Source organism: Sminthopsis crassicaudata, chromosome 1 (assembly GCF_048593235.1).
Source record: "Sminthopsis crassicaudata isolate SCR6 chromosome 1, ASM4859323v1, whole genome shotgun sequence".
NCBI classification, from domain to species: Eukaryota; Metazoa; Chordata; class Mammalia; order Dasyuromorphia; family Dasyuridae; genus Sminthopsis; species Sminthopsis crassicaudata.
The window spans coordinates 641,430,092-641,502,180 of record NC_133617.1 but is presented as its reverse complement, the minus strand read 5'-3'; positions in this window follow the sequence as shown (position 1 = coordinate 641,502,180).

Here is a 72,089-nt window from a genome sequence, read left to right as displayed (position 1 = left end):
ATACCCTAGTTTTATATAATGACTAATCTAAAGGAATGATATTGGCATTAATCCTGTAGTGAAAGTCATCAGGGTAATAATGCTAGGACTTATTTTGTAGTTTAGATGCTAATTCAAGAAGACATAAAAGAGAAAATGATATATCTTAAAGCTGGTATAGAAAGAAATTTTGATGTTCATGTACATCAAACTACCCCCAAAATTCCAGGATCAGCACATACCCTTCAGGCAGTAAAGTAAAACTTACTTACATACATTGGTTTGCAAGATTATCTATATCTAAGAGAAAGAAACATGAGTGAGGGGAGGTTAAGTAATAGCAAGGAAAGTTAAGGATGTATGGGAGTAAATATCCATCTATCTACTACTCACTCTGGAATTATATTAATAATTTTTTTTAATATCTAAAAAAACTTATATTCATATAATTTATAACTTTTATTAGTTTTATTCTTTCTGAAGAAAATTATCTAATTTCTCCTCTAATTGGATTTGTTTTTTAATTAAAGTTTTTTATTTACAAAACAGGAGGTGATAGGTGAATTCTTTTGATAACCATTTTACCTTCTGATTCTAAAATATCAGGGCAGGATTCATTTATGATTTTCTGTAAGATAATGTCTTTGTTTCATCATGGCTTTCAGGAAGATCTGAAATGGTCCTAGTTTGTCCCCCTTACATATAATGCTTACTTGTTGTGACTGTGTTAGTCATCTGAATATCTTAGAATCAGCCAGAGTCAGGATAAGCAAAAGTCTTTATTCTTGGTCTTTTTGCATCACCCATCCTGGAATTAGACATAGGAATCTATACACCTTCTCTCTCTCTCTCCACCCCCAAAGAATGATCCTGCTTCTCCTACTCCACCCTCTGATCTCTCTGACCCTTCTTTGTCCACACCCACAGATCGAGCCAGCACAAAGTTGAGTAGGGTCATCCACCAAGCATTTGTTAACAGAGAATTGTTCAATTGGTAATTAGCCTTAACAGCTAGGTTATCACTGTTAAGTACATCTGCTCAGTTCTAGCCCTTTACACTTATTGATGGTTTTAAATAGATGCTACTGATTATTTTAATGAAATGTCCATTAATTCCTATATTCACTAGTGTTTTAATAAGAATGGGTGATAGATTTTATCAACTGCATTTTCTGCATCTATTGAAATAATCATATGGTTTTTGTTAGTTTGGTTATTAATACTAATAGTTTCCCTAATATTTAACCACTGCTGCTTCCTGGTATAAATTCTATATGGTCATAGTGTATTATCCTGGGGATACTTTCTATAATCTCATTGCTAATATTCTATTTAAGATTTTTGCATCAATATTCATTAAGAAAATTGGTCTATGATGTTTTTTCTCTGTTTTCACTCTACCTGATTCATATATCAGCACCAGATCTGTGTCATAAAAGGAATTTGGTAGGATTCTTTCTTTCCCTATATTTTCAAATAGTTTGCGTAATATTAGAATTAATTGTTCTTTAAATGTTTGATAGAAGACACATGCAATTCCATCTGGCCCTGGAGATTTTTTCTTAGGGAGTTGATTAATAGTTTGTTCTATTTATTTTTTTCGAAAATGGGACTATGTGGAGGCAGAGCCAAGATGGTGGATAAGAAACACACGACTCTGTGAACGTCCTCACTCCCTCACAACCAATTAGATTAATCAGCCTTAGAAATAGCCCTGGATTGATAGATACCACAAGGACTGGAAGCACAACTTACCAGCTGAAGAGAATCTGGAGTTTCAACAGAAAAGGTCAGTTCCCAGGGGAGGAAGAAGAGAGGCCAGCATAGACGGCTGGGTGCTAGCATACTGCGCCGATCGCGCTGGGAAGGGCTCTGGGATCAGAGAAGCCACTGAGATAAAGGAATCTGGCACAGGCTGTTAGCTCTTCTCTGCTTATAATATATCAGTTCAGAAGAGAAATCTAAAATACTTTAAAAAAATCAGATAGATTAGATTTTCCAGGACCCTGGGGGTGACTCAGCAGATCTCAGCACCAGAGGGTGTGGCCTCAGCTACCACCTGAGAATAGTTAAGAGATTGACAAGTGCGTGGATATGGCCCAAGGCAACACACACTGCCTAGCTTAGCTGGAGGGAGTGGAACTCAGCTCCAGAAGTCCCAGAGAAGTGGAACCTTTGAACTAGGGACCGCGGTTTCTGGCAGACACTTCCACTTTGAGCACAGGGGCTTTTCACATCACCTACTGCAGACATCCACGCCCCACCAAGAAGCATAGGCTGGGATTTGTGCTGCCTTTACTGTTCAATCTCAACCTCAGGGAAGCCACTAAAAGGCAGCGCCCTCAGGGCACAGCAGTGCTAGTCACTTCTGAGGCACTTCCAGGGAGGGGGTGGGGAACTCTCTCCCAGAGCTCTATCTTAGCTCAGGCGCAAGAGCTGCTGCATCCATCTGGTCTGGGAGGAAGCTGGTAAAGAAGTAAATAAATAATTTCCTACCCCAGGGACAGACCCCAAAAGATTTTTAAAATATAAACAAAAAAGCCAGAAAAACTATAGATTCCTTCTACACAGAGAAAGAGCAGGTATCCAACCCCGAGGAAGTTAACAGCAGAGAGGCAGCAGATAACAACCTATAGGGGAATGATTACTGCCCCCCACCACATAACTCTCTCTTTGAAGAGACTATTAAAAAGTTAAGAGAGTTTGAAGAAAAATGGGGAAAGGAAAGGGAAGCTATGATAGAGAATAACAACGTCCTGAAATTGGAGTTGGAAAAAATAAAGAATTCACAGGAGATGCAAGGAAACAAAATTTGTGACTTAGAAAAGGTTAAAATATCACAGGAAAGTAGGATTTCTGAATTGGAAAAGATAAAAAAGTCTCAAGAAAATAGAATTTCTGAATTGGAAAAAGAAAATAATTCTCAAAAAAAATTAGGGAAATGGAAAAAAATTCAATAGAGCAAAATAATTCATTTAAAAATGAAATTGGGCATTTACAAAAAGAACTAAAAACTGTGAAAGAAGAAAATAACTCCTTAAAAGTCAGGATGGAACAAATAGAAATGAATGATTCACAGAGAACCCAAGAATCAGTCAAACAAAACAAAAAAAAAAAAAATGAGAAGCTGGAGAACAACGTCAAATACTTACTGGGAAAATCTATAGACCTGGAAAATAGATCTAGGAGAGATAATCTGCGGATTATTGGACTTCCCGAAAACTATGACCAAAAAAAGAGCCTAGATTCTATTTTACAGGAAATTATCAAAGAGAACTGTCCAGAGATAATAGAAACAGAAGGGAAAGTAGATGTGGAAAGAATTCATCGAACTCCTGAAATAGACCCTAAAAAAAGAACACCACGGAATATAGTGGCTAAACTGCAGAATTACCACACAAAGGAGAAAATCCTGCAAGCAGCTAGAAAAAAACAATTTAAATACCTAGTGCCACAATAAGGGTCACTCAAGATCTGGCTGCCTCCACATTAAAAGATAGAAGGGCCTGGAACCTGATATTCAGTAAGGCAAAAGATCAAGGACTGCAAACAAGAATGAACTACCCAGCTAAGTTTAGCATCTTTTTCCATGGAAGAAAATGGTCATTCAATGAAATAGAGGAATTCTATATGTTTCTAAGAAAAAACCAGACTTAAACAAAAAAATTTGATCTACATCCACAAGACTGAAGAGAAACAGGAAAAGGTACACAGAACGCTTGAGAACTGTAACTCTGTTGTGGTATATAAAAAGTACTCAAGTAAAATCAAATTATACTGATATAAAAGAAAAAAAGGGGGGGTGTAGTAAAGACAAGGAGGTCGTTTCAGAAAAAGGGGAAGGAATGATAAAAAGAGGGAAACTACATCCCAGGAAGAGGCAAAGAAAATACACCATATCTGAGGGAATTTGTGAGGGGGAGAATCATTGTGTGAATCTTACTCTCATCAGGAGAGGCTCAAAGAGCAAATAATTAACATATTTGTTTTTCAGAGAATTTTCTCTCACCTTATTAAAAGGGGGGAGAGGAAAAGGGAAAAGGAAAAGGAGAATAAGTGAAGGGACTTGGAGGGAGGGGGGAGGGATACTAAAAAAAAAAGGAGGGTTGCGCGTCACAAGGGGGGTCTGTAAATTAAATATCGGGGAGGGGGATCAGGGGGGTCAAGGGAAAAAGCATAATCTGGGGATAATATGATGGCAGGAAATACAGAATAAGTAATTTTAACTGTAAATGTGAATAAGATGAATGCTCCCATCAATCAGAGACGGATAGCAGACTAGATCTAAAATCAGAACCCTACAATATGTTGTTTACAGGAAACACACTTAAAGCAGGGAGATACATATAGAGTAAAGGTAAAATGTTGGAGCAGAATCTATTATGCTTCAGGTAAAGCCAAAAAAGCAGGGGTAGCTATCCTTATCTCAGATCAAGCAAAAGCAGAAGATTAATGAATTGGGCTTACAACTTAAAAGGCTAGAAAAAGACCAAATTATAAACCCCCAAACAAAAATTAAACTTGAAATACAAAAATTAAAAGGAGAAATCAATAACATTGAAAGTAAAAAAACTATTGAATTAATAAATAAAACCAAGAGTTGGTTTTATGAAAAAGCCAATAAAATAGATAAACCTTTGGAAATTTGATCAGAAAAAAGAAAGAGGAAAATCAAATTGTTAGTCTTACACATGAAAAGGGGGATCTTTCCACCAATGAAGAGGAAATTAGAGAAATAATAAGGAGTTACTTTGCCCAACTTTATGCCAATAAATTTGATAACTTAAGTGAAATGGATGACTTCCTCCAAAAATATAGGCTCCCTAGATTAACAGAGGAGGAGATAAATTGCTTAAATAGTCCCATTTCAGAAAAAGAAATAGAACAAGCTATTAATCAACTCCCCAGGAAAAAATCCCCAGGGCCAGATGGATTCACATGTGAATTCTACCAAACATTTAAAGAACAATTAGCCCCAATGTTATATAAATTATTTGAAAAAATAGGGGATGAAGGAGTCCTACCAAACTCCTTTTATGACACAGACATGGTACTGATACCTAAACCAGGTAGATCGAAAACTGAGAAAGAAAATTATAGACCAATTTCCTTAATGAATATTGATGCTAAAATCTTAAATAAGATATTAGCAAAAAGACTTCAGAAAATCATCTCCAGGATAAAACACTATGATCAAGTAGGATTTATTCCAGGAATGCAGGGCTTGTTTAATATTAGGAAAACTATTAATATAATTGACCATATTAATAATCAAATTAATAAGAACCATATGATCATCTCAATAGATGCAGAAAAAGCATTTGACAAAATCCAACATCCATTCCTACTAAAAACTCTTGAGAGTATAGGAATAAATGGACTATTCCTTAGAATAATCAGGAGCATATATTTAAGACCTTCAGTAAGCATAATATGCAATAGAAATAAACTGCAACCTTTCCCAGTAAGATCAGGAGTGAAACAAGTTTGCCCACTCTCACCATTACTATTCAATATAGTACTAGAAACACTAGCCTCAGCAATAAGAGCCGAGAAAGAGATTCAAGGAATTAGAGTAGGAAATGAGGAAATCAAACTATCACTTTTTGCAGATGACATGATGGTATACTTAGAGAACCCCAAAGACTCTGCTAAAAAGCTACTAGAAATAATTCAAAATTTCAGCAAAGTGGCAGGATACAAAATAAATCCACATAAATCCTCAGCATTTTTATATATCACTAAAAAAATGCAACAGCAAGAGATACAAAGAGAAATTCCATTCCAAACAATTGTTGAGAGTATAAAGTATTTGGGAATCCATCTACCAAAGAAAAGTCAGGAATTATATGAGAAAAATTACAAAACACTTGCCACAAAAATAAAATCAGATTTAAATAATTGGAAAGACATTCAGTGCTCTTGCATAGGCCGAGCGAATATAATAAAAATGACAATACTCCCCAAACTAATCTGTTTATTTAGTGCTATACCAATCAGAGTCCCAAGAAACTATGTCAATGACCTAGAAAAAATAACAACAAAATTCATATGGAAGAATAAAAGGTCGAGAATTGCAAGGGAACTAATGAAAAAAAAAAAAAAACCTCAGAGGAAGGTGGTCTAAGTGTACCTGATCTAAAGCTATATTATATAGCAGCAGTCACCAAAACCATTTGGTATTGGCTAAGAAATAGACCGGTAGATCAGTGGAACAGATTAGATACAAAGGACAAAAAAGGGTACATCTATAGCAATCTAATCTTTGACAAACCCAAAGATACCAACATTAGGGATAAAAATTCATTATTTGGAAAAAACTGTTGGGAAAACTGGAAATTAATATGGCAGAAAGTAGATATGGATCCACACTTAACACCATATACCAAGATAAGATCAAAATGGGTCCATGATTTAGGCATAAAGAGGGAGATAATAAATAGATTAGAGGAACAGAGGATAGTCTACCTCTCAGACTTGTGGAGGAGGAAGGAATTTGTGACCAGAGGAGAACTAGAGATCATTATTGATCACAAAATAGAACATTTTGATTACATCAAACTAAAAAGTTTCTGTACAAACAATACTAATGCAAACAAGATTAGAAGGGAAGTAACAAATTGAGAAAATATTTTTAAAAGTAAAGATTCTGACAAAGGTCTCATTTCCAAAATATATAGAGAACTGACCCTAATTTATAAGAAACTGTACCATTCTCCAATTGATAAATGGTCAAAGGGTATGAACAGACAATTCTCAGATGAAGAAATTGAAACTATATCCACTCACATGAAAGAGTGTTCCAAATCACTACTGATCAGAGAAATGCAAATTAAGACAACTCTGAGATACCACTACACCCCTGTCAGATTGGATAAGATGACAGGAACAAATAATGATGAATGTTGGAGGAGATGTGGGAAAACTGGGACACTAATACATTGCTGGTGGAGTTGCGAAAGAATCCAGCCATTCTGGAGTGCAATTTGGAACTATGCCCAAAAAGTTATCAAACTGTGCATATCCTTTGACCCAGCAGTGCTACTACTGGGCTTATATCACACAGAAATACTAAAGAGCAGAAAGGGACCTGTATTTGCCAAAATGTTTGTGGCAGCTCTTTTTGTTGTAGCTAGAAACTGGAAGATGAATGGATGTCCATCAGTTGGAGAATGGTTGGGTAAATTATGGTCTATGAAGGTTATGAAATATTATTGCTCTGTAAGAAATGACCAGCAGGAGGAATACAGAGAGGCCTGGAGAGACTTACATCAACTGATGCTGAGTGAAATGAGCAGAACCAGAAGATCACTGTACAGTGCAACAACAATACTGTCTGAGGATATATTCTGATGGTAGTGGAAATCTTCAACATAAAGAAGAGCCAACTCACTTCCAGTTGATCAATGATGGACAGAGGTAGCTACACCCAGAGAAGAAACACTGGGAAGTGAATGTAAATTGTTAGCACTAATATCTGTCTGCTCAGGTTACATGTACCTTCGGAATCTAATGCTTATTGTGCAACAAGAAAATGGTATTTACACACATGTATTGTATCTAGGTTATATTGTAACACATGTAAAATGTATGGGATTGCCTGTCATCGGGGGGAGGGAGTGGAGGGAGGGGGGGGGATAATTTGGAAAAATGAATACAAGGGATAATATTATAAAAAATATATATATATAATAAAAATTATTAAAATAAAAAAATAAAAAATAAAATTTTAAAAAATGGGACTATGTAAATAATGTATTTCCTCTTGTTAACCTGGGAAATCTAAATTTTTGTAAATATTATTCCATTTTAGTTAGATTATCAAATGTATTGGCATATAGTCAGGCAAAATAACTCCTAATTATTGTTCTAATTTCCCTCTTCATTGGTGGAAAGTTCTCCCTTTTTATTTTTGGGACTAACAATTTGATTTTCCTCTTTTCTTTTTTTGATCAAATTAGCTAAAGGTTATTCTGTTTTTTGCTTTTGTTTTTGTTTTGTTTTGTTTTAAAACTAACTTTCACTTTTATTTGTTAATTCAATAATTTTCTTATTTTCAATTTTATTAATCTCCCCTTTTATTTTCAGAATTTCAAATTTGGTATTTAATGGAGGACTTTAATTGTTCTTTTTCTAGGTTTTTTAGTTGTATGCCCAATTCACTGATCTTCTCTTTCTCTATTTTATGCCAGTATGCATTTGGAAATATAAAATTTCCCTTTATAGTCACGTTGGCTGCTATAGTCCCACTATAGTCCCCTATAGTTAATTGTCTCATCTTGGATGAAATTATTTATTATTTCTGTGATTTGCTGTTTCACACATTCATTCTTTAGGATTAGATCATTTAATTTCCAATTAACTTTTGGTCTATTTTTTCTGGTTTATATTGCATCATGATCTGAAAAAAAATGTATTTACTATTTCTGCCTTTCTGCGTTTGCTTTTGAGTTTTTATCCCCTAAAACATGGTCAATTGTTTGGTAGGTTCTATGATCTGCTGAAAAAAAAAATAAACTTCTTTCTGTCTCCAATTTTCATCAAAGATCTATCATATATACCTTTTGTAACATTTTGTTTACTTTCTTAACTTCCTATTTATTGTGTGGTTCAATTGTTCTAGTGAGAGAACAAGGTTGAGATCCCCCTCTAGTATGGTTTTGTTTTATATTTCTTGTTGCATCTCTCCTAAGTTAACCTCTAGGAATTTGGATTCTATACTACTTGGAGCATTTATATTTAGTAGTATTTACTTTGCTTCATTATCCATGGTACCTTTTAGTAAAATATAGTTTCCTTCCTTATTTCTTTTAATTAGATCTATATTTGCTTTTACTTGATCTGAAATCAGCATTGCTACCCGTACTTTGTTTTTACTTCACCTGAAGCATAATATATTTTGCTTCAGCCCTTTACCTTCACTCTGTATGTGTCACTATGCTTTAAATGTATTTTTTGTAAACAACATATTGTAGGATTCTGCCTTTAAATCCAGTCTGCTATCCTCTTCCATTTTATGGGAGAGTTCATCCCATTCACAGTCACAATTAAAATAACTTGATTATGTATTTCCTGCCATCTTACATACTCTATGTTATGCTTTACTCTTTCCTTTCCCTGTTCCTTTCTCCCCAGTTTTTTGCTTTTGATCATCACCTCCCTAACCAGTTGTCCCCCTTTCAAGCTTTTCTCCACTTCTGATACCTTTCCCCTAATACTTCTTTTTTTTTTTTTTTTTCCTCTCCTATTACTCTTACCTGTTTCTTTTCCCCTTTTCCATCCAACTTCCTTCTAAGTTGAAACAAGTTTCTTTGTCAAACCAAAATGATTGATATTTTCTCTTGGAGCCAAATCTCATGAGAGTAAGATCCAGACAAAGATCATCCCCCTGCCTTCTTTTTTTTTTTTTTTTTTCAATTATAATAGGTCTTCTTTGTCTCTTTGTGTGTGACATGCAATTTCCCTTATTTTACCTCCTTTTTCCTTTACAATCCTTTTTCCAGTTCTAGTTTATTTTTATATTATCATAATAAAATCAAGTTATACCCACACTCTCAAAGTATACCCATAACAGAATTATAGTTGTCAAGACTTCTTTCCCTTTTGCTTTTTTATGTTTCTCCTGAGTTCTATGTTTGGAGATCAAAATTTTAGTTCAGTTCTGGTCTTTTCTTCCCTGAAAGATAATGTTTATTTTAGCTGGATAGCTTATTCTTGACTGCAATCCAAGTTCCTTTGTCTTTTGAAGTATCATATTCCAGTTCCTTCAATTTTTTTAGTGTGGAAACTGCTAAGTCCTGGGTAAACCTTATTGTGGCCTCCGTATTTAAATGGCTTTTTCTTGCTGCTTCAATATTGTTTATTCAGAGTGATAGTTCTGAAATTTAGCCATAATATTCTTAGGAGATTTCATTTTTTGATCTCTTTCAGGAATTGATTGGTGAATTCTTTCATTAATTAGTTTACCTTCTCATTCTAAGATGTCAGGGCAGTTTTACTTTATGATCTCTGGTAAGATAATGTCTAGATTTTTTTTTTTCACCATGGCTTTCAGGGAGTCCAACAATCCTTAGATTGTTTCTCCTAGATCTATTTTCCAGGCCCATTGTCTTTCCTAGGATTTATTTAATATTTTCTTCTATTTTGTCATTTTTTATTTTGTTTTGTTTTGATCTGATTTGACTGATTCTTGAAGTCTTATTGAGTCATTCACTTCCATTTGTTCAATTCTAAATTTTAACTGTATTATTTTGTTATTACTTTTTTTTTTTTTTTTAGCTCCTTTTGTATTTGGCCAAAGGGACTGTTTTATTCATTGCATTTTTTTCCCATTTCACTTTTTTTTCCAGTTAATTGGTATCTTTTTCATATCTATTTTGTAAAGCAGTATATACTTTTCCATTCCTTCTTGCAATGATCTCCTTTCCTTTCCCCATTTTTCTTCTCACTCTCTTTTATGATCCTTTATGCAAACTTTCATGAAAGCGTTATGAATTGGCGACCAACTATATCTCACTTTGTGACTTCATCTAGAGTTGCTTTGCCTTTAAGAACCTCTGGATTTAGGGTCTGTTCATCTCTCTCTCCATTAAAGGTGTCTAGAATGGCAAGTGTTCTTTTTGGTTTTTTGCTCATCTTTTAAAGGCTTGAAGTCTGCTCAATGCGAAGGAGTGACAAATGCTTTGATTTGCCCTGGAGCAGTTCTACTAGTTGACTTCCTGTGTTGGGTAATCACAGTTAAGTCCTGTGTTGTGCCAGGACTCAGTTGTTTTCAATTTGCCTTTTTTAGCAAATCTGCCAAATCACCTGCCTGCATCTACGATAGAGTAGCCTAAGAGACTCACTGAAGATTCCCAAATGTCTGGAAGCTTCAACACTCTGACTCCCTGACCCAGCTCATTTCTCTGGTCTCCTTATGCTGTGGTTTGGGCTCAGCAGACTATCTCCCTGCCTGTTTGAAACAGACCTGCTCTGAAGTTCTTCCAAGGTATCTTCTTTTGAGAATGTGTTGTACTCCAAATATTGATTGATTCCTTGATTCTCAAACCAGTTTAGAGGCTTAATCTGCTGTTGATTTGAGAGAAGGTCAGTGGAGGTCACAGAAATTTGTGTCTACTCTCTGCCATCTTCTAGCAGGATTTTCCAAAAGCATCCTCAATATTATTTTTTAAGAGCACATTAGTATTTTATAATAATCATATATTGCATCTTGTTTAGTCATTTTACAAGTGAAAGGCTTCCTTTCAATTTCTAATTCTTTGCCACCACAAAATAAACTACTATAAATACTTTTCTTCATGTGAGTCTCCTTTACTTTGTGTTTGATCTCTTTGGGATACAGAATTATTTAGTGATAATGCTGTGATGACAGTTTTATAACTCTTTGGGCATAGTTTCAATTTGTTTTCCACAAGGACTAGATCAGCTAATATTTCTACCAATAATGCATTAGTGTCCCAATTTTTTTTTCACATCCCCTCTAACATTTATAATTTACATTTTCTGCCATATTAGCTAATTGTTTTAATTTTTATTTCTTCAATCAGTAGTGATTTAAAATATTTTTCACATCACTATAAATGTATTCTTTTCTTTTGAAAAATTCCTATTCTTATAGGAATATGTATTATTATATTCTTATAATTCGATCATGTATCAGTTGTGGAATGATTTATATTTTTAGAAAGCTGACTCAGTTCTTTATAGATTTGAGAAATAATGTCTTTATAAGGGGCCTTTTTCTGTATCTATTGAGATAACCATATAATTTCTAATTAGATATGGTCAATTATATTGATATTTTCTAAATAGTAAACCAGTTTTGCATTCTTGGTATAGATCCCACCTGGTCATAGTGTTTGATCTTTGTTATATAGTGCTATAATTTCCTCAATAATATTTAAATTAAAATATTTTCCTCAATATTCCTTAGGGAAATTATTATATAGTTTTCTTTTATTCTGTTTTTTTGCTCTTCTTGGTGTAGTTATAAATACAATATTTTCCTCATAGAAATTTTGGTAGGATATCTTTTTTGCTAATTTTTGAAATATTTTATAGTATGGAATTAATTGTTTTTTGCTCATTTGATAGAATTAACTCATCAATCCATATGGCCCTGGGGATTTTTGCTTAGTTCATTTATGACTTGCTCAATTTCTTTTTCTAAGATAGATTATTTAACTATTTAATTTCCTCTTCTGTTAATATAGACAATTCAGATTTTTGTAAATATAAATCCATTTTATTTATAATATAAAATTTATTAACACACAGCTAGGCAAAATAGCTCTGATTAAATTCTTTATTTTCATGTGTATTGATAATGAATTTTTCCTTTTCATTTTTGATAATGGCACTTTAGTTTCTTTCCTTTTTGTAAATGCATTTAATCAATTGTTTACCTCATTTTTTTTCATAAAATCATCTCCTATATTTAATCATTTCAATATTTTTATGCTTTCAGTATTTCTCCTTTGATTTTCAGAATTTCTAATTCTGTATTTAAATATTTTTAATTTAGTTTCCCCCAGATTATTATTGTGTGCCAAATTCATTCATATGAACATTTTCTCTTTTATGGATATGAGTACATAAAGATATAATTTTCCCTAAGTGCTGCTGTTTTGACTGCATTTTGCAAAGTCTGATATAGTGTCTCATATTGTCATTCTCTTTAATGACATTGTTAACTTGGTTATAATATAGTCAATTATGCTAATAGTTTTAATACTGGACCAGTTCCGCATTACTGGTATAAATCCTACTTGGTCATAGTGAATTATCTTGGCTTAACTTGCTATAATCTCTTTACTAATATTTTATCTAAGATTTTTGCATCAATATTAATTAGAGAAGTTGTTCTATAATTTCCTATCTCTGCTTTGGCCCTATCCGGTTTATGTATCAATACCACCTACTTCTGCCTTCTTAGCCTGTGTCTTATCTCTTATTATTTTTTTTTGTTCTCTTTAATTCACTTTATACCCATAACTTCTTTCTATCTATATTCCTTCTATATGTACTCAATATGATATAAGAATTATTTTAATGATACAATTATTAAACATGAAAGTAGTATTTTCCTACATAAGGATGTAAACTTTTTTTTTCCCCTTTAATTTTTTTGGTCTTATATATATATATATATATATTTTATTATAGCTTTTTATTTACAAGATACATGCATGGGTACTGTTTCATCATTGACAATTGCAAAACTATATATAATCATAAACAACATATCCATACAGTTGTTGCACAGGAAGAATTGGACTTTGAAATAATGTACAAGTAACCTGTGAAGGAAATAAAAAATGCAAGTGGACAAAAACAGAAGGAGTTAAAATGCTATTTGGGGTTCACACTCATTTCCCAGAGTTCTTTTGCTAGGTGTAGCTAGTTCTCTTCATTCTTGAACAAATGGAACTGATTTGGTTCATCTCATTGTTGAAGAGATCCACGTCCATCAGAATTGATCATCATATGGTATTGTTGTTGAAGTACATAATGATTTTCTGGTCCTGCTCATTTCACTCAGCATCAGTTCATATAAGTCTGTCCAGGCCTTTTTGAAATTATCCTGTTGGTCATTTCTTACAGAATAATAATATTCCATAACATTCATATACCACAATTTATTCAGCCATTCTCCAACTGATAGGCATCCACTCAATTTCCAGTTTCTAGACACTACAAAGAGGGCTGCCACAAACATTTTTGCACATATAGGTCCCTTTCCCTTCTTTAAGATTTCTTTGGGATATAAGCCCAGTAGTAATGCCCTTTTGGTTCTAAGATATCAAGTTAGTTTTCCTTGACAAACTTTTTGAAAGAATTGTCCTCTTTTTGATTATGACTTTCAGGTAGTCTAATGATTTTGACATTGTCTCTTCTGGATCTATTTTCTTGATCAGTTGTTTTCCCCATAGGGTATTTTACATTTTCCTCCAGTTCCCCCCATCCTTTTGTATTTGTTTGATTGATTCTTGATGTCTCATAGTAGAGTCATCAACAATTTCCTCAATTAGCTTTGCAATTTTATTTTTCATTACTTAATTTCATTTTTTAGTTATTTCTTTCAGAGGATTTTTGCATATCTTTATTCAGTTGACACCCTATTTTAAACAGTTTTTCAAGGAGTTAACTTTTTCTTTGATAATTTTCTTGCATCATTTTCATTTCTTTTCTCAATTTTTTTCTACCCCTTTTTTATGTTTCAGCTCTTCTGTGTTGTTTCTTGGCTTGAGACAACTTTTCCTTTATTTGGGGTGTATTGCCCATAGGTATTTTCATAATATTGTTCTCTTCTGCGATTGTGTCTTCCTTTTTCCTGTGACCATAAAAACTTTCTATGGTCAGATTTTTTTTCCTGTTGTTGTTTTTCTCATCTTTTTGCCTCTCTGTTACTCTCAGTCTCTGTCTCTTTCTTTCTCTCTTTCTCAGTCTTTCTCTCTTTCTCAATCTTTGTCTGTCTCTCTATATATGCTTCTCCATCTCTGTGTATCTTATTCTATATCTCTCTGTCTCTGTCTGTCTTTCACTGCTTCTCTCAGTTTCTTTGTCTGTATCTCTGTCCCTTTGTCTGTCTCTACCTCTGTTTATCTCTCAGTGTCTGTTTCTATGTCTGTACTCTGTATCTATCTCTCTATATGTAGGAGTCTATATGTCCCTCTCTTTTTCCTCTTCCTCTTCTTCTCCCTCTCCCTCTCTTTCTCCCTTCTCTCTCTCTGTCTTACTCTGTATGTCTGTCTTTCTCACTGTCTATATGTATGTGTCTCTTTCTGTTCTTCTCCCTCTCCCTCTTCCTCTCCTTTTTCCTTTTCTTCTCTATCTCCCTCTCCCTCTCCATTTCTCTCCCTCCCTCTCTCTCTCTGTCTCTGTCACATATCTGTGTGTGTATGTGTGTGTGTGTGTGTGTGTGTGTGTGTGTGTGTGTGTGTGTGTATGTATGTATGTGTGTCTCTCTGTCTCTCTTTTTCCTCCTTTTTCCTTTTTCGTAAAGTTGAGTTTCGATCCCCAGGTGAATAGAGTACTGTATTCAGTTTCTCGTACCAGTGGTTACAAACTCTAGATATTTATCTAGTCCTTTGGAATAGAGCCCCACAGGATAGTCTCCTTTTTGGGGCTGCTCTGGGAAGATGTGGAGAAAGAAAGTCGGTGCTGCAGGAGGCTGTAGAGGTCTCACAGCTTACCTGTTGCTGAGCCTGGGATGTACTAGTTTGTCTGGTAGGTTCTGAGGCCAGGAATTGTGCTTCTGTGTTTCCAGTGCTATCTTGAAGCATGTTGGATTCTGGCCTTTGGGGAAAGCCTGTTTACCAGGACTACACTGAAGTTTTTGGAGGTCTGGGAAGACCGAGTTAGCACCCTGGATGCCCCAGAATCAGTCGGAATAGGATAAGCAAAAGTCCTTGGTCTTTATTCTTGGTCTTTAGGGGGAGAAGTGAATTAGAATGGACACAGAATCTCCATGACCTTCCTTTTCCTCCTCTACCACCAAAGTGACTCTGGCTTGTCTTATCCCACCCCATAATCCTTCCCATAGTTCTCTGTAAGCACCAACAGATTGAACGAGCACAACACAGTGGGAAGGGCCATTTTCCAAGCATATGCTATAATTAGACTTAAGTGCTCAGTTGTCTGACCTCAGTGCATCAACTCAGAGTTTCAGTCCTTTACAGAGATCAGGTCACTTGAGAATAGCTGCTTACTTTGAGTTATGATGAGGTACACTGAGGTGTAGCTGCTGGAAGATAAGTTTTTGGCTAGAGCTGTGCTGAAGCACTCTGAGGCCTGGTCATTAGTGGATTCTTATTTGGCTAGGGTTACAACAAAGCACCTAGAGTCCATGGGCTCCTCAAGCTAGGGAAAGTTACATCTGGTATCTGAGTTTTGGTGTTCCCTGCTCCCCCTCCTCTAGGACTCAGAAACACATTTTTTGAGATGGGATTTACTGCTGGTTCACTAGGAAACTTCCTATCCTGAGTTGCCAATTTCCCCTTTCTCCTTTCCTTAAATGAGATAGATCCCTTCTGACAAACTTTTAAATTTCCTGGACTAAATGATCATTTCACATCATATTATTATGTAATAATATATTGCCATATTTTACATATATATATATATATATATATATATATATATATATATATATATATATATATATATATATATATATATATATATATATATATATATATATCAGTAAGAGCTGCATTAAATAAGGAGTGGGAATGTATGATTGGGATATTTTAAGCTGATGAAAAGAAGATAATAATTGATAATAGATGTGAGAGTGGACAAAATGGCATTACTGCCTTTAGGCAGATTTTATTTAGTCATGGAGAAATAAAGGGACCAAATTAATCTTTCGGACTGTTGGCAGAAATTAGTTCCAGTTATGTGTAACCCAGAATCTCTTTTTTTCTTTGTATTCTGGATGATCTACGGATGTACTGATCCACTGGGAGAATAGCCAGAGAAACTACATAAACAATAATAATTCACATTTAATAGCATTTTAAGAATTACAAAGTTAAAATGTGCTTTTATATCAAATATTCCATTTTGTAGAGTTTCATTTATTAGTACTCTTTATCTCTACTTATAACACACACATATGTACACACACACACACACACACACACACACACACACACACACACAAACTTTCTAATTTTGTTTATACTCATCCAGGAGTAGGAATTTACATCCTTGTGATTAGATAGTAATTCAGATTCAACAGAGGCTACAGGAATAAGAATCATAGTTTCCTTAGATTCCTTCCTTATTGCTCAAGGGATACATTTGAGAGCCCAAGACATTCTATCCCTCCTGACAGATGTGCTCCTAAGGGTTCATGTAAAGGCATCTCAGAGACCTGGGAGGAGTTTTGAAATGTCAGCTGTAGCCTTATTGAAGCATCCACTTTAATAACGGTGTGGAGAACTAGCCATCAAAGTACCCAGATGCTTCTTAGAATGATGCACTGACATTCATTTCTCTAAATCTAGCAGACATATATCTCCCTTTTCTCAGCTTAAATTTTCTATCCCCTCAGAGGTTATTTTTCATGTATGAAAGTTCGGTAACAGTATTCCAGTCTAGAAAATGCCTTGGAATATATCAGGGTTATGCAAAGCAAAAGTTTAAAGAAAGTGGATTTCTGGATAATATAAAGCTCAATTTCTATTTAATTTATATACAACACATGCACTCATATACATGTGAGGATCTACTTACATCTACACACATACATGTACTGGAAATAGGAATTTATGCTCTTCTTGTTATATTTCATTTTTCAAAGTAATAGTTTTGCATAAAACTGTTTTTTTATTGTTTTCATTTGTGCCACTGAGATCTTCCCCACCCACCTTACTAAGGTCAAAAGCAGTTTAACATAAGAACTTCAACCTGGGGAAACACAGAAAAGCTGTTGAAGCACTACTTCTTATGTGTTCTATTTTTACCCTGCTTGACTAAGCTGGACCATAGCAGCATATACTTGTCTCATGAGCCTTGACGATGTCAAACTTTAGAGCTATGAAAGCTGTAATTGTTTCCTTTTTTATTATCACTCTCTTATTTATGTACTTTGGGGGCAAAAGTAGCAAATTTATCTTCTCCAAATTACATTTTAGAGATCTTGAGATTGGGCATACTTTTGGTAATAAGAGTAATACTGTTTTTCTACTGTTGTAACAGAGTTTTTTTTTTTTTTTTTAGGAAGGGACTCTTTTGTTTTTATCTTATTCCAATACTTATCCTAATGGCTAGAATATAGGAGGCACTTTACCATTGGTTGATTCATTCCATTCAAGGATGATCACCTTGGGAAAAAGTGTATAGTTAGATGAAAAGATGTCTGGGAACAGCAGGGATTGGTCCATGGCCAAACACAGAGAACTAAAATTATTATATGTCATATGTGCTTCCAAGTGTAATAATTTAAATCCTATACTTCTCCCCATCAATAATTGTAATCATTGTTACTTACTCAATGTGAAATTTTGGTATATTGAAATCTAGAACTGTTTACCTAAAGAGAAATACATTAAAGAAGACAAAGACATGATTTTTTTTTGGAAAACAGTTCCAAGTAAACTATAATATAATTTTACCCTTGCCCAGCCCTCTATGTTTACCCAAATCTGGTTTTAGCTTCATACACAATTTTGTTCCATGGCACTAAACTTATTGGCAGCCTGATACAATCACAACCTGCAAATGCCCTCTTCCTTATATATACTTGTCACTGCTAATCTTGCTGTCGAGTTTATCAATATTTATGTGGCTGTTAATAAGGAATTTTATTTGGTACTTGCATTTCCTTTGGACTTTTATAATTATAGTGCTTTTAGATATTATTCTAACTTTTATATTTGTTTTACTTTAAAAACAATTTATTGTGATGAATTATCTACTTTCCTTGATAGGAGACCAAGCAAAAGGCATAATTCAGTATTTTGAGGTAAAGAATTGATACCAATACCCTGAGAACAAAGGTTTGCAACATATAATTATTCCTAAATGTGTTTATTAAAATTGTCTTTGAGTATGGCAGTCAGCAAGCTGTTTAGATTTCTCTTTCTCTTATTTAAACTTTGATTAAAAGAGATAGAATATTAATTGTTTGAATATCTATATTTATTTAACCCTTTTGATGTCTACAATTTTTTGGTTAAAATATATGTTAAATCCAATATATGTATAAATATTTATATAGTTATCTTTCTGCACAAGTAAAATCAGATCAACAAGAAATTAAAAAAAAAGAAAATAACAGAAAGAGTGAGAATGCTATGTTGTGATCCACACTCAGTTCCCACAGTCCTCTCTCTGGGTATAGATAGCTCTCTCCATCACAGAACAATTGGTACTGGTTTGAATCATCTCCTTGTTGAAGAGAACCATGTCCATCAGAACTGATCATTGTATAGTCTTCTTGTTGCCATGTACAATGATCTCCTGCTTCTGCTCATATCACTTAGCATCATGTAAGTCTCTCCAGATCTCTCTGAAATCATCCAATCATTTCTTACAGAACAATAATATTCCATAACATTTACATACCATAATTTATTCATCCATTCTCCAATCGATTGGCATCTATTTAGTTTCCAGTTCCTTGCCACTACAAAATGGGCTGGCAAAAACATTTTTGCACATATGGGTCTCTTTCCCTTCTTTAAGATCTCTTTGGGATATAAGCCCAGTAGAAACACTGCTGGGCCAAAGAGTATGCAAAGTTTGATAACTTTTTGAGCATAGTTCCAAATTGCTCTCCAGAATGTCTGGATCCATTCACAGTATCACTAACAAGGTATCAGTGTCCCAGTTTTCTCAATCATTTCCAACATTTGTCATTATATATTCTTATCATCTTAGCCAATCTGAGAGATACTTAGTGGTATCTCAGAGTTGTCTTAATTTACATTTCTCTGGTCAATAGTGATTTGGAGCACTTTTTCATATGACTAAAAATAGCTTCAATTTCTTCATCTGAAAATTGCCTGCTCGTTTACTTTGACCACTTATCCATTGGAGTATAACTTGAATTCTTATAAATTTTAGTTAATTCTCTGTATGCTTTAGAAATGAGACCCTTATCAGAATCTTTGAATGTAAAAACAAATTGAGTAAATGATTGATTGAAGTGATGAGACACTGAACATGAAGAAGTCAAACAGAAGGTGATAGCAATAGTTAAGGATTAATGTGATGTCTATCTATACATGGTTTTGATGATTTCATGAGAGGAAGCACATATGAGAGATATTGTGAAGATAGAATATACAGTACTTGGCAAAGTATCATCAATAACAAGAATGGAAAAGGGAAGTGATGCTGTGTTTAAGACATCTCTGGGACATATAGTGTGAGATGTTCCATAAATATAGGCTCAAACTTAAAAAAGATGTTAGATTCAGATTCATATGAAAAACTTTAAATTATATATATATATATATATATATATATATATATATATATATATATATATATATATACATACACGATATAATATTTGATATTAGTAGTAATAGAAAGCACTGAAATTGATTCGAGTGAGTGTTATGGTCAGTTGTGTTCTTTACAAAAATCAAATTGGCTGCTGAGTGGAAGAAGTATTAAAGTGGGGAACAGTTACAAAGCCATTGAAATACTTTTTGCAAGAATTGATGAAGGTCCAAAATAAGAAGATAGAAATGTGAGTGAGTAGAAGTTATACATACATACATACATACATATATATATATATATATAAATGCATATATATGTATATATACACATATGTATGTAAAAGAACTTGTAGAAATAGAAATGATAAAATTTGGAACTGGATTGGACAGATGTATTTTGAGAGAATGAAAACCTGAGTATGACAATTATATTGGGAGTGTACATACTTGGTAAGATGGTAGCACCTTCAACAATATTGAAATTTGGAAGTGAGTATGCTTTTGAGGGAATGATTATTATATGTTGTTGGATGCCATGAAAGGAATATATATGGAACATCCAATTTTAAGTGTTTAAGAGCTAATTGAATATTGATGAATTAGACTCAGATGAGAGAACATGCTTGGATTTGTACATTTAAAAATCACAAACTATTAATCAAATCTCTAAGAAAAAATCTTCAGGGATAGATGGATTTACATGTCAATTCTACCAAACATTTAAAGAGTGATTAATTCCAATACTATGCAAACTATTTGGAAAAATAGGGAAAGAAGAAGTTCTGCCAAATACCTTTTATGACACAGATATGGAACTGATGCCTAAATCATGTAAGGTAAAAACCAACAAAAAGAAAATTTTAGACCAATATCCTGACTTAATACTGATGCAAAAATCTGAAATAAAATATTATCAAAAAGGTTACAACAAATCATTATCAGGATAATATACCATGACCAAGCAGGATTTAGACCATTAATGCAGGACTGGTCCATTATTAGGATACTCTCAATAGACACAGAAAAAGCATTTGACAAAACTCAAGTCACATCCTTATTAAAAACAGTAAAAAATATAGGAATAAATGGGATTTTCTTTAAAATGATCAGTAGCATCTATGTAAAACCATTAGCAAGCATCATGGGAACAAACTAGAACCAATTCCAATAAAATCAGGGATGAAACAAGATTTTTGGCTGTCACCATTACTATTTAATATTACATTAGAAATGTTATCTTTGGCTAGAAGAGAAGAGAAAGATATTAAAGGCATTAGAGTAGGAAATGAAGGAGCCAAATTATCACTCTTTGAAGATGATAGGATGATATACTATGAGAATCCTAGATAATCAACTAAAAACCTAGTAGAAACAATTTACAAATTTAGCAAAGTTACAGGATACAAAATAAATACAAAGAAATCATCAGCATTTTTATATATTAACAACAAAACCTCGCAGCAAGAAATACAAAGAGAAATTTCATTTAAAAGAATTGTAGAAAATATAAAATATTTCAGAATCTATCTGCCAAGGTAAAGTCAAGAACTATATGAATATAATTACAAACCACTTTCCCCATAAATAAAATCAGATCTAATCAACTGAAAAAATATCAAGTGCTCATGTATAAATTGAGCTAATACAAAAATAAAATGACAATACTAACTAATCTACTTATTCAGAGCCATATCAATCAAACTCCCATGAAATTATGTTACATATAAAGAAGAAATAATAACAAAGGTTTCTCTGGAAGAACAAAATGTCAAGAATTTCAAGGGGATTAAGGAAACAAATGCAAATGAACATAGTCTAGCTGTGGCAAAACTAACACTATATGATAAAACAGCAGTCATCAAAATTATTTGGCACTGGCTAAGAAATAGAATAGTCAATCAATGGAATAGGTTAGGTTCACAGGACAAAATAGTCAATGACTATTATAATCTACTGTTTGACAAACTCAAAAACTGCAGGATAATAACTCACTATTTGACAAAAACTACTGGGAAAATTAGAAATTAATAAAGCAAAAACTAGGCATTAACCCACACATAACACCATATACAAAGATAAGGTCAAAACAGGTTCATGATTTAGGCATAAAGATTGATATTATACAAAAATTAAAAGAACATAGAATAGTTTACCTCTGCGATTTGAGGAGAAGAAAGGAATTTGTGGCCAAAAAAGAACTGGAGTATATTATTGAATACATAATAATTAATTTTGATTATATTAAGTTAGAAAGTTTTTGTACAAACAAAACCAGTGCAGACAAGACTAGAAAGGAAGCAATAAAATGGGGAAAATATTTACATTTAAGTGTTCAGATAAAGGCCTTATTTATAAAATATATTGAAAATTGAATTAAATTTATAAGAATTCAAGCCATTCTCTAACTGATGAAGGATATGAACAATTTTCAGATGAAGAAAGTAAAACCATCTTTAGTTATATGAAAAGGTGCTCTACCTCACTATTGATCAGAGAAATGCAAATTAAGACAAATCTGAGGTACTTCTACACACTTCTAATATTTGCTAAGATGATAGGAGAAGAAAATTACATATGTTGGAGGAATGTGGGAAAAACAGGACACTAACACATTTTGGTAGAGTTGTGAACTTATTCAACCATTCTGGAGAGCAATTTGGAACTATGCTAAAAGGGCTATCAAACTGCATACCCTTTGATCTAGTAGTGTTTCTATTAGGCTTATATCCTAAAGTGATCATAAAAGAGGAAAAGGAAACCACATGTGCAATAAATATTTCTGGCAGCTCTTTTTGTAGTGATAAGAAGTTGGAACCTGAGTGGATGCCCATCAGTTGGAGAATGGCTGAATAAGTTATGATATATGAATGTTATGAAATACTACTCTTCTATAAGAAAGAATCAGCAGGACGATTCCAGAAAGGCATGGAAAAATTTACATGAACTGATGCTAAGTCAAATGAGCAGAAGCAGAAGATCATTGTACACAGCAACTGCAAGATTATTCCATCATCAATTCTGATGAATGTGACACTTTTTAATAATAAGATGATTCATGCTAGATTTAATGGTCTTGTGATGAAGAGAGCCATCTGTACCCGAAAGAGGATTGTGGGGACTGAGTATGAATCACAACATAGTATTTTCACTCTTATTTTGTTGTTTGCTTACATATAATTTTTTTATCATTTTTTCCCCTTTTTGATCTGATCTTTCTTATGCAGAATAATTATAGAAATATGCATAGAAGATTTACACATTTTTAATACTATGTATATCTAATATTATCTAGTTTAGCATTAGCCCCATGTACCAAAATGTAATGATCTCTTTTTTTGGTTTTTTTTGGAGGGTCTCTGGAGGTCTTGGGAGCAGCCTTCTTTTCAGGTCAGTAATCACTAAAAGTACAACCAGGTATTAAAGTCCAAATCCTTTATTATCTCATTTAAGTCTTGTCTCCTTTCCTGGGACCTGGTTAGCTTTCTTATAGTCCAGGTCCTTTATTATATCCTTTCTGGGCCTGGGCAGCTTTCTGGAGAGCCTTTCAGTCTGGCTTTGGTCTTAGTGGGGGAACTGCAGGAGTTCACGCCAGCCACCAAGATCGAAGATCAAATTGAATTTTTCCCCTTGGTTCTGAGAGCTTACACTCCTGCTGCCAGTCCTTTGCCTTCTCTCCAAATGTCTCTGAATCTCCCTGGCTGAGGTTTCTAGCTTATATGCTCCACATTGAGTAGAAACCAATAATTATATCATTAGGAAACCATTATTTGTTTTAAGATTAAATCAGTGCTAAACAAGATTTAACCATTGTCTCCCCCATTCCACTTAGTACCTTGTTTCAAGTTCTGGTCCATAACATCTCCTTGTAGGATTAAATCAATCATACTGAACCATGCTAAATTAGATAACTATTGTCTCTATCAATTCCACAGACTTAATACCTTGTAAGACTCCTTTGTTTCAAGTTCAGAGTTCTGGCCCATAACATTTTCCTGTTTTTGTTGTTTATTTGCATTTTGTTTTCTTTCTATTTTTTTTTCCTTTTTGATTTGATTTTTCTTGTGCACCACAACTATTATGAAAATATGAGTAAAAGAATTGTACATGATTGACATATTAGAATATTGCCATCTAGGAAAGCAATTGGGGTGAGCAGAGAGAAAAATTTTGAAACACAAGGTTTTGAAAGAGTGAATGTTGAAATTTATCTATGCATATGTTTTGAAAGTAAAAAGCTTTAATAAAAAAAGAGAATAAAGGACAATAACTGATTTAGTTTAACATAAATAATATCAAAGAAAAAAAGAAAAAATATCAGGTTCTTGAAGTCATTGATATGCTAAATTTATGTCTTAGAGGTAGAATTGAGTAGTTTTAAAGTACCTTTGATAGGTACTGAATTCTATGACATAGAGGTGGAGTTGCACCCTATTATTGAATTTAGTGCGTTAGATCATCTCAGAAATTTTGTAATTACTGAACAAGATTTTGTTATCTGATGTCCAGCATTATTTGTGGGAGTACAGGACTCCTTAGACCAAGTAACCTTAAGGTTATTGCTACATTCTCCTTAGTATCTATACCACATCATTCCCTCTTCAAACAATCAGAACCCAAACTCATTTGGGGCAAAGGGACAGTGGTCTCATCAGCAGCAGCAGGTTGATAAGGGGTGTAGAGCTGTTCTTGAGTACAAAATTTTAAGGAAGGAAGACACATATATTGAAGATGGTGGCAGTAATATAGGGAATGCTGAGTCTCAGAAGCAGGTAGCAGGTAGTATTCCAGTTGAACAGGTAGTTGAAAGTTTTATGGCCTGGAGCATTTACTACAAATAATATTTTGATGATAACATAAAAAATCAAATATTTACCCTAGACTTTTCCTTCAAAACATTACTATCAAGAAGAGTATATTTTAACCAGGAATCCTCCCAAAGTGATGAAGATAGCTTATCTCTTCATATATGGAAGCTGCTTAAGATCATACTAAAATTTATAAAAAATCCTCTTTCCTCCATCCCCAGACCTGCCCTCCTTTATTTATAAGCAAAGAGTTGATGATTAAATAATATTGAAATGGTATATTTTTAGGATTCATACCCTGTGAGCTAGAACTGAACAAAGGTAAGACAATAAACATTTCTTGTGTTCTTCCTATATTCAAGACTCTAAGTATACTAAAAACAAAAACAAAACTTTCCTGCTCCTCAAGATCTTAGATTTTATGGGGACAAAGAGATTAGGAACATATTATGTTTCCCTGTAGGGCTTTACAATGCATTCCATTCAAAAATAGCCAAAAAAGTTGTAAGTTATTTTTTAAGAAGAAGGAACATATAGAATCATTTAGAACTGACGTGCAGGAAAGACAATGAAAAGTAATGATAAGTAGAACCCAGTAGATACTAGTAGAATGCAAAATCTTTGGATATATTTTGGTTTGGAGGCAAGAAATGGAGCATTGGATAAACAGAAGTCAGTTGTCTCAATTCCTTTGTATGTTAGTGGAATCTGTATAACAAAGTAATTATATAATTTCAGAAGTAAGGAGTTAGAAGTTTTTTCTTTCTTTTTTTTTTTTTAAGCATTTCTATACCCATGATATACCTGATAAATTAAGGCTACATGTTTGCTATGTATAAAATAGAATAGACCGTAATTCTGGTAACCTAAGAACTCAGTTAAATTTTTCAATAAAACTATTGACATGATATTCTAAAATATGATTATTATAAATCTATGATTTTAGAAAATATTCTGTATATAGTCATTTGATTCTGCTTCATCTCATCAATCTCCTGAAGATTTTTCTGTATTCCAGAGCTATTATCTCAGGTGGCTTCTAAAGAGAAATCTACAAGGGAATTTGCTTTAATCTTATCTCTCCCACCTTATTTTACTTGGAAATGTTAGGTACATAACTATCTGTGACACATAAATGTGCAATCAGAAAAAAATTGTCAAAAGCCCTCTTTTCTGGTGCTTACACTGCTGGCCGCTATATAGTGACGTTGGGAGGCAGTTATTGGAGGAAAACATGATTAATCCAGCACATTGTTAAAAATACTTGATGTGAGATTGGCCAGAATCTTTCTCCAAGCATTTGTGCTCTGGAGAGAAAGAGAATTATCTCTAGTATCATACAGAGTAGAATTAGGAACTTACGCAGTTCTCATTGCTTATTTCACACTGGCACACATTGTATAGAGCATCAGTCCCCATATCTGAATGGGGCTGACTTTGATTAAGACAAAGATATGGGGAAAAATGTCACTCCTAACCCACCCCATCATGAACATACAGAAATATCACATAATGACAATATTAGAGGAGATCCAAAGATAAAAGCATTCATAAATCTGAAACTTTTCTGCTGTCTTCTTCAGTCTTCTTCTGTTAGTAGATATAATCACAACTACTGACTCTTTTATAAATTCTCTCAGACTCTCCAATAAAGTTAATTTTATATATGCTACCTTTTCCTGAGAATAACCTTTTTTTGGGTCTTTTGGTTTCCACAAAAAAGTTAATTTCTTCTGTGGAAACGTAATTCTATTCTCTCTGATCCCAGAGAATAGAGCTGTATAGGCAATATTACCTATATTTCTCTGGCAGAACCAGCCTTCAGTATTAACTGAAAATCTCCTAAAATCTCAGGTATGAATGCATATATGTGTGTGTGTGTGTGTGTGTGTGTGTGTGTGTGTGTGTGTGTGTGTGTGTGTGTGTGTTTGTAAAGGGCTGTATCTCTGAGCAGATGCACTTGAATAGCATAGCACTTAAGTCTGTTATCAATTGGAGGATACTCTATTAGCATATGCTTGGAGAATGACCAGGCCCACTATACTGTGCTGGCTCCGTCTATGGGTATATACAGTGAATGAAGAGAGGCATCTGAGGGTGGAGTAGGACAAGAGGGAATCATTCTTTGGTGGTGGAGAAAGGGAAAGAATATGTGGAGATTCCTATATCTATTCCCCTGACTGAGACCCCAAAAGATCAAGAATAAAGACTTGTGCTTATCATGACTCAAGCTGATTCTAAGGTATTCAGGGTGTCTTCAGAGTAAGTGTGTGTGTTTGTGTGTGTGTGTGTGTGTGTGTGTGTGTGTGTGTGTGTGTGTGTGTAATCAGCTTCTAAATTCCCTGTAGGCGAGCCTATAGGCAAAGCAAGTAGGGATGTTGTTTCCCCTTCCACAATAATCCCCTCTCTCCTTTCTTCCCATGGGAAGTACATCTTTCTGTGACTTTTCAAGGCAAAAGCTGCTTTGTACATTAACTTTAATCGAATGTCACCTGGCTAGAAATTTTGGACAGAACTTGGTAATATACAAACAGTATTTTGTTTTCATGGCACTAGGGGATCATACAGTCCTAAAACTAATAAACAACAAAGGTGGATCATATAAGTAGATAGAAATAGGCAAACCATTTACTGCGGGAAAGACTATTGTACATGGATCTAAGAGATCTGTATTTCAGTTAATCACAAGACTCTAACATATTAGCTATGTGACTCAGTTTTTTAATAAGGGATTTTTAAAAATTTCCTTAACTGTTAAATGGGAATAATGAAATATGAACACTACTGACCTCCTTGAGTGATTATAAGAAGATTACATTAGATATCTGCTGCGTAATTTGCAAGTTATAATTAATGCAATAATATCACCATATGTACTACTTCAAGATTTATAAAATTAATGATAACATTGTGAAGAATAGTGAAAAGATGATCTTCATTTTGTGTATGTATATAGGGAGAATGTTGTGATTTCATCAGAATGGGAAGTTGCCAGATGAAATAATTCCTTCTACCAATGAAGATTTACACTTGTTCTGCAATTTAGCATCTGAAAGGATTGCCTAGGGCAAAACTTCTTAAAATCTTTTCACTTGCAACCCCTTTTTGATTGAAAAAAAAATTACACAACCTCAGGTATATAGTTATATAAAACAGATACTTAAATAAAACACAATGATTTTGAATCACAATTTTGTGACCCCCCACATTCAGGTACAAGACCCCAAATGTGGTTGAAACCCAGAATTTAACAAGCTTTGGTCTAGAGCATTAAAAGATTAAATGGCTTAACCAGAATTTCATAACCAAGATACACTAAAGAACAAACAATTCCAGATACTATTGATTCCAAGGTCAGATCTCTTATGTTATACTACATAATTCAAATTTTTAATTTTGCAGATGAAGGAACTGAAGTTAAGAAAATTTAAATAATTTCAAATTTACATACTATTTTATGTTCAATAAATCAATCAACAAATAAACATTAAACACTTATTCCATGCTAGACCCCATATTATGTGCTGGAAATATAATCTAAAAAATACAGTTTTTGCCCTCAAGAACCTCACATTCTAATGGAGAAGGCAATTGGGCAATAACTTGGAATTTATGAAGTACACACCACCTTGGTGGGACAACAGATAGTGTGGTGGACATGGAGTCAGGAATACTTGATTGAATTAAAATCTGGTCTTCCCAGTTATATGACTCTGGGCAAATAATTTCATTGCTCTCATCCTCAGTTTTTTTCATCTCCAAAATGAGGATGCTAGTAGCACCTAATTCTTGAGAAGGTTGTGAAGATAAAATGTTTGTAAATTACTTTTCAAAATTTACAATGTTCTTTTTATGCTAGTTATTAATATTAGAGTGAATAAGATGGCAGTAGTAAGTAGTAACAGTAGCAGTAGCAATAAAAACAGCAACAGCAATAGCAACAGCAGCAGTATACTTGTAGTAGTGATGGGGGTTGAGGTCCCTTTAAGATTCCTTTCTGATTTTCCAACTCCCATGGCTGACCTTTGATTCACAAATCCTGGTCAAAAAGCACCCTTTTGAATTCCAATGATATCCAGGCTTTACCCAGCCCCCACCAGATCTGAGCTAACTGAAAGCTCTCCAGAAACCTGGGATTCCACCCACCTTCAATATCACTAAGAGCCCTCATTATAAAAGGTTAATGCTAGATGCCATGCTTTTGGCAGAAGTTCTAAGTATAGCATCCTTATACCAAGGGTTTCTGCCCACTGGACCTAATCCGGTGATCTTCTATCTCTACCCTCAACTTTACTAACTAAACTTTATTTCTAAATCCCTACAATAAACCTTTTTTTATCAATCTAAGTTTTTGGGTCTGTAAATTCCTCTTACAGGGCACTCTGTGCCTTCAGGATCTCTACACCGCCCAAAAGAGGTTCATCAGTAGTAGTAGTAGTAGTAGTAGTGGTAATAGTCATAGTAATAGTAATTGTATTATCCCAAACTCTTAAGTGGAAATAATAACAGGCTACTTATTTCACAAGATTGCCTTATGGTTTAATGATATTTTTGTCAAATCTCCCTTCTAGAATGTAAAATAAAAAGACTTTATATTATAAATATTTGTATTCTTACCTTGGTGCTCTCAATGGACTTAATTCTAAACATTTTTTTCAAATATATTGAATCATTTTAAACATCGTAAAATCCTGTATCAATAATAGCAAACACAAGCTTCAGAATGTTTGTCAACTTAACATTAAAAAGTAATGAAAGTAAGTATTAGGTTATATATTACAGTAAAAATTTCCCTAAATTTTCAGGTTTTTTTTTTGTTTGTTTGTTTTGTTTTTGTTTTTAATGTTGTGGTTCATATTGTTTGAAGGGGGTGAAACAAGAAAAGAAGTAATATATACATGAGTGTATACACAAAGTATAACCTAAGAAAGGCCTGAATTTTAGTAGAGATGCCAAGTGTTTTCTTCTCTTTATCTTCTCTGGAAATGACAGTCCTATTATGTAGTTTCTGATCAATAGTTCAGTGATAAAATCTCAAATATTCAATACAGCAATCATTTAGAGTTGGGCTTCATTCAATACTACTGATAGCTCTTTATGAATATTCTGAGGAGCTGATCTCAAGCACCCTCCAAGCTAAGAGTTGTGATGTTTTATCCATATGATGAAAATAAAGAAAAGCAATAAGAGCTCCTGGATATCACCTTTATGATGACCTTATGCAGAACCTTTGCATGAAAGGGGGATTGGGCCTTTGGATTTGATGATTCCTGTAAGTGAAATTGTATTTAGGATAGTACTCTACATCTTTATTTTATCCTTCTTAAGATTTTATTTGGCTGCTTTATTGTGACTTGAAGTTGGCTCTGGATTTTTGAAGTCTATATTAGGGAAGCAAAAAGCCTGAAAGTAGAAAATCTATTTGTACCTAAAGAAATATTTTACACAAGTTCCAGAGCATCTAAATTTGAATAGATTGATTTAAAAAAATTATCTTAATTCAATTTATTTATTTATTTTTGCCATAGAAGCTCTCAAAGATTTTGTATCTACTCACTGTGATTTCATGATTAAAGACAGGATCTGAATGATGCATCAGTGGATCTTTGAAATATTGAAGCATTCAATAAGAAGAATTCCATTCAATCCAACCTTGGAAGACATTAGATACCACAGGGGAAAATTAACACTACCAGGTAGGGTATATAGAAGACATATAGAAGACCTTTCTACTGAAAGGACAAGTCAATGATTCTAAAGATCAGCCAGGAAGATTTTGGAGGTAGGTACAATGGTATATGTTTATGAGCCATTATGTTAGTGGAAAGGGCAGTAATATTGGGAACCAGGGTGGCCTGGATTTATTCATAACTCAGACTGAAAATATGTACAGAGAAAATATATTCACTCAAACTTTTTTGGTGAATATTGTTTTCATTAAATGAAAACATTTCATATCTTTTTTTTTTATTTTTCTTTTTCTGGGTGACCAAACCATATGTCCCTACTCACACAAATAATAATTGATTCCATGGTTTATATAAAGAAATAAAATTTAATTAGATGGATTAAAATCCATGACCTAAAATGATATAAATTTTGCTAATCACAAACTTCCCAATATATTCTGTGAAATGTTTTCCAATAGTCTGCTTGATACCTGAAAATCCATATCCAAAAGGTTTGCATAAAGAATGGTAAGATGAGGAATTTTATGTCAGCATCCAAAACAGTTCCCTGGTGATTTGCCTATTAGCAATATTATTAAGAACTTTAAAAAGTAATAATTTAAACAGATTTTAGAACACCAGCATGGTTAGTGCCATGAGAAGTGAAATTAATCAGTACCTCAGCATTAAGCTGATACAATACATATAATAATTTAAAGTAGAAAGAACAGGTTAGTTTTTGATGCTGAACTTTCTAGGTTTTTCATCAGCTTGTTTCTCCAAATAACTTTTGAAAATGTCCTACCCTGACCATTGATTTTTCACTATACCCTTTATTTCTTTACTACCCTAAATATATAATGAGAAGACTGAGACTAATCTATCATTCAATGAACATTTATTAAGCACCTACTAGGTACCAGGTGCATTCACTGGACTCAGCTCCTTTCTCTATTTTACAAGATATACAATATATACATATATATACACACACATATATGCATATATGTGGGTTTGTGTATATATATATATGTATATATATGCATATATACATATATCATATATATACACTTACATATTTACATACACAAATATATACACATGCATAGGTTATACATGTATACACACTTATTTGTGTGCACATTTAAACACAAATATGGTTAAATATAAATATATGTATGTATGTATATATATATATATATGTATGTATATATATATATATATATATATATATATATATATATATATATATATATATATATATATATATATATATATATATATATATAAAGAGATGCTTATGCCTTAGACCTAAAAATATCTTTGATTGAAATTCTCCTTTTGGGGATATATAATGCAAGTATTATTATCTACATTTTTTAGGAACTGTTGTTTTCCCCCCTTATTTCACATCATAATTTTTTATTCATTAGTCTCACTTCTTTGTTCCAGAAGCTGAGAAAAAGATGTAATTCTCCTCCTTGTCACAACCTATCCCTTCATTTGTGTTCTTGATTATATTTCCCTCCATATTTTCCAGGACTTTATCCCTTCAATGACCCCTTTTTGTTATTTTCACCTTCTTTTTGGCTTCCCCACTGATAAGAGCATATCCAGAAGCCCCTCATTCTTTAATACATTTGTCTTTTGACCCTGTCACTCCCCTAAGCTATCATCTTTTATTTCTTATCTATTTCAAAATCAAACACCTAGGAAAACTGCCTGTACTCATTGTTTCTATTATTTCCTTCTAAATCCCTTGAAGTCTGGCTTGTGACCCATTCAAATGAAACTGCTTGCTCTAAGTTGACCAATGATCTATTAACTCCTAAATCCAAAGGGTTTTTCTCATTCCTTATTTTATTTGTTCTTCTTGAAATTTTTGGACCTGTTCACTACTGTTGTTCTTTATTTCTGATATGTAACTGCCTTTTGTTTCTTTATTTATTTGTCTGATAATTTCTTCTCAGTCTGCCTTGCTAGATCACTGACTTTTCCTGGCCTACAGACTATAGACATCCCCAAGGCTCTATCTTGGCTTATCTTCTTTCATTTTATCCTTTCTCTTAGTGATGTTATCAACTGCAATGTGTTAAATAGCTAACTGTAAATACATCTTAGTCTACACATCCTTATTTTCTCCCCTGAATGCTAATCCTATAAAATCAACTACATATTAACCAATTTCACTTGTCTATTTTGTGCTTACAAGCTCAATATTTCTTAAATGGAATTCATACTTCTTCTGAAATACATTTCTTTGAATTTTCTTATTTATTTTACTAGCAGGATTATTATTCCAATCACATAGCATTAGGACCAAATAGAAGTGCCTAGTTCTTCAATCCAATTTCACAATTAAAACATCATTGTTTAATTAAAAAGTCAGCTTATTAATGGAATCAGAAACAAAATGGGAAGTTTTTCTAAGAGTTTGATAAAGCAAAGAGTAAAAATACAAGATAATAGTTTAAATGGATTTTCTTTTAAGTTGGGAAAAGCATGAGAATTTTAAGGCATTAAGGAAGGAAACAGTAGATAAAATTTAGAATAAAAAACATTATAACAGGTGTAATATACCATACAAGAGAAGAATGGATGGGATCAAGGTTGGAGTGAAAGAAAATATACCTTATTATCAGATATTGGAAGAAAAATTGAGAGAGTAAAGGCTAATATCCAATGGATTTTCAGATAAAAGAGAAGGGCAGACAAGTCAGATGACTACAATTTTCTCAGTAAAATATGTCATGAGATAATCAGATGAAAAATCAAAGGGAAGAGACAATATGAAATGTATTGATGGAGATCAATTACATAGAATGTGAGGATAGTGGGAAAGGGAATAATTCACAAAGAGTTAAATGACTATTTTGCTATAATGAGGGCTAGTTGAGGACAGTTAAAATGAATGTGTAGTATACTCAGTGAGCTCAGCTATTTGAAGAGAAGAAGATGAAGGAGAAAAATGGGAGCAATCTAAGGCTGAAATTGACAAGAAACAATGAGAGAGCAAAGGTAAAAGAGATTACAAAATAGAGCACAAGATGGTACTGAACTAGTTAACTCTAGGATTCAGACTGAAAATGGAGGAAAGTGAGGTAGATGTTTCTGTTGTAACAATGATAGTCTCTATCACCATTCATTTGGATTATTGCAATAATTTTCTTTTTTCCCCATACATTTTTCATTTATTTATTTGTTTACAATATTTTAAAAAATGAGTTCCAAATTCTCTCTTCCTCTAGGTTTTCCCCTCCCCATTGAGAAGAAAAGCAATATGATATTTATTATAAATGTAAAGTCATGAAAAGTATATTTACATATTAGTCATACATTGAAATAGTTTGCAAATAGTATTTGACACTCAATTCTTTTATCTCTCCAAAAACTATGTTTCATATGTCTATTACAAGTCTTTTTCATGTGTAGATATCACTATTAAATATGTTCAGGAGCAATTGGCTCATTGGCATCAGATACTCAGAGGACAGATACTAAATCTTTTTTATAGGTTCTAGAAGTAATTTTCAAATATTATCTTTTTAATCCTGTGCCATAAAAGCCTCCAATTAATGTGCTTCCTCCCCATGATGATCAATGCTTTTAACTCATAATTTAGTCATACATATTCAATTTTTAGAAAGATGTACTTATTAAGATTAAAGTAAAAACCTTTGGTTAAAAAAAATTCCTAAAATATCTGTAAGGCATTTTCCAAAAAAACTCAGGAAAGTGGGCTTAAATTTACTTTTATGAAAAAAGGGGTAATTCATAATTCTTTCAAGTCCTCTTGCTAAAGTGTCAAGATGTCCCTTTTATGGATAATGATATGATAATGTACTTTTGTTTGGATTCTTTGAATAACATCATATGAATGTATGTACAATCAATACATGGATCATGATATAGACATTACTGAAAATCATTTCAGTGACATTTTCTATGACACAAGTAGAAAGGAAAAGTTAAAAGTTGAGATTCAGCTTGAGATTCTCTCTACTCTTTCTCCCAATCTGGCCACAAGCTACTCTTCAGGGGTTGATGGAAAATGTTCTCTCCTGGTGAGACAGTCCATTTTAAAATTCTGGTTTTGAACAGGTTTGTTACTTTATAATAAATTATGGGGAAAGAATAACTTTCCTCATACAATCTGAATACACTTTGCCTCCAAAATCGTACAAGTTCATACAACAACATTTGCAGACTTTTAAAATTTAACCTAAAGTCTTTGATTGCTTGATGGGAAATTTTACCACATGATTCAAGAATCACAGCATACCATGAAGTACTAACAACACTAAATATGTATGCACCAAGAGTAAAGCATTCAAATTTCTAAAGAAAAATTTTAGAAAAAAAGAAGAAATTAAAAAAAAAAAAAAAAAAAAAACTATTCTAGTGAGGGACCTTAATCTTTCCCTCTCAGAATTAAACAAATTTAATCACAAAAGAAACAAGAAAGAAATTCGTGAGATTGATAGGTTCCCAGAAAACATAGGTATGATAGACCACTGAAGAAAACTGAATAGGAAAAAAATAATAAACTTTTTTTCTTGGCAGTAAATAATTTCTACACAAAAATTGATCATATTTTAGGGTATAAAAACCTCATGATCAAAAGCAGAATGGCAGGTATAGTAACTGCTGGTATAGTAACTACTTCCTTTTCAGAACATGATGCAATAAAATTATATTCACTAAGAGGTCAGGGAAAGATAGACAAAAAATAGGAAATTAAATAAACTAATGATACAAAATGAGGGCTCAAACAACAAATCACTGAAATAATCCATAATTTAATTCAAGACACTGACAATAATGAGACAACATACCAAAATTTATGAGATGCAGTCAAAGCAGTTTCTAGGAGAAATTTTTCTCTAAATAGCTAATTTAATATAATGAAAAGGAGATCAATGAATTTGGCATGCAATTAAAAAAGCTAGAAAAAGAATAAATTAAATAAAATAAAAATAAAACATAATAAAAATAATTAAAATAAAAATCCCTAATTAAGTACCAAATTAGACATTCTGAAACTGAAAGGAGAGATTAATAAAATAAAAATAAAATAAAAATTAAGAAAACTATTGAACTAATAAACAAAACTGAGGTTTTTTTTTAACTAACAAAATAGATAAATATTTGGTTAATTTGATCAGAAAAAAGTAAAGGAAAGAAACTAATCACCCACATCAAAATATAAAAGGGTGCATTTACCATCAATGAAAATGAAGTTAAAGCAATTATTATAAGCTATTTTGCCCAACTGTATGGCAGAAAATCTGACAATCTAACTAAAGTGCATGAATATTTTAAAAAGTAAATAATTTTCCCAGGATAGCAAAAGAGAAAATAAAATATTTAAATAATCACATTTTAGAAAAAAAATGACTGAATAAGTCATTAACGAACTCCCTAAGAAAATTCTCCAGGAACAGATGCATTCACAAGTGAATTCTAAAGAACAATGCATTCCAAAACTATGTAAACTAGTTGGGAAAATAGGTGAGGAAGGAACACTGCTAAATTCATCCTAAGATACCAATATGATACTGATACCTAAACCAGGAAGGGCCAAAACATATAAAGAAAATTACAGACCAATCTCCCTAATGAATATTGATGCAAAAATTTTAAATACAATATTATCAAAGAGGTGACAACAACTGAACTTCAAGTGTGATTAAGTGAAATTTATAATAAGAATACAGAGCTGGTTGAATACTAGGAAAACTATTACTATAATCAACCATATCAGTAACAAAACCAACAAAAAATATATGATAATCTCATTAGGTCCAGAAAAAAACTTTTGTCAAAATACAGCTCCCATTCCTTTTAAAAACATTAGAGAGCAAAGGAATAAAGGGAGCTTTCCTTAAAATAATAAACAATTATCTATCTAAAACCTACAGCCAGCATTGTTTGTAATAAAGACAAGCTAGATGCATTCCCAGTAAGATCAGGGGTAAAACAAGGATGCCCATTATCATCCCTATTATTAAATATTGTACTAGAAATGTTGGCTTTAGCAATAGGAAAAGAAAAAGAAATTAAAGGAAATAAAAAATATAATGAGGAAATAAAACTCCTTCTTTGCAGATGATATGATGATACTTAGAGAATTCTAGAAAATCATTCAAAATTTGCTGGAAACAATTCACAGCTTTAGCAAAGTTGCAGTATCTAAAAATAAACCCATAGGCATCATCAGCATTCTATACATTACTGACAAAGTCCATCAGTAAGAGACAGAAAGAGAAATTTCATTTAAAATTGTGGCAGACAAAATAAAATACTTGGGTGTCTACCTGCAAAGACAAACCCAAGAATTGACAAGTATAAACCAATTCTCACACAAATAAAGTCATATCCAAACATTGGAAAAATATCAATTGCTTGTGACTAGGCCAAGCTAATATAATAAAAATGCCAAAATTGGTCTACTAGTTCGGTGCCATAGCAATCCACTGCCAAAATATTACTTTATAGAACTAGAAAAAATTATAACAAAATTCATCTGGAAGAACAAAAAGTCAAGAATATCAAGGGTATTAATGAAAAAGCTACAAAGAAGGTGCTTCAGCAGTGAGAAACCAAAAATTATATTATAAAATAACAGTAATCAAAACCATTTGGTACTAGTTAAGAAATAAAAGTGGTGGATTGTTATGGCCCAACACTCTGAACATCAAGTAAAGGATTCTTACAAGTTACTAAGTAAGTGGAATTGATAGAGACAATAGTTATTTAATTTAGTATGGTTCAGTATGATTGATTTAATCCTATAAGGAGATGTAATGGGCCAGAACTTGAAACAGTATTAAGTGGAATTGAGGAGACAGTGGTTAAATCCAGTTTAGCATTGATTTTAATCCTATAACAAATAATGGTTTGCTACTGATATAATTATTGATTTGTACTCAGTATGGAGCACATAAGGTAGAAGTCTCAGACAGGGAGATGCAGAAACAAATGGACAGAAGGCTGGAGCACAAATCCTTGAACTCAGAAAGATTCATTCCATCTCACATCGCCTTAGTGGCAGCTCTCCTCCTTTGCTTCTCCACTGAAACCAAGACTCTGAAAGGTCTCCAGAAAACTAGCTGAATTACAAGTGAAGGAGACAAGACTTGGAAAGAGACAATAAAGGATTTGGACTTTAACACCTGGCTGTATGTGTGGTGATTACTGAACTGAAACAAAGGCTACCTCGAGAGACCCCAGGAAAACCTCAACAGAGAACATTACATTTTTGAGAGAACATTACAGTGGATCAGTGGAATAGATTAGATACACAAATACAATAATCAATGACTATAAGAAATCCAGTATTTGATAAACCTCCAAATTTTAGATTTTGCAATAAGAACTCACTATTTGATAAAAAGTTCTGGGAAAATTGGAAAATAATGTCAGAAATTTGGGACATTCTGGTTAGTAAAAATTTCTAGAGTTTGTTAGGAATCAAAACCAAACTCACTGACTTATAATTTTCACAATCAAATCTTATAGTACTTTGCTTTTCCAAATATTTTAATGAAAACTCCCTTTAAAGATGGCTAAAACCTTTCAGTGTATATTTTATATAAAAACATTATATAGTGATTTCTATATTTCACCTCCCATCTAGATGGTAATATCTATAAGGTTAGGGCCTGTGAGTTATCCAAAAATTTGTTTAAATACTCTGGTTCCCACTGATAATCTATTTGATTGCATTGGGAGGGGAAAAAAATATTGACTTATTTTAATGAAATGACATATATTAAGTTTGCAAATAAATGATTTCGTTGTGCTTATGTTATAATTTTAATTTTTTAAAATTATTTGTTTTACTAGGTGCATTTCTGGGCCATTAACTTCAAGTATAAAAACAGGTAATTAAGTATGCTATGCTATCTTAGAACAGTGGTATAAAACTCAAATATAAACAGGGGCCACTAATCTGTACATAAAGATACCTGCAACTGCATCTTCATTTTTTTTAAGTGTTACTGGCCAGAGCTCTGTATTTGAAACAAGGATTATTACAAGGTGCTAACTTGGTGGAATTGATAAGACAATGGTTATCTAGTTTAGCATGGTGATTAATAGTTCTCTAGTTCAATACATGTACTTAGTACTTAATATAGTTTTACAAGATTCACATCTATGATGATGTAATTAAAATAGAGCATATAAAGCTGGGGCAAACTCAGCCAGAGACATTCCATCTTTGTTCAGGCTACTGATAGCTCTCCTGGGGGAATCTAGAGGCTCAAAGATAGACTTGGAGAAAACAAGACGACTGGAGGTAGGAGCTCAAGCTGTAGGAGTCAAAGAGAGACATTCATTCCATCTTCATCTTCAAGCTCTCCAAATTTCTCCCACAAACAAAACAAAATTGTACCTCAGGACAAACATAGAAGGGGCAAAAATAAGAATTGGGACAGAATAGCAGTCTATCTGGGACAATTAAAGAAGACCTGAATGAAGACCTCAGAACGGAGGTTTGACTAGCCTAAACATATTTAGCTAGTTTCAATGAAACAGCAAGTAGGAACTTTGGGATTTGCTGCGTCCATCAGCACATCTAACAGGAATTTTCACGTGTGGGAAATCTGGCCTTGAATCCAGGAAGACTAAAGAAACATCTTGCTGATACAAAATGCCAGGCCCAGATAAGGAATGCTGCTGAGATTTCGCCCTGGGAAAGGAGGAAAGAGCAACATGCACAGATGAGTACAGAAGCAGTGGGGCAGGGATTCTGCTGGTTTTAAATACTTACAAAAAAGTGAAATTTTTACTTTTGGGTTCCAGAGCAGAAGGGACTACTGAATTCAGAGGCAGTATACCATGCTTCCCCCTGCCCAGAACTAGGGGAAATTATATTAAATATTTTAATAATATAAGCAGGAAAGGAGAAAGATCCCAGTCATAGAAAGTTTCTATGGAATAGGAAAGATAGGTTCATCTTCAGAGAAGAATACTGAAGATAAAAAGCCTTTCTTACTCCTAAGAGTAAGATTAATTGTTCAGCTACCTCAAAAGAATTTGTAGAAGAAATCAAAAAATACTTTAAAAATCATGTGAGAGATATTAGGCAAAAAATGTTAAACAATAAGAAAAGAAAAATAGGAAGAGTATAAAAAGCTAGCCAAACAATTAAAAAGATGAATTTTAAATTAAAGTTTTTTTAATTTTCAAAACATTTGCATGGATAAATTTTCAACACTGACTTTTGTTAGATTCTTACTAAATGCTAATGAGATAATGAGATTTAGGTTTTTACTAAGTGCTAAGTCGGTAATTAACAATTCTCTAGTTCCGGCCTTTACTGGGAGTTTTACTTGTGAACTCTTGGGGAGGAGTAAGATCATTGGTTGAAGTAATTTTTCCCAGAAGCCCTTGCACTATCCCACGCTCATTCTCTGGGAGGATAAAAGAGGGCGGCACTCCAGAGATAGTGAGCCTCTGCTCTAGACCAGACTTGAGGTGACTCTCTGCAGGAAGGGAAATCACTTCTCTGGACCAGAGTTGATGGCAACTGTCTGGAGACAACAGCTCTCTACTAGAAGAAGAATCTGTCTGAGAGATTTGAGTTAACACAGCAGATCTCCTCCCAGAGAGCAATTGGCAGCTTCTGGAGACAACAGCATGTTACATATTGGCGTCCACAACGTGGGTCAAGGACTTTTGCTTATCCTGACAAGGACTTATTCTGAGCCCTTCAGAGGAGCTAGACCGGACCATTGCAATTTGGAACAGGTACAAACACGATCCTGATTCCAGTGGAAAAGACTTTCTGATGCAGAAATAACTGTGAGTAACAAGGAAACTTTGTTAAAGATTAAGTGAGCATTCTAATAGACAAATAAGGAACTTAACTTGTTAAGGGCTAAACCAGAAATCTCTTATAGTGAAATGGGGCAAACGCCTTCTGTTCAAGGAAAATGTTTAGAGAGCATCATCAGAGTTATGAAAAGCCAAGGATTGATTATAATTTTGGAGGAGATTACTGAACTTTTAAAAACTGTGAAGGTCATATGTCCTTGTTTTTCTCTGGAAGAAGAATTGGATCTAGATGAATGGGAATTAGTAGGAAAGCAATTAGGTTAATACTACAATTCCAAACTGAACTCAATTTCCAAAGATACACTTCATACCTACAATTTAATCCAAATGGCTTTAAAAATTATTATTCTAAAGGAAGAGAAGAAGCAAAATGGGTAGGTGTCAACCAAACTAGGTGAAAAGGATGAACCAGATAACAATGAAGTTAAGTACAATACTGAGCAACAGGAGCATTTCCCATCTCCTCCCTCAATTAATCCTTCAGGGGTGGAGCAAATTGCTAAGGCTGCAATAAAAGCTTGGGGTGTCCTCAATGGACAGAAAGATTGGGGAGAGGCTTTCACTAAAATAGAGCAAGGTCCCAATGAACCTTTTGCCGATTTTGTGGGACGTTTGCAAACTGCTGTCAAAAGAACTTTTGGAGATAATGCAGCTACAGAAATAATGACCAGACATCTGGCTAAGGAAAATGCCAATGAGATTTGCAAAAAAATTATATGGGGATTAGACAAAGATGCTCCTTTAAAGGAGATCATAAGACACTGTGCTACAGTGGGAACAAATGCTTTTTACACCCGGACAATGATGAACGTGGAAACACAGGGTCCTTCCTGGCAAGAGACTTCTAGAGCAACTCGGCAATGTTTTCAATGTGGAAAAATTGGACATCTAAGAGCTCAGTGTAGATATGGAGATACAGTGAGAAGACAGGGTGAGAGAAGATCTAAAACTCCAAAATATCACAAGGGACTCCAATGGGCCTCTGAATGTAGATTGACCCAGGGAAATGAGAGGCGGGGCCCAGCTTCAGCCCCCCAAGTGGGGCATGATGGCAGCCAAGGTTACATCCAGAGAATTTTAAGACATGATCAATCAGCCAAAAGGCAATCAGATGGAAGAAAGGGATTGAAATTAGGAAAAATAAAGTTATGTGCAATAGAGACTACTGAGATACTCCTTGGAGAACCGAAATCTGTTCCTGTTGAGCCTATGGATCCTTTGCCTCCAGGCACAGTAGACTTGACCATTTAACCTTCTGAGAGTGCCTACAAAACAGTGTCCATCCATACAATGATGTGGGAAACTGGAGAACATGTAGCTAATATCCCAGTCACTAACACAGGTAGGCAACATGTGATTTATCAACCAGGAGAAGTAGTAGCATCAGGCTTATTATTACTTATCCCTAATAAGCAACCTGGTGATAGTTGCCTAGATTCTGACTCCAATGAACAAAATCCAGGAATATATTGGACAGCAGCTGTGACAGCTGACCGACCTATTCTTACTATTTATATAAATGGAAAACCATTTGAAGGATTGGTAGACACGGGTGCAGATCATACAGTTATTAGAGATGCCAATTGACCCCAGTCACTGGCCAAAGATTAAGGCAGACACTTACATGTCTAGTGTAGGAGGATCAATAGCAGCAGAAGTTAGTGCTAGGCATTTGAGATGGATATTTGAAGGTGAAACAGGAGTTTTTACTCCTTTTGTGGTTGAAAAAATCCCCATCAATCTGTGGGGAAGAGACATTTTACAGCACATAGGATTAAAAATAAGCACTTTGGCTTTTTAGGCAGGGCTGCTGTTGAAGGCCTACCTGCACTTTCACCGGTTCCTATTTAGTGGAAGACTGATTCACCAGTGTGGGTAGAAGAGTGGCCCTTAAGAAGTGATAAAATTCAGGCCTTATTAGACATAGTGCAAAAACAACTTGACCAAGGACACTTGCGGCCTTCTCTAAGTCCTTGGAATTCCCCAGTATTTGTGGTGAAAAAGAAATCTTGAAAATGGAGGATGTTAACTGATCTAAGAAGAGTAAATAAACAGATGGAAACTATGGGAACTCTTCAGCCTGGACTTCCATCTCCTACTCAATTGCCAAGAGAATGGCCTCTATGGGTTATATACATTAAGGATTGTTTTTATTCTATCCCTCTAAATAAAGAGGATATGAAAAGATTTACTTTTTCGGTGCCTAGTGTTAATTTGGCTGAGCCTTATAAAAGATATGAATGGAGAGTTTTGCCACAGGGAATGAAAAACAGCCTTACTATGTGTCAAATGTATGTTGCTGTTGCTCTTGCTCCAGTAAGAAAAGCCTTTCCAAAAGTAATATTGTTACATTATATGGATGATATTTTGGGATGTGCACCTGAGGAACAAATGTTAGAAACATGTCTACAAAAGACCATGGAAACACTAAAGTACTACAAACTGCATATAGCTATAGCTCCTTTTCAATATTTAGGATATGAAGTATATCCTGAGACACTCACAGTACAAAAGCTTTCTTTAAGAAAGAGAAGTTGAACACCTTAAATGATTTCCAAAAATTAGTAGGAGATATCCAATGGATGCGTCTAGTGTTAGGCTTAAATACCAATCAACTACAACCTCTATATGACATTTTAAGGGGAGACAGTACTTTAAATTCAAACCGCCAGCTTAAAAAAGAAGCACAAGAGTCTTTGAGAGAAGCTGAATTAGCTTTATCCAATGTGGTTGAAAGAGTCACTCAAAAACCCTTGGAAATATCGGTTTTTGCTACAAAAGAGGCACCCACAGCAGTCCTTCATCAAGGAGACAGTGTGTGTGATTGAGTGGGTAAAACTCCCAGCACAACCAGAACAAAGCCTTACTCCTTACCCAGTGCTTGTGGTTAGGATTTTATTAAAGGCTATTAAGAGAGTAATACAATTATCTGGAATAAGTCCTGAAAAAATATACACATTCTATACTAATGCACAAATTAATGTATGCTGTGAGACCATCCCAGAATGGCAAATTTTATTGGCCACTGCTCCAAATTTTGCACATGGATCTCCATTAAAGATAATCCGGCTACTACATAATTGGTGGTGGGTTTTTGAAGAAAAGATTTCTAAGGTTCCTCTTAAAGGACCAACAATCTTTACAGATGCTTCCAAAGAAAATATTTGTGCTGTATACTCTCATGATTTAACCATAAAGAGAGTAGTCAGGACTCCTTTTTAGTCCACCCAACCGAATGAATTATTTGCTATCATGCTAGCTCTTACTTATTACCCAGGAGATGTAAATATAATTACTGATTCAGCCTATTCAGTAGGTGTAGTACAAAGAATTGCCACAGCCCAAATAAAATTTGCAGCCTCTAATATTTATCAGCTCTTTAAGGAACTTCAAGAGCAAGTGAGAAAACATCCAGGCAAGATTTATATCTTGCATGTCCACTCACATAGTGGACTTCCAGATCCTATTTTTGATGGAAATTCAAAGGCAGATAGACTTCTAACCATGTTAGCCAGTAGTCCGTTATTTCAGGAAGCACAAGAATCTCATTCTAAATATCATCAGGCTGCTTGAGCTTTACGTTTACAATTTGGAATCACAAGAGAGGAAGCTATGAGCATAGTAAAAAGCTGTACAGTTTGTCTTCCTTTCCATGCTCCTACACTCCCTCCAGGGAAGAATCCTCATGGTTTGAGACCCAATGAAATCTGGCAAATGGATGTGACCCACTATAAATCTTTTGGTCTTCTGTCTTTCATCCACGTGGTAGTAGATACCTTTTTTAGGATTCACTTTTGCAGTGCCAACAGCAAAAGAGACAGCCCGAGTGGTCGCTGAATTCCTTATCCAAGCATTTTCAATTATGGGTGTGCCACAAGAAATAAAAACAGATAATGGACCTGCATATAGTTCTAAACATTTTGCGCACTTCTGTGTACAGTATAAGATATTACACATTAATGGAATACCTTTTAATCTGCAAGGTCAGGCAATAGTAGAGAGAAAGAAAGGGGGAACCACAGGTAGTCCTAGGGAACTTCTAAATTTAGTTCTCTATACCATTAATTTTCTAATTTTTGACAAAGATGCACTGGCTCCGGCAGACAGGTTTTATAACCTACCAGAAGGGCAGTGTCCAGTACGAGCAGCTCTACTGTCCTTAGATAATCGCCAGGTGATGTTGAGAGACCCAGAAAGTGGTGAATGGAAGGGACCAGATAGGTTAACTGCCTGGGGGAGAGGGTTTGCTTGTATTTCTTCAGATGGAGAAGGAATCAGATGGGTACCAACGAGTCTTATTTGCCTTGTCCATTGGGGAGAGACAGAAAAAGAGAGAGAACTCAAAACAAAGGAGAAAATCTAAGAAACATATGACACTGAAAGAGCATGGCTAATAAGAAGACTGTTAAAGAACTTGAACAATCAGCAGGAATCATTAGATTTCCTAACACAAGATGGACTTATGGACATTTATAAATTCTCAATTTATGATTATTTGATCATGTTACTTGTTACATACTTCTAGCATGTGTTATGTTACTATGTTACTGTGTTACTATGTGTTTATGTAATCTATGTAATTATGTGTAATGCCTCCCATATTCATGGATTTATGTTTCAAGGTCATGACCACCCTATGTTCTAAATCAAAAGAAAGAGGAAGATGTTAAGTTCTTACTAAGTGCTAAAGAGATAATGAGATATTAGGTTCTCAATAAGTGCTAAGTCAGTATTTGACAATTCTCTAGTTCCGGCCTTTACTGGGAGTTTTTATTTGTGAATTTCTGGGGAAGAGCTTGCATGCTTAGGAGGAGCAAGTTCATTGGTTGAAGTAATTTTTCCCTCCTCCCAGAGAATGGGCGTGGGATAATGCAAGGACTTTTGGGAAAAATTACTTCAACCAATGAACTTGCTGCTCCCCAGGAGTTCACAAGTAAAACTTGCAGTAAAGGCTGGAACTAGAGAATTGTTAAGTACCGACCTAGAACTTAGTAAAAATCTAATATTTCATTATCTCATTAACATTTAGTAAGAACTTAACAGACTCTTACAAAAGCTTATGTTCCTAATTTTCCCTCCTTCTCCTCATTCTCTCCCCTAGATGTCAAGTAATCCAATATATGTTAAACATGTTAAAGTATATATTAAATGCAATATATGTATACACATTTATACAATTATCTTGCTGCACAAGAAAAATCAAATCAAAAAGGAAAAAAAAATGAGAAAGGAAAAAAAATGTAAGGAAACAACAACAAAAAGAATGAAATGCTATGTTGTGATCTAGTCTCAGTTCCCACAGTCCTGTCTCTGAGTATAGATGGCTCTCTTCATCACAAGATCATTGGAACTGGCCTCAAGATAATCCAGAGGCTTAAAGCTGAAAGTAACTCTTTGAAAACTAGAAATGAGTAAAGGGAAGTCAGTGAAGCTATAAGAAATGAAGCATCAAAAACAAAGAAGAAAATGTTAGACATGCCATAAGAAAAACAGGAGATCTGGAGAATAGATCAAGAAGAGAAAATATAAGAATAATTGGTCTACCAGAAAGCTATGACCAAATAAGTTATAATTAGCATTGCACAATGCTTATCAGGAACAATAATAAAATTGGAATGCAATAAAAAGAACTACACTTTTGGCTTAAATTATTATATCCAGCAAAATTAAGTATAGTATTAAATGAAAAAGAGAGAGAGAGAGAGAGAGAGAGAGAGAGAGAGAGAGAGAGATCATTCAAAGAATGCCTGATTTTCAGTATTTTGTCTCAAATAAACTTGACCCCATTGGAAATTTTAGCATATCAGAGCTTACATCAAGCATTATTTTCAAGAGACTCAATTAGGACAAATTGTTTATGTTTTATATACATGGAAATATAAACCAAATGTCTCACATTATGATTAGGAATTGGGCAGTCCAAAAGAAAGTTTGGAATAGAGTTCACGTGTGATGTGATTTTAAAAAGCAAAACCAAGTAGGAAAAGATAAAAACAATAATTATGCCATATTAATGAGATGTTAGAGCAAGGACTAGATATAAATGAATTAGCTGGGGTATGAAACTGGCTGTTCTAAAATCCTACTCAAAAAAGAAATGAGTTAAAAAGAGGCAACAAAACATATACATCCAGAAGTGTCTTACACCCTCCATGATCTAGAAAAGAAATACAAGGAAAAGGGAATACAATAAGGTGGAGTAGAGAAGGAGATACATATTAGTTAATGTGGGATAAGGTGTGAACACTAATGGAAATGGGCTAAAGAATGGAGGTAAGTCATGAGGGTAGAAGAGAAGGAAGAGGCTGGGAGTGGGCAGAGTAAGTATTAACAAGGCAAGTGATGGGATAAAAATAAATTAGAAGAGTTAGCAGGGACAGGAAACAAGAGATATATACAAACACAATAACAATGCTCAGAAGTAGAATTTATTAGGAAAAAATAGAAGTAGTAATCATAGATCTCAAAGTCAAATTTAAAAAAATTAAATCGAGAGAAAAGCTATTATGTAAGCCATAATATTATTGTAAATTCATGTATTTGCATGTGTATATGCATTTATGCACATGTATCTGCAAATGTGTGTATGCAAATGGGCATACACATATACATATACATTCATATATATGTATACTTAAATGTATCTATGTTTAACAATAGAGTGCTTGAGGGATATGAAGGGGAAGAAAGGGGAAAAAAGAAAAAGTAGTAAAAAGTACATAGCAGAAACCAAAGATAGATATTTATGTATATAATATCTTCCATTATTATATATGCTTTCTTCAAATGGAAATTTATTTTTACATATACTAGAAACATGATTTTTTGCTTTTTCTTTTGTTTGTTACCTTTACTTTTTTTCCTCATTTTATATTTGTTATAATTTTTTTCTTAAAAAAAAGAAGAGCACAAATAAGGTCATATCAAAACAGTTGGAAAAATATCAAGTGCTCAAGGAGAGGCCAAACTAATATCTTAAAAATGAAAGCTGTGCCAAAATTGGTATACTTGTTCAGTGCCATGCCAATCATACTGCCATAAGTTATTTTATAAAACTAGAAAAAAAATAATAACAAAATTCATTTGGAAGAACAAAAGTTCAAGACTATCAAAGAAATTAATGGAAAAAAATTAAATATGATAGCTTAGTAGTACCAAACATAAAATTATATTATAAAGCAGTAGTCATCAAGACCATTTGGTACTAGATAAAAAAATAGATTAGTGGATCAGTGGAATAGATTAGATTCATATAACACAATATTCATGTATATGTATAGTAATTCAAAATTTGATAAAACCTCAAACTCTGCAATAAGAATTCACTATTTGACAAAAAATGCTAGGAAAAAAAATAAAATATATGTCAGAAAATTGGCTTAGACCTACATTTCACAATAAGGTCATAAAATATCAAATATCAAAATAATGTCAATATGGTTAGATTATGTGAGCGTAAAGTATGATACCATAAACCAATTAGGAGGGCCAGACATAATTTACCTATCAGATATTTGGAGAATGAAGGAATTTATGACCAAAGAAGATTTAGAGAAAAATATGAAAGACAAAATAAACAACTTGGATAAATTTAAATTAAAAAGCTTATGCAAAAACAAAAGCAATAGAAATAAGACTGAAAGTTAAGTACAAAGTTAGGAAAAAATCTTTGAAATGAATTTTTTGGGTAAAGGTCTCATTTCTTTTCTTTTTTTCTTTTTATAAATATGACTTTTTACTTACCAGATATATGCATGGGTAATTTTACAGCATTGACAATTGCCAAACACTTTGTTCCAATTTGTCCCCTCCTTCCTCCCACCCCTTCCCTCAGATGGCAGGTTGACCAATACATGTTAAATATGTTAAGGTATAAATTAAGTACAATATATGTAAAAAAATCAGACTTTGAAATAGTGTACAATTTTAGCATGTTAAGGAAATAAAAAATGCAGGCAGACAAAAATAGAGGGATTGGGAATTCTATGTAGTGGTTAATAGTCATCTCCCAGAGTTCTTTCGCTGGGTGTAGCTAGTTCAATTTATTAATGATCTATTGGAACTGATTTGGTTCATCTCATTGTTGAAGATGTCCATGTCCATCACAATTGATCATGATATAGTATTGTTGTTGAATTATATAATTATCTCCTGGTCCTGCTCATTTCACTCAGCATCAGTTCATGTAAGTCTCTCCAGGCCTTTCTGAAATCATCCTGTTGGTCATTTCTTATAGAATAATAATATTCCATAATATTCATATACCACAATTTATTCAGCCATTATCCAATTGATGGGCATCCACTCAGTTTCCAATTTCTGGCCACTACAAAAAGGGCTGCCGCAAACATTCTTGCACATACATGTCCCTTTCCAACAATGCATTATTGCCCCAATTTTCCCACATCCCCTCCAACATTTATCATTATCTTTCTGTCATTTTAGCTAATCTGAAGGATGTGAAGTGGTATCTCAGATTTATTTTAATTTGAATTTTTCTAACCAATAGTGATTTAGAGTATCTTTTCATATTACTATAAATGGTTTTAATTTCATCATCTGAAAAATTTTATATACTTGGATCATTAATCAATTGGGAAATGACTTATAATGCCTTATAAATGTGACACAGTTTTTCACAGTTATGATTACTAGCTCTGTATTTCTATCCATCCCATTTTCCTCCCCTGAATATACTTTTGTTCTATCTTTACACCTTGTCTTCAGTCTTGTTTTCTTTTTTTACCAACCCCACCCACTACTTTATCTTCTATCACCCTTTGCACCATACTTTTACCTTTTCCCCTAGTGTTTCTCCCCTCCCTTCTATCTTGCTCCTCCCTTCTCTTTCCACTTTCTCCTCCTACTTCTTTATAGTGTTAGGTAAATTTCTATATTGGACAGAATGATTAAGTTATTCCATCTTAGAGCTAAAACTGAAGAGAAGAAACTTCAGACAATGCACATCCTCTTCCTTTTTTCCTAGATTATAATTCTTTTGTGCCTCTTCACATTAACTAATTGTTCCATCATACCTTCCCTTTCCTCTTTTTCCAGTACAGACCTTTTCCCACCACTTAATGTCTTTTTCTTTTATGTCATCACATCAGAATCCATTTACACTCACCCCCTCTATTCATGTGATGGGACAGAGACAGTTCTCAAGAGTTGCAGCTATCGTTTTCCCACCTAGAAATGTAAAACATCTTAATCTTTAAATAATACATACTTTGCCTCTGTTTATCTTCCTATGATTCTCTTGAGTCCTGTGATTATGAATTATATTTTCCATTTTATTTCAATAATAGAAATTATTGAAAAAATCTTATTTCATTAAAGATCTATCACCTCCCCTGAAAGATGATACTACCTTTTGCTCAGTAGTTAATTCTTCATTGTAACCTTAGGTTCTTTGCCTTACAGAATGTATTACTCCATGCCCTCTGATCCTTTATTGTAGAAGCTGCCATATCCTAGGTAATACTGAACTGTTGTTTCTTGATATTTGAATTGTGTTTCATTGGCAGCTTGTAGTATTTTCCTTGAGATAATAGTTGTGGAATTTGGCAATAATGTTCTTTGAGGTTATTCTTATGGGATTTTTCTGAAGGTGATCATTGGATTCTTTCCATGAAGACTGGGGTACTTTTTCTTAATGATGCCCTGAAGAATACTATTAGACTCTTTTTTTTATTTTTGTTTTTGGTCATGGCCTTCAGGTAGGCCAATTTTTTAACTGTCTCTTCTGGATCTATTTACCAGGTTGCCTATGTTTTTCAATGATGTATTTCATATCGTGTTCCATTGTTTCATTCTTTTTAGTTTGTTTGACTGATTCTAGCTGTCTCAAAGAATCATTTGCTTCCATTTGCCCTGTTCTATTTTTAATGTGTGATTTTATTCAATTAGTTTTTGTATCTATTTTTCCATTTGATTAATTCAGCTTTTTAAGATGTGGTTTCTTCAGACAATTTCTTCTCTCTTTTCCAAACTGTTGATTCTCTCATTCACACATCTTATTTCTTTTCTCATTTTATTCTTCTACCTCTCTTATTTGCTTTTTTAAAGGCTTTTATGAGCACTTCTGAGAAGAAATTCATACTACTCTTTGAGATTTCATCTGTGGACATATTGTTTTTCTCTGAGTTGACGTATTAGTCTGCCTTGTCATCATAGCAGCCTTCTATGATCAAGGTTATTTTTTTGTTTCTTGCTAATTTTCTTTCTTTTTCCTTTAGTATATCATCTTTTTTTTTTAACATTTATGGTTGAGATCTACTCCTAGGATAAAGGAGGCATTGTCTCAAATTTCCTTTATAGTTCTAAGACTTGGCTTTGAGAACAGGGCCCCCTTATGTTTGCAGGGGATGACTTTCTCTGTTCTTTTCAGGAAACAGCCTGGTTTCCCAGAGTTTGCCTTCTGAGCTGGGACTGGAGACTGTCCCACTGATTTGCTCCTCTAGTGAGTCATGACTGAGTATCTTATTTGCTAATTTTCTATGATTAAGATCCTCTTACTGCTTTTCCCAGAGTACATCTGAGCTTGGATGAACACCCTTTTTGTCCAGTGAGACTGACCTTTCTTGAAGTCCGCCCAATCTATTTTGAGCTGAAGAATGATTTCATTCCATCAGACATCAATTGGATGCTTGGTTTCATATGCTTTTTGATAGAAACTGGGAGAGATAAAGTAGCTTTCTGGCTTTACTCTGCCATCTTTACTTCATCCTCAGAAAAACAAAGAGAAAAGATAAGCTAAATGCAACATGATAATTTCTGTCAAGTACTATCCTATGAAATAGAGAATATATTTATTTTGCTTTTCCCAGATAGCATAACTAGAAACAGTGTATAGAGATTTTAAAGTAACTATTTTGTGATTGATATAAGGAAAAGGGGAAAATATTGTTCTTAACAAGTAGAACAATAGAAAGTGTATTAGACTCTCTTAAGAAAGAATGAATTTTCCCTCATAGAGTAATACTTGTTAAGGATTAAGATGTATGTCTTCTAAGGCGTGTGTGTGTGTGTGTATATGCATATATATAGTGTGTCTATCTGTCTGTTTAATGTGTATAATATATGCATAATGTAATATAACATATTCTATATATAATAATTCTGAAAAATAAGTCCCATAAATTTTCCTTAATATTTATAAAATAATCATATTCATCTAACACAATAACAGCAACAAAAATAAAAAACCCATGCTGCTACAAACAGCTTTCAATAGTAGGTATGTGCTTTCTCATGATTTGAAAAATATGAAGGATGAAAAATCTTGTACATATTCCTATTAGCTAATTATTCATCAAAAATGTCTTCCCATCTTTCTAGGCTAGGTTTTCTTTCTTTTTTAAAACAATATTATAATCCAGTTTGTTATGAAAGCAAGTCATTTTGATTCTTTTCAGAATGACTAATATACAAGGTAGTAAGTAAAAGTCAGTTATTTATAGAACATCTTTTAATCAAATGAGGCACTTACCTATCCCTTTCTGTTCATCTTAACTTCAAAGAATAGAAGCAATCAAGATGGGCAAATAAATCTCTTCTTCTTTTGCTGGATATATCCCTGAGATGTTCATAGAAAAGCAGAAGAAATTTACATATATGGAGGTGATGCTTCCATGAGATTGATAGAACAATCAGTTTCAAGGGAAAACAACTGTTTTTCTCTTGCCTTCATAAATACATCTTGTGATTCTCAAAATTCAAAGCAATCTAAGTTCATGTGTGTTTAATCAAGGTTGCAAATCTTCTGAAAATCCCTGTAATTGATGAGAGTTCCTGCTTAAAGAGATTATATAAATCCATATTATATCTAATATAGGGAATGTTTTATTGATGGTGTACCATAAACATTATCACAACTAGTACTCCAGAACTATATGCCTTCTATTGATCTCTCTGCCAAGCAAATAGAAGAGCATTACAATGCATCATACTTTTACTCAGAGCTCTGACATTACCATGGTGGATTAAGGTGTAATTTTTTTAGAATGAATTAAAGTTTTCTTTTTTTTTTTCTTTTCTTTCTTTTTTCTATCAAATCTGCCCCTCTTTACTCATGGGTATGTAAAGTTTCTTTACTGACAAGGTAGTTCTGGCAGTAAATGAGTGTCTGTCTTCACAAACTTCTCCCTTCAATTTCTGATGGACTTTGTCCTCAGGCAAGAATACTTTTACCTCATTCTCAAATGGCCAGCTCTCTATATTTGCAGCAGTTCTTCCTTCCCACTTGTTATTTAACTTTTAACTGGCTCACCTGAAATTATTTGTTCTAGTGACTTATATGGACTACAGAATAGTTTTATTCAAGTTATACCAGCTTCAGGCTATTTTACTCTTCCCTTAAATCATTTCTAATATGTTTAATAAAACTATATTTTCTCTCTCATTCATAAAATTCATAAAATGAATTTGAACCTTAAGAGCTAATTTCTTTGCTAAACACATATTAATTTCTACTTTTATTTCTTTGGGGGAAAATGACAATACTATTACCTGCCAGTTCTATAAAACAAAAACAAAAATTTTCCAGAAGAACAAATTAATCAGAACAAATAAACACATTGGTCATGTTTTAAAACATATGCCTCATTCTAAAAATATTACTTTAAATTTTTCCACAAACTGATATGAGGTATGCTTTATGATAAGTCTTTTAGTTTCATAATTTATCATGGTTTTGTTCAATGCTCTGAAGGAGTTCAAAGTTGTCATTTTTCTGACTTCTTTATTCCATAAGTTGTTCTCTTGCTTTTGCTCATTTCAATATACATGAAGTCACATACATTTTTCTAGGTTTCACTCAAATCATTATATTCATCATTCTTATGGCAAAATAACATTTCCTTATATGTATATGCTACAGTTTGTTCAACTATGTGGCAACCATTGACCACCTGATTAGTTGTCAGTTCTTTGCCATAACTAAAAACACTTTTACAAAGGTTCATACCTCTGGTGTTTTTGTCTTGTTCTCTGGCCTTCTTGGAACATAGGTCTGGAGGTGGTATTTGTACACCAAAGGATATTGATAGTTTATTGACATTTTGATTATGGATCCAAATTACTTTCCAGAGTACTTAGATGATTTCACATCTCTACCAACAGTATGTCTCATCTCCCACAAACTTTTTAAGTTTGATTTTTTTGTTTGTTTTGTTTTGTTTTGTTTTGTTTTAATTTTTGGTCCTTTGCCAGTCTAATATTTAAGAGGTAGAACTTCCAAATTTTCTTTTATGATTCATGACGAGTTATTTTTTAAATGTGTTTGTTTAAACTTGCATTTCTTTGCTTGAGAATCATCTCTTCATTTCCTTTTAGCATTTATTAGGCAGCATTAGTCATTTTCATATAACTATTTAGTTCCCTTAAATAATGGTGGTATTTTCATATTATCTCCTCACAAATTTATAGTAACTTAAATTCATTAATATATTGTGTCTCCTGCCTTAAATTTGCATTTTGCTCTTCTGCTACAAATATTGCATGAATTACAAAGAACTCAGTCTTATAATCATCCCTAGGAAATGACTTCCCTTCATCATCAGTATCAGTATCAGTTCATCATAAGTACTATTCCTTCAAGTGTTTTTCCATCTCTCAGCTTCTGAATTCTAAATATCACTTGACTCTCCTTATAGTCAGCTACAAGGTAACTCCTAATATGTTACCACCAAGACAGTTATCACTCGTAGCTTCTAAAATTTCTCAACATATCTGCCCACATGACTTACAAAATATCCAGGTGAAAGGCAGCTGATATCATTAGAGTTGGCATGTTTGGCATATTCTGATGCATCATTCCAGTTATCCTTTCCCTAGGGAGAAATGAGCTCTGTTGTGGAAGGTCTAGCCCTAACTTCTGAAATATAACATTACAACTCAGATAATTTCTTTAATCCACTCTCTTTTCAGACATGAAGAAGCCTGTATTCATCAAAAATTGATGATTGTATATACTAGATTGTTAGCACACTAAGTTACACGAAGTAGACACAAAAAGGAACAAAGAAATGAAAAGACTGAAAGGCAATGAGAAGTTTTGATGATTATTAACTATTATTTCAGGTTGTATTCAAAATCTTGCAAAAATTGAAAGGACTGATACCAGTATACCAGTATCAGCTGTGGCATTTATCTTATTAAATAAAATATTTTTAGCTCTTATTGAAATGTCCATATTTCTCCTTACAGTTGCAATACCAGGTACATAATCTTAAATTGTGTATTATATTTTGTATTACATGAGAAATTTCATTGCACAGTCATTTTTCATGGTGTTGTCCTGAATCCTGAACTTAAATTTAGAAATCCTCAATTTCAGTGCTAATTAGAATAATCACTAGTGATGTGACTGTGCAAATGATTTAATCTTTCTGAAATTCAGTTTATTTATTTCTTAAAGTATAAAATATAATAATTATCTCAAAGCACTGTTATGAAAAATACACTATAAACTTCTGGGTAATGTGCTTTTAACTGAGCATATTAATAGATATGGAAACTAATAGATTAACCATTGTTATAATCAATTGAAGACTTTCAGCTTTTCTATTTTCCTGAAGAATGTGAAAGTTTAAAATTATTTGTTCATGTTGAGCAGCAGAATCAGAGAGACACGAAAAAATATGAATAATTCTTGGCCAGGAATTCTTTAATTTTTGGTGTTATGGACACCTTTGGTGATCTATGAATCCTGTTCTCAGAAAAATATTATTATATAAATAAAATAAAATACGTGGGTGAAAAAGATATGTTTTTTTTTTTTTAAATCACATACTTCAAGTTAAAGCTGTCTCCTTTGTCCCTGTTATATATGCCTGAGTTGATGCTTTTAATTCTATACAATTTAGGCTCTAGACCACCTGAACTGCTCTAAGTTAAGAGTTTTATAAAGTCTTCCATGCTAATTGTAAAGAAAGAAATAGCCCTTACATTTGCTTCAATTCGTTTTCTAATTTAACCAACATGTTTTAAGAAATGGAAGTTGTGATGAAAAGTTGTAATCATTATTGCTAACTACCTATTCTGAATCTTTTTCTCCTAAAATGTATTTTTCTTGTGAGTTTTCATTTTTATTAGTACAGCTGACATATTTTGCCTTATCTGCTAAGCAGTTATTTCTGCCAATTTAACTATAAGGTATTTTTATTTTTCTCGGTATATTTGTTTCTTTTCCTGCTTCTCATATTTAATTATTTTCCTGCCATTTGGGGGTTATTTTGTTCTGCTTTCAGAATTAATATGCATGCCTTGTAAATTGTTCTTAGTTCTCTGATTCTTTTCTATGGTGAACAGCAATTTTTTTTTTGTTGTTGTTGAATAGAGGTGGGTATGTTTCACTGGCTACCTGGAAAAACGACGGAGATGTTAAAATAACTGGATGATGTTGAAGTGGTGGAAAAGGAAAAAATTGTTTATAGTCTTAACATTTTCTGCATCACCAGCTTTTCATCTCAACACTCTTTTGTCAGAATGTGAAAAAAAAAAAAAGATTTTATCAGAGGAACTTATCATTCTCCACTATTGTAATGTACACATAATACAATATATGCATATATGCATAATACATGGCAGAAAATTCCTTATATTGAATACAATTTTTTTGGATTCAACATTTTAAAATAATAGTAAGATGCTATGAGAAAATTCTGGTAGTGGAACCACATTACCATCTCAGAAAAACCCATGTACTGCCAACAAGGATGGTGTTGGAGAGGATGAGCTTGTCAGAATATTTTAAAAGAAAAAGCAGATGAAAGTAGTTGACAAGATCTGGAAGCAAGGATGAGTTTTAAAAATAATTTTTAAAAAGATTTTTTTTCTTTAGGCTGCAAAGAATTGAAGACATAGACTTGGGGCAACAATTTGTTGGGGGAGTGAAGGCATTTTCCAATTCTCCTTTTGAGCAATAGTTCGATGTCTATTCTGAGTGTCAAAACCTCTGCTCCTAAAGAATAGGTTTGGTTTGAGATATGTCTGATTACTCAGGCCTTTGCCTAAAGTAAAAATGGCCTAGTGATGGGATGTCACTGTAGGGCAATCAATATTCTAGATCTCTTTTCATCTTTGGGGATTCAGGGAATAGTTTTTTATGCTTTTTGAGTATTCTGTAAACTATATGAGTTTATGTTTTTCATGGCACTTTTAAAGTAGATGCACCAGGGAAAGGAAATATACTTCATTAGGAAAAAAAGCTAGAGGCAGTAAAAAAGATATAAAAAAGGCACAAGACAAAATTTGAAAGTAAACAAAGTTTACTATTTACTTATTCTTCTGGTCTGTCCTTCATCTCTACTCATCTCCTCCATCTCTGGAAAATGTAACTGAAGTCCCCTTGCTAGGTAGGTTTCTTGGCTGTCCCAAATTCCATAGTGGAGCATCATCTAACACCACAACCTTGCTGTTTTATGTCCAATTTCCTTCTGTTCTACATAAAAATATATAACTATGGATGATTAACCAAATAAAACAATCCTTGTAAATATTGCAACTAGTTAAATATGGTTTGTAGTTACTAGTTATTTCTCTAAGGTAACATCAAGCCTAAAACAAGTTATGACTCAAAACCCCTTATCTTTATTACTGGTAATAAACCAGTAATTACTACTGGTAATTAGTAACCAGTAGTAATTAATTCTACTGGTGAAAAGTACCAGCACTATGGCAAACATATAGGGGAAATAATTTAGGACAGAGTAATTCTTAGCTTGTTAGGAGGGCTTTCAGAAGGATTAATCAGCATGGAAAAGGGTGACCAGAGAGTCAGAGTCATGTGAAGAATAATGCGAAGAATATGAAAATCAGAGAGCTAGAGTGAAAACATGCTTTTAAAAAGAGAGAAATAGGGAGATCTAGGCCTGAATAGAACAGTGTAAAAGTCATGCTATGCCTGGTGTCCCAGTCTCTGAGTCCAATTCACTCAGTCCTTGTGTAGTCCCATAGACCTTTCCCTATATGTTTCCTAAAAGTTGACTTTTACAAGGTTTAAAATAATTTTGTTACTAAGGACTATAAGGAAATCAAAATACAGGGAATTTCAATAATGATCAAAGAGGAAATTTACAAATTTAAGGATTTTAAGTAAATTTAACTCTTCCAGCATGCTTATAAATCTGTCTTCTTTAGTCCTTTCCTCCTTTAAATGTGTCTATCTCTTTTAAATATGACCCTATAGACAGCTGGATATATGTTGTATTATTTTTTTGGCCAGTACCAAATTGATAAATTTGTAGTAAACTATCCCAATACTTTGCCATGAAATGAGAAAGACCCTCCTCCCAAATATTTTTTCTTATACAAGAAGACTGAATTTAGATTGTGAAGGGGAGTTTTATTATCTTATTTATGCCTTCCCGGATAGACATGATTGTATATAAATAATTCCAAAAATAAGAGCATTTATCAACAATTTTTCAAACTCTTAGAAAATGGCTATACTATATTCATCAGAAAATATTTATTTAATAATTCTCTTCATCAGGAAACATTTCGTTTTAGCTAACTTAATTCCTACATGATACAATTTAATTGTTTCACAATGTCTATCCCCACTAGAAATGGGCAATATATCTGGTTATCATCCCTCATGTAAAAGTCCTTAATATTTTTGGACACTATGATCAAATTTCTCTTCAGCATCCTCTTTGAGGTTGAATAAGCGAAGTTTTTCTAACCTTTCCTCTGAGGCCATATTTTCCAGCATTTTAATTATTTTTGTGGCTTTCAACTGAACACTCTCCAAATTGACCACATGCCTCTTTACTCACTGAACCCAGAACTGAACACATTATTCTAATAGAGGTCTGACCACTACTGAGAATAATGGACTGATTAGCACATTATATTATTACTCTTCTATTTGTGCATCACTGTACTATAATTGTTTCTTAATCACTTGGAATAATAATTGTTCTTCACTATGATCTCTAGATCTTGTTTTTTTCCTACTTTTAGATAAAGTTTCAACATCTCTTATTTTTATTGTGTTTTTCTTCAAGGTTCCCAGCTAACACACTTAGTCAAACTTTCTTCTTATTCCCTGCCTCTTTTAAATATACATGTTATAGATATCTCTTGTTTTGTACATAATCTCCTTTTACCAAAACACATTTCTCCATTCGCAGAGAATCATTTCTTAAAAGGAAAAATAAAGAAAAGAATAAAAAAATATATAATGACAAAAAAACACAACAAACAAATGAAAAAACCCCAATATTCTTTATTCAGTTACATAGTTACTGCCTCTCAGCCCTGCAAAGAACACATTTTAAAAGGACAGTAAAAAAATTTTAAAAGTACAAAAGAATACATAGAATGAATATTAACTAATATAAATTAAAGGCAGCAGAAGCAATACACATATATACATATATATATATATATATATAATTATAATAATATAAGCATACAGAATAACAACAAAATATAGGAAACTTAGTACTTTAAAACTGTATTAACTAAACTTGTTCCAAAAAAGGAGATATAAAGAAGTGCCCTCTTCTTGTATATTTGGGATCAATTTCTGTAATTTTAACCATAACTTCTTTTGTATATTTTATACATTAGAATAGAGTAAGAATTAAAAATCTAAATGATAATCTCATCTTTGTCATTAAGTAGCATGTGACCTTGAGTACCGCCCATTATATCTATGTGCCTGTTTCCTGTGAAATTAAAGTAAAATTATAATTAAACGACCTTTTTATTCTTGTCATCTATGATTATAAAGTATGTGTGACCCTCCAAATATATTTACTTTATATTTATGTTATATGTCATTACTGTTTCAAAATTGTTCATGAGGGAATGGAGAGAATGTCTTTTTCATACAGCATTCGAGTTGTCTATAAGACTATAAAACATAATCTGGTTTTGTGACACAATAGATTAAAATATATAAGAATAAACCAAAACTTTTTGTCCACTTAGTTTCCTTTCAGGTCTCTTTCTGTATTTAACTATGGAATGCAGTGGAATTAAATTAAGAGATTATATTCTTAAATTGTGTCAAAAGATAATGTCTTTGCGGCCTTACTTGTTGGCAAGGAAGTTTAAATATAGAATGCATTTGGATCTTTTTTCCTATTCCCATAAAATTCATATTTATATAATTTCAATGTAATCAAGAAACTTGTAAAATTGTATTATTCCATTCAACAATTATTTGAGTCTTCTTATACACAAATACCATTTCTAGGCAATAGGAATCCCAAAGTGGAAAACAAAATCACATAGCCCTTTTCCTCAAGTAGGTTATAGAGTAGTTCCCAAATTCTTAAAGTATAGTTTGTAACTCAATGTAGAAGTCTTGTAACTGAATGTGAGGTCATGAAATTATGATTTATTATAAGTAACTTTTTGATTTGTATACTTATTTTGAATAATTATAATCCTGGAATCATATAAAAAATTTCAGAAAGGGTCACAAGTAGGAAAAAAACAAAACAAAACTTTAAAAGCCCTAGTCTGGAGAATACTCTACATATTAACAACAACTGTCATGAAACAAAGGTAAAATATGCAATAGCAATGGTAGAAGTCTCAGCAAAACACACACACACACACAAATGAGATGATAGAAATAATTTTTAGGTAAATATATTATTGAAGGTTTCATGAAAGAGGCAAAACCTGAATCATATCTTGGGGAATATTGTAAAGGGGGAATTTTAATCGATAAGAATGTGGAAAGAAGATAGTATTCCAGGCATAATGAAGTACAAGAGCATAGCGACAAAAAAAAAAATTGGGTGTATATAAGATAAGGGATATAGTGGAAACTCTAATCTGACTAGAAGGTAGAACACAGAGTATCATATAAAATAAAGCCAATCAAGTAGTTTTAGGGCAAATTTTAGAAAGTTTTACATGCTAAATTCACTTGACAAAGGGGAACCACTAAGTTTTTGAATAAAGCAGTGATGTGATCATAATAGTACCTTAGGAATTAAATTAGGATATAGGAGACCTTATAACAATTGAATGGGGCAGTTAGGTGGTGCAAAAGATGGAAAGATGGCCCTGGAGTTAAGAAAACTCCTTTTCCTAAGTTTAAATCTGGGCTCAGACTCTTATTAACAATTTGATCCCAAACAAGTTACTTAATCATTTTACGTTAATTTCCTCATCTGTAAAATGAGCTGGTGAAAGAAATAGCAAACTACATCAATATATTTTCCAAGTAAACTGCAAATGAGTTCAATAAAATGTTGGTCATAACTAAAAATAATCACTAAATAAAATGTATTAATTCAATAAACATGAATTAATTGGAAAATTAAGAGGCTATTTGGTATAAGATATACTTATATCTTATACTGAGTCTAAGCCTATAGATGTGTGTGTGTGTATATATATATTTTTATATATATATTATATGTATATATAATATGTATATATATATATATAATATGTATGTATATACACACACACACACACACACACACACACACACACAAAAAAAAAACAAAAAAAAACTGGAAGCCATATCAGGGTTCTGATATGTGAAGAACATGTGATCATTGTCAAGTCACTTAAGGACTCAAGATTAAAAAGATAATAAGCTAAATGGGAGGAGCATGTCTTCACTGAGAGAAGATGCTCCCATAATTTTTCTCTCTTAAATCATGCATCCAGATCATATATTAAGTTGTAGGTTAAATTTTTGTAGAATTGAAGGAATTTAAGTGATCTCAGTTTTGATCCTGATGTATTACTAGATAAATTTCATTTTTTTCTGGTTTTTATATGTAAAATGAAAATTATTTTCAAGAATATTTTAAGGATAAATCTATAAAAATAGTAAAATTGACATAAAGATTGTAGGACTAATTCTATTTTAATATTTTGGGACATTTACAAAGTACTTGAAAGAATCTTCCCAAGGTCGATAGATAATTGTTTTCCTATATTTAAAAATCCACAATTCCTTGACCAGTCCCTTAAATTTCCACAAATTGATTGCTATTGTTATAGTCTGTGTAGTTTCCATCACTAGGAAAGAAAACATGAGGATAATATTCCTATCAATACTTTCAGATGCAGGGAAATCAAGAAGTTGACTTTCTAAAGGGCAGATACAAACTGGCCCACTGTAATAATCATAGCACTTAAGGCTTGTTCAATTTTTTATTATTGCTTTTACTTTGCACCCGCTGTGTTCCTACTGTGCAGCTTTGAGAGTGCATTAGCTACAAACACTAGTATTTCCCACAGTTCAGTTAACAGCAAATTTCAGTTACCAGGAATCATCAGGGCTCAGCAGACATTGTTAACAAAACAAAATAACTGAGCAAGACTAGAAACTGTGAGAGTAAGATTAGCCAAGTTTTGGGGAATCCAGAAACCTTTGTTATTACCCTTTAAATTCTCTTTCAATTGTGACTTCTTTTATAAAGGAGATATGACAAGAGGGCTAAGAAAGATTATTTTTTGATTGAGCATGTGTTTTTATGTGGAAGTATCCCTGTTTTATACTTAGAGCCTCAATTACATTATTTTAAGTTGTAAAGTAAAAATATGCATATATGTATATCATACAAATGTATGCATATGTCTATATACATGTGTATATATATTTGTAATGGCCAAAAACTGGAAACTGAGTGGATGCCCATCAATTGGAGAATGGCTGAATAAATGGTGGTATATGAATATTATGGAATATTATTGTTCTATAAGAAATGACCAAGAGGATGATTTCAGAAAGGCCTGGAGAGAATTACATGTACTGATGCTGAATGAAATGAGCAGTACAAGGAGATCATTATATACTTCAACAACAATACTATGTGATGATCAATTGTGATGTACATGGACATCTTCAACAATGAGATGAACCAAATAGAGCAGTAATGAATTGTACCACCTACAACCAATGAAAGAACCCTGGGAGATGACTATGAACCACTACATAAAATTACCAATCCCTATATTTTTGTCTGCCTAAATTTTTTATTTTCTTCACAGGCTAATTGTACACTGTTTCAAAGTCCAATTCTTTTTGTACAGCAAAATAACATTTTGGACATGTATATATATACCTGCCATCTGGGAGAAGGGTGGGGGGAAGGAGGGAAAAACTTGGAACAATAGGTTTTGCAATTGTCAATGCTGAAAAATTACCTATGCATAAATTTTTTTGGTAAAAATTAATTAATTAATTAAAAATAAAATTCTTCATAAAGGACAAACTATCTTTACAGACGCATCCAAACATAACATTTGTGCTATATACTATCGTGATTTAACTATAAAGAAAGTAGTCAGAATTCCTTTTCAGTCCACTCAGCATACTGAATTGTATGCAATCATTCAAAGCTCTTATTTATTATCCAGGAGATATAAATATAATATCTGATTCAGCCTATTCAGTAGGTATGGTACAAAGAATTGCCACACCCCAAATAAAATTTGCAGCTTCCAATATATATCAGCTCTTTAAGGAACTCCAAGAGCAAGTGAGAAAGCATTCATGTCAATTCACATATTGGACTTCCAGGTCCTATTTTTGATGGAAATTCAAAGGCAAATCACCTTCTAACCATGTTAACCAATACTTCTTTATTTCAGGCAGCCCTAGAACTCATTCTAAATATCATCAGGCTGCTGGGGCTTTGTGTTTGGAATTTGGGATAACAAAAGAGGAAGCTAAGAGCATAGTAAAAGCCTTTACAGCTTCCTTTCCTTTCCATGCTCCTATACCCCCTCCAGGGAAGAACTCTCATGGTTTGAGACCGAATGAAATTTGGCAAATGGATGTGACCCATTATAAATCGTTTTTACTTCTGTCTTTATTCCTGCTATAGTGGACACCTTTTCAGGATTTACATTTGCAATACCAGCAGCAAAAGAGACAGCCCAAGTGGTCACATACAAGCTTTTGCTATCAAGGATGTGCCACAAGCAATACAAACAGATAATGGACTTACATATACTTCTAAACATTTTGTACACTTTTGTGCATAGTATAAGATTTTACCCAATACTGGCATACCCTTTAATCCTCAAGGACAGGCAATAGTAGAGAGGAGAAACAGAGACATCAAGATGCTCCTCCAAAAACAAAAAAAAAAAGCTGGAGCAACAAATAACCATAGAGAACTTTTAACTTCTTGATTTTTGATAAAGATGCTCTGGCTCTGGCAAACAGGTTTTATTACTCACTCAAAGGGCATTGTCCAGTGCTAGCAGCTCCACTATCTTTAGATAATCCCCAGGTAATGTGGAGAGACCCAGAAAATGGTGAATGGAAGGGACTAGATAGGTTAACTTCTTGACGGAGAAAGTTTGCTTGTATCTATACAGATAGAGAAGGAATCAGATGGATGCCAACAAGCCGTATTTGCCTTGTCCATCAGAGAGAAATGGAACAGACCCTTGGAACAAAGGAGAAGACCCAAGAAACATCTGGTGGTTCCATTGCTGACTGTGCCCACCACTGAAAGAGCATGGCAGTTATGGCAATTGACTCACAGACATCAAAAATTGTTAATGAGTTTGATGTAGGACTTCAAAACTCTCAGGAATCATTGGACTTTCTGAGAAATGATAAGACTGTTGCAAGACTTCAAAAGCTTGCCGGGATTATTGGATTCCCTATGATAAGTAATGAGAAGTAATGGACAATAGATTGGTTTTGGATTATCTCTTGGTTGCTGAAGAAGGCATATGTGATAGTATTACTTACATACCCTCCTTCTAGGATTTCTGGAAATCTTTTACAACACCATGTTGATTCATATTGTTTGTGATATCACTACTTGCATGTACAATTCATGTTTGTTACACCACATTGAGCCTGCACTGCTAGCCTTTGCTTTTTTGCTATGTGCTTGTGTAATACCTCCCATGCTGATGGGTTTGTGCATACGTGTTTCTAGTAAGATCCTTCAGCCCAGAAACCCGCTAACAATATCTGGCTTGATTCCCCACTTCCATTTGGTGTTTTTCATTTCTCTTCCTGAGAAGTTAGGGAGGGTGTGAGCACCTTCCTTTTAAAGCAAAAAGAAGTAGAGCACCAGCCCTGAATTCAGGAGGACCTGAGTTGAAATCTTATCTCAGATACTTAATGCTTCCTAGCTGTGTGACCCTGGGCAAGTCACTTAACCCCAGCCTCAACAACAACAACAACAAAAAAAAAAACAAAACAAAACAAAAAAAAGAAGCAGGATATGTAGAGGGCTGAAACTCTGAATCAGACAAGAGAGCACTTAAGGCTACCTATTTGATGTGAGATAATGCCTCTATTAGCATATATTTGGATGATGGCTCTCCTCACCATTGGTGCTTGCTGAATGTTTGGTGGTGAGATAATAGTAGGCAAGGATTGGAGCGTGGGGGGAGAGGAGTCAAGAGTCACTTGGCAGCAGGAGGAGGAGGAGAGAGGCTGGAGACTCCTAGCTCCAGAATCCAGGGTACATCTTTGGGAAGCCATGTGGCAGCTTACCTACCTCTTTCATTTCTCTTTCCTTTTACCAACGGCTTTGATTTATCCTGACCCTGGCCAATCCTGAGGCCCTACAGGGAGCTAGCCCATACTTTACAACTAAATATCTTAATAAAATTGAAATGAAATTTTAAATAAAATTTAAATTTTATTTTAAATTATTTGTATGCAGTGGAATGGAGGTAATATACAAACTATTTTGAATATATTGTTGAGTCCATCAATTATGGGAACTATGCAGAAAAATTTCATTCATATTTTTACTATGGATTTTCTAACATATATGTGTGTGTATATATGTATATACATATATATAATGTTAGAAAATCCATATATATATATATGTATAATTTCATATCACTGTTTCAATTTATGGTACTCCTACCTTTCATCTCTGTTTTGGAATTCCAGAATAAGACAATATATAATTATACTAATGATAATAGGTCAGTAGTATTTTCATTAAATTCATTTAAGATCAAGAAGAACTATAATATAGGGCATTGTGATTAATGTTTAATGTTGGAAACACAAGGACAAAAGTTTAACAATTTCTTCCTTCAGGGAACTTTCTTTCAGGAAGATTAAATGAATGTTCAGTAAATGTAAAGTAAATACTATAAATAAACACCTCAAGTCAGAGGTAGCACCTGAACTTAACATTTAAATCAACTACTGATTCAACAAAGTAGAAAACCCTGAAATCAGGAGGACCTGAGTTCAGATCTGGTCTCAGACACTTAATATTTTCTAGCTGTGTGACCCTGTCCAAGTCACTTAACCCCAATTGCCTCAGCGTGCACACACACACACACACACACACACACACACACACACATACACACAAGTAGAAGCAAGGAGAGAAAGAATCACTGGCCTTGGGGTGCAGAAGTCCGTAGAGATAGAAATATTCTATATCGCAGAAAAGTAAGGAGACCATCAATAACTTACAGTGGGGAAATTTATATATATATATATATATATATATATATATATATGAAGAGAGAGAGAGAGAGAGAGAGAGAGAGAGAGAGAGAGAGAGAGAGAGAGAGAGAGAGAGAGAGTTGACTGAGTGGTTGAGTAGTGTATAGTGTTTATTGTAACTAAGTAATAACCTTCTTATTATGGAAAATCTGATCACTATCAAAATATATATGGCATTTACTTAGATTAGGTTTTTAAAATTCATGTCATAGTCATCAACTGAATACTTAATACCTGTTACATATATTAATGTTCCAGACTATTTGTAACATTTTTGGCTTGATAAAGTAGAGCATGGTGAATTTTTTTTTCCTCAAGAAAACCATAAGCAAACAAACAAACAAAAAATCTACATATGTCTGGCAAGGTTTGCACAATTCTTTGCTTGCCTATTCTTTTTGGATCCATTTTTCTCAGAGTTATGTTTGTTTATTTGTTTGCTCTGGGCTATTTCAAAGTGACTCACACAATAGAAGGGAAGTCATATTATATACTGTTTGCTTCTACTTTTAACATCATCAAGCTTCTGAGCTAGAAAGTGGGAAAAAAAAAGAAACACATCCTAAAACTTGAAAACATGTCCTTGCATTTTTTCCCTCTACTTTTTAGTTGAATACACAAAAGCCTATTTGAAAGTTTATTCTATGTGTCTTCATGTTCTCTAATGCTCCTTTTAGTTTAGCTGCTGTGGAATTTATAGGCTTTCTATAGGTTTTTGTTTTTATTTATTTATTTTTTTGGAAAGCAATGGGAAAACATTCCAATATCTACTAGTCTGGATATTTCTTCAGTATTAAAGTGAGGATTGCTTTATTTCCTTTCTCTTATTTTTTTTCTGCAATTCTCTGTGAACTGTTATTCAGTAAACATATTTTCTACTGCCACATATTGAGTCAAATAAAAGAAAAAAGATTAAACAAAGAAATAAAAAAGTGAACAAAAACCTGCATTTGGGGTTTTTATCATACTGTTCTGTGACCACTATCTAGCTAGGAAACTTCAATTAACTAATGTATTATGAGAGTGGAATAAAGATAAGACTTATCTCCTCTACTCAGATCATCATGACAAATGAGACACATGGATTAATATTCTGTCAAGGAGAAAAGAAATGTCTCTGTGTCTCTGTCTCTCCCTCCCTTCATCCCTCCCTCCCTCCCATCCTTCCCCTCCTCATTCTCTCCTCTCTCTCTCTCTCTCTCTCTCTCTCTCTCTCTCTCTCTCTCTCTCTCTCTCTCTCTCTCTCTCTCCTCTCTGCCTCTCTCTCTCTTCTCTCTGTCTCTCTCTGTCTCTCTCTCTTTGCATATATGTATATATTATCAAATCTATAAAATTAACAGTACAATTCACACATATAATCGGTATGTAGTACAGGTCCCTCAAAATTTGCAGCATTATTTTTGTAACTATTTCTCCTTTTCATGTTCAGTGTGCTCTTCTTTTCAGCATCCATCTAAATACATAATTTGGAGCCCTCATTAAATGACTTTTGGCCATACTAAACCAAATGGCAAGTGAAGTGAAAACTAAGGATGCTTAAATGAAATAGAATGCAAGGTAAATATGAAGAAATAAAAAGCACCCATGCTTTGTTGGCTTTCTTCTTCCCTACTTCTACTGAAAAAAATAATGCAATTCCAACATCCATTCAATACTTCCCTATTTACTAACATATTTAGAGAATACCTTAGTTAATTAATGGAAGTGTATTAGAAACCAGTAGCTGAAGAAAGAGGTTATCTAATTTTCATCTCAATGCCACAACTAGCGATAATTTCCCTCTTAGGCACTGAAAATTAAAAATATATAGATCAGATACAGATTGTATTACCACATTTCTTCTACCTCCATTGCTATTTATCTGCATTCATAAGTTCAGTATGTTATCAATCCATCTGCTAATTCTTTTCTTATTGAAATTTCTACTATTGCTTCTGTGTGACTGACTGCCAACTTGAATCATCATAATTCAATAGTAAATTCAATCCACTTACACTTAAAATCTCATCAATAATCAGAAAGCAGTAGTAGGTTATTTACATGCTGTAGTCACATGCACAGCCTTTTGAAGAATTTAATCTGAAAAATATAACCATCTAAGTGAGCCACTCTCTTGGTAAAAAGCATTGTGGAAATATGGAATCCTAGACATATCCTTCAAATGGTTTTCCCAAATCACGATACAAATATTCTGGCCATTAAAATTATATTATTAAATAATTATGATTTACATGTATAAGTTACATTAGAGAATGAAAATACTCAAATAATTGAAATTGAGGGCCCATAAAGGGCAACTGGAAAAGGTTTGTAGGTTTGAACAGACCACACGACATTATAAATGAGGAACTACTCATAAGAAATGATATAAAGAATGCTATTAGATAAATGTATCATCACAAAGAAAGATGAGCTCTCATGTATCAAAAACAAGAGATGAATTACATCAACTCTATAATTCATTACTCCATGTGATGATGTTGAGTAAATACCCTGTGGAGGTTTTACAGAATGAAATAGACAATAGTTGAGTAGGACTGTCAAGCATGAATTTTAACCTTTATGATAGGAAGGAATACCCTCACTAATGAGATTTCACTCTAATGTAATTAATGGGGAAAATATTAGATGGATGGATGGTTAAGTAAAAAAACAAAACAAAACAAAACAAAACAAAAACAAAAACAAAACAAAACAACAAATTAAAAAAAAACATGCATTAATTTATTTTTATGTTCCAGCACTATGTGGTGTATATATATATATATATATATATATATATATATATATATATATATATATATATATATATATATATATATATATATATATACATAAACAGAATGGGGGAGATTCTCTCCTCTCAGGGAGCTTATGTTCTAATGTGGAAAGAAAAAACTAATAGAAAGAACCTGTGAAGGCAGTTTTGGATTGTTGGAAATGGGAGCGTTTTGGAGTATTATACATCATATCACTGCTCAATTCAAGAATCTTTAGTGACTCCCTTTTTACTCCTAGTTTAAAGTCAAAAGTCCTCTACCTGGCACTCAAGGTCTTCCAGTCTTAGAACAACATTACATTCTGCATTCATTTCATATTTTTGTCATCTCCCTTTGTCCCACCCAGAATTCATTAACCAATTCACTTACATGTAATACTTATAACACCTAATGTTCTCTTACTTCTTATTCTATAGACCTCCTATTAGTTATTTAAAACTTAACATAAGTCTATCATTCTAAAAGTCTATCCTGATTTTATATATATATATATATATATATATATATATATATATATATGTATATATATATATATATATATATATATATATATATATATACATATGTATGATAAATAAAATTGTTTTCTCTCAAAACAAACACAGTATGTATTATTAGTTTTCTCAAATGTTCAACAAGGAGTATAATGTATTATTTCTTTCTTGAAGTCATAGGCTATGTGAATGCTAAACTTTCTATCTCAGTGCTTGGGATCTTTATCTGTATACTTCATAATATTTTGTTATCAATTTTTGGCCTTCAGTTTCTTGATTTGTAAGATTGGGGTAATGATATTAATTGTTATTATGTCTTCATAAGTCTCTGTCTCTGTCTCTTTTTTGTCTCTTTTTCTCTCAAACACACATGCACACACACACACACACACACACACACACACACACTCTCCCATGCACAAACACACTCATACATACACCTCACATGGATTTTACCAGATTTGGAAGTAATGTTTTCCCTATACAAATACTACTTTGCTCTGATTTACTTTAATGTGTCAATTTGCAGAGGCTGCAGACCTTTGACCATAATAATCTATGCCAATGATTTTCTACTTTGCAGATGACTGCTCTGACAGTGGAAATGTCATGGCTCAAAGACTATGAGAAAATTTAAATCTGTTGCCAATATATTAATGGAAAGTTGATGACATCTAATATTTGGTTTAACTTCTGATTTTCCCAAAGGAAACAATGTTATTATGCTGCTTGCCTATTTTTATAACTAAGAGCTAAACTACTGAGAGAATTCCAAGGAGTGACTGGCATTCTGATTGATAGGGCTCATGACAATCAAGACTAGGATGTTGTTTTATAAACAAATACACAGATATGTGTACATATACATGTATATGCACATACCCGCAGACATATATACATATTTGTATATATAAGCACATATACATATACATATATATATATACACATTTATTGTATTTTTCCATGCCTATATATCTATAGGCATATAGATATAGATAGATAAATATAAAGAGCTAGATATATAGAGGTAAATATATAAAAAGAAAGAGAGAGATATAGAGATAGGTAGGTAAGTGGATGGATGGATAGATAGAGGTAAATGCATAGAAAGATAGATATGTATAGATAGATAAATAGTGGATAGAAAGTTATTGATATTGATGCAAGAAAAGTTGGAAACATATATATCATTAGTGAACCAATCAGGCAGAATGTAAACTTCTTAAAGGCATAATTGCACTCTGTGAAGGTAAATGACAACAAAAGAAGTGAAAAGAAAGGAATTATCACAATAGCAAGGCAGTGTGGTATAGGTGAAGTCAATGGACTTCACTTCAGAGTATTTGGATATGTGAAACAGGTATCTATTACTCAAGGTCCATGTTACTTTGGTGTTATGAAAGATATGTTTTGGAGTAAGTTATCCTTCATATACTTTCCAACTATACATACTATTGTCTTATTCATAACAATAAATATTCTTATTTTAATCAAATCAAAGGTAGTTTCTTAGTACTTTTCATCTCTGTACCTCCCCCACAATCCCCAATATTTTGAGATAGCTACAGTTGTTGTAGTTTTTTGTTCTTCATTTTAGAGAATACCAATGACATCACAGTCAATGTATTGACTTGTGTGAATTGGTTTCAAATTTGCACAAAGTCATCAGCCTTTTTCTTCCAGTAATTGAAATCCAGTAACAAGAAAAAGTCAAGATTACTGATGATAATTTGGAATAAAATGGCCGATCCTGGCATCTTTAATATCTGACCAAGGGCTAAGTAGTCTACAATGTCTGCTTCAACCCCCTTCATGTCTATTGGAACAAATCTGTTTTCATCTATTCATCCTATGTGGAGGAAATGTTCACACATTTGGAGTAGATATTCCTTTAACACACTACTGGATTTGAGGCCTGGAATTTGTTTTGTTTCCACTACTGGAATTTGTTTTAACATATATGTCAAGAAAGTTTTACTGGGTGTGGCCATTGAGCATAGCCCAGCTTCTTGGAACCAGATGTGAGTTGGATGAGGAGCTGAACTCAAGATGGATGAACAGCTCTACTAATAATATTAGAATAGTGAATGAAGTTTTGGGTCTGGAGTCAGGAAGCACTTAAATACATCCTTAAATATTTACCAGTTACATAATTCTAGACAAGTAATATAATCTCAATTTGCCCCAAATTACTCAGCAGTAAGACATAGGTAATAATAGTGTATAGTTGTTGAGAGAATGAAGTGAGATGATTTCTTTTCTTTTCTTTCTTTCTCTTTTTTCTTTCTTTCTTTCTTTCTTTCTTTCTTTCTTTCTTTCTTTCTTTCTTTCTTTCTTTCTTTCTTTCTTTCTTTCTTTCTTTCTTTCTTTCTTTTCTTTTCTTTTCTTTTCTTTTCTTTTCTTTTCTTTTCTTTTCTTTCTTTCTTTCTTTCTTTCTTTCTTTCTTTCTTTCTTTCTTTCTTTCTTTCTTTCTTTCTTTCTTTCTTTCTTTCTTTCTTTCTTTCTTTCTTTCTTTCTTTCTCTACCTTTCTTCTTTTATTCCTTCTTTGATAATTATAAGATTTGGGAGGCCCTAACCTCTCTAGAAAGCTAGAAAGATTTCAATTTTGTTCAAGGCTTTATATCTACAAGCTCTGATACACTGCAGTGTAGTAGCCTAGTGGTTTTATTTTGTTTTTGGACTTGAAATCTACTTGATTTAAATTTTTCATTAGCAATAATATCTACAAGACCCTATGATATATCTAGTAATCTTTCTGCATCTTAGTTTCATTATCTTTAAAATGAGGACAAAAAAAGCACTGACCTATAAGAGTTATTGTAAGGATCAAATTCAAATTTATATAAATATAAATATTTATATAAATATATATATATAATGCTTTACTCACCATAAGGCTAGATATAACTATCATTATAATTACTATTAATAATTGCAATTATTATTACATGGGCACCAGTCCAGAAGGGATGCATCTGTCAAAAGTGGGCATTGGTAAAGATTTTTTTTTTTTACCACAAAATCTTACCAAATATCATCTCCTAAATCATGGAATCCTTGTAATCTATTTTATGAAGAGGAGACTTACTCTAACAAAATACAAAGAATAC